This window comes from Epinephelus moara, chromosome 18 (assembly GCF_006386435.1).
Source record: "Epinephelus moara isolate mb chromosome 18, YSFRI_EMoa_1.0, whole genome shotgun sequence".
Taxonomy (NCBI): Eukaryota; Metazoa; Chordata; class Actinopteri; order Perciformes; family Serranidae; genus Epinephelus; species Epinephelus moara.
Genome location: NC_065523.1, coordinates 11,341,049 through 11,413,137, shown reverse-complemented (window position 1 = coordinate 11,413,137; position 72,089 = coordinate 11,341,049). Strand labels below are relative to the sequence as shown.

Sequence of the window (72,089 nt, the reverse complement as noted above, 5' to 3'; positions counted from 1 at the left end):
CTCACACTAGACAATAATGATTAAGATATACATCTAGGGCTGAGTATCATTTGACATTGTTTGATAGTAGTGTCAATATGGTGCCTGAGTTTTAGTGCAGATAAAAAATATTTGTATTTGTTCTCAAATTGTATATGTCTGAACACAAACAGCCACACAACAACTTTGACTAAATAAAAATCAGTCTGAAACTGGTAAAATTACTTATGATTTAAAGAGGCAACAGACAGCATTTTTTCCTAAATATATCATTATGAAAATAATGTGGGTTGCACAGGGTGGTGGCTACAGTAAAATCAGACTATCAGTGTTTACATAGGTTACTTAGTGGCTTTGCAATCTTTGTAATAAGCTGTTTGTTTTTTCTTCAGATAAATCTGATAATTGTTGCTCTGTCTCTTTACTCATTTATTTAGTATAAACACACCTTCTCATTCTACATATACACCGAGCCATACTGGTGGCTTTACAGCCTACATTTTATTGATTATCTCTGATCTCCACGGTCAATTTGGTTGTTACGACAGTGCAAGCAACACCACTGACGCTAGGTGGCGCCAAGCTAAAAAAAAAACCCTGAATCCTATCTGTTGCGTCTTTAAGTGAACAAGGTGAAAAAATTATTGAGGTTCAACACCCCGCCCTTTGATAATTTGATGTCAAAATGATTGTGAAATATGATCAAACTTTAAACATGTGAACATCATTTTCTTTCATGACTGGTTATGTTCAATACGTTATCACTCCCAACTTGTCAAATACAACAGCTAGGTCATTGGCCCTATGCTTCAAACTATGACTCACTAGGTCCCCCTCTAGCATCGTTTTTGGACACTCATGGAAGGTATGCCAATATCCACTAGTTACATGCATAGTGTATTTTCAAAATAAACTTCCGTATGTACAGCAAACTAAGGTTTTGCCCCCAAAACTAATTGGTTAGGTTTAGAAAAGAGGTCATTGTTTGGGTTAAAATAACTATATTTGTTATGTAACTTAAGTTAACAACTATGTCATGTGACAATAACTACATAATGAAGTTTAAATTATTCAATATTTCACACGGGACACAGACAGCGGTCTTCTGGGTGAAAGTCCTCTGTTTGTTGACCCATCCACCATCCCTTCCTCCCACCCTACTCTGAGGTACCGTTTAGACGACAATGGTTTCTCTAAAAACGGAAAAGTCTGTCCTTTGCCAGACAGTGGGTCAGGCCAATGGGTGGCAGTGTAAATTTGCAAAGCAACACCACGGCATGATGCCATGTACTGAAGCGCTTTCCTCTACAACGCGGTGATTACAAACCAAAACAAAGAAGACACAATGGCGAAAGCATGCACAGATAACTTTGTCTGGATGGACGACGAGGTGGAGTTGCTACAGTAACGGATCTACACTTCACTTCAAATCAACAGGGTGAGCAGCACAAACAGAGCTCGGCATTGTTGTTGTGATGGTCGACTTTCTCGTGCATGCCTAGTGACTGGAACCGTAATGCACAAGTGTGAAAAGTCTCCGTTTTCAGAGGAACTGCATAATGCAAGTTTACATGACAACGGAGACGCTGACGTTTCCAAAAAATTGCACTCTGGAACCCGTTTTCAAAACGTTGCGTTTTCAGGCACCCAAAACTAAAGTTTACCGTTTTCAGTTGAAATCGTTGTCGTATAAATGGGACCCGACTTTCTTGCTCCTTATGCTGCGTTCACATAGAATCAGGCAGACGTTCAACAGTAGATTGAAAACACCTTCTGAGTGGCAGGGAAAGACAAATTAACAGTTGGATGTAATGGCAGGACAGTAAAAGGAAACATACATGATGATGTGTTGCGATGGTGATACCCTGTTGTTTGCAAAGAATAGATAAAAATGTATTTCGTGTTTATTTTATGTAGTGTTGCTAGTAATTCCCAGTAATTGGACAGATTACCCATGGTTTCGCCTTGTGTGAGGGAGTCACATAACCTCTGGTTATAATATCTGTACTGGAGGAAGGCAAAAAGGTAAAGTATTTCTACTTTGAACGGCAGTGTCGTCTACTGTTACCTTTGCGGGTGTCCTCCGTCGCCCTCTCCTAATTTTATCGTCCTACTCTCATCCACTAAAATGATGTCCAGTTGCCGTCTACCATTTCTCTGATATCATTGCCGTGATGGGTTTACATTCAGTTAGCTGACAGCCCGGTACATCTTGAACAGACGCTAAAGGATGTCTTCTATGTTGGAATCAGAAGCAGGCGGCCATTGATCAAGCTGCCGTCTTTGATGCCCTGGGGACGAGACCGAGCCGACACATAACAATAGCATTAGTCAGACGTGCCATTTTTAAGTGACTTTCCACCTCACTTAAGGTTAGGTGAAGGTTAGAGCAAAACTGTTGAAATAATAAAACAAAATCTAGAAATTAAAATAGGACTGCGACTACTGATTACTTTAGTTATTCAGTTTACAATAATATAAAACAGATAAAAACAGCAATTCCTGACATTTGAGATGCTGGAACCTGAGAAAGTTTAGCATACTTGCGTAATAGTTGACCAAATTGTGAATCGCTTTTCAAAATTCAGCAGTAAATAAAGACATCATCCAAAACGTAAAAGAGACTAGAATTCATTGAGTGATTTCGTTTTCCCCAAAACTGAGTCAGGAAACAAAGGTGTCACTCCAGAGGTCAAAACCAACAAAAGAATCACCCTATCTTAAATTCTGTGCTGACAGAAATGTATGTAGTGTTTTTATTTCTGTTCCATTTCCTTTTGTTATTGTAATTGACCATCTTTTTCTGCGTCAATTACCATAATGACCTGTAATGTTTATTTTAAACAAGCATTGATGTGATGGATAAGTACATCTTTGAAGAGACAGGATGTTCATCAGTTCCTCAAAGAATATATGGCAGTGATTAGAAGTGTTACCACATAATCTGAACTCTTAAGTAGTTTACCTGCCGCCTGCTCTGAGCGGGATTCGAAGTAGACTGAGAGGAGCAGCTTCTCCCTTTGTAGTCCCCAGAGAGGCCGGGGTGGACAGGGCTTTGTTTAGTCTAACCCCAGCATGCTTCTCCTGCTCCTTAAGCTTTTCGAGATGCCAATCTCAGTGTCTGAATGACCGGCAGCACATCATTCACTGTCAGCTCCCCACAGCTTCATCTACCACTATACCTCAGCTTCTCAACCAGTGACATTTTCCTCTTATCGACAGCCATGGATAGCCATCACTATCTTCATCTGGTTATCAGTTTATGTTAAGAGATTTTACCTTAAGAAATTAATTAATTTATTAAGGGAAATTATCATTTAAATCTGACTCTAACTTCTGGCTAAATATAGATGACTTCCCATCCTGTTGACATGTTTGAAATGTGGTTACAACAGAGTTTTGCACATTCTTTAGTCTAAAGTTTAGTAATGGCAAAGTATCCCATATCAGATCCTTATAAATAACTAAGCATCAAACAGTGTTTATAGGCAATGATGGCATGTTAACTGGGTGGTGAAAGTATTTAGATGCTTCACCCAAGTAAAAGTAGTGATACTACAATGTGGAAGAAAGTTTTGCTGTCAACATTTGATTTTACTACAATACTGCCTTAACGTCTTGCTGGTGAGATAAAGTTATTTCAGTGCTAACTTTTGCTAATTAATGTTTCTTGTTAATGAATGGGTATTGTCCCTGACAAACTAATAAACATAACTATTAGGACTAACTACTTATTCTAAACGACATTCTAAACGATGGTCTCTTTGTAGAGTCATACATTATTAATGCATTAAGATGTTGATTCACTTGTATCTATAGCTGTCAGATTGAGTAAAAAATGCAAATGTTATATGGCTTAAACCAAAAACTTGGCTCTCTTTTCAGTGTTTTTTTTCTCAACAAGAATTAAACTTCCACTGCATTCTACACATAAATAAGATAGATATTCTGCTTCTGTGTTTGTGTCAAAAATCACATTTGGGAATTGTAGGAGATTGCTGAACCAGAGGAGGGTGTTTTTAGCCAAATATATACTGTGTATATTTTCTATTTAGCTCGATGACAACCAGAGCGTTGGGTGCATGTAATCAGCAATCAAAATCCTACATTGGTTAAAGTCTAACAATAAGCGCAGACTTCACTCCGCCATGCCAAGGAAGCAAACACAGTAGAAGTCGTATCATCAGGCAGTACAGAAGCAGGCACCCCGCCAGGCAGAATCAGAGAGACACTAAAAACAACCCGACCACAGACTCCTCAGCTTTCACCGTCAACACTTTCCTGTCTGTCCTCACCAGATCAGGCTGTTTGTTGCTGCAGAGAATTCTATGAAATACATAACAATATTAAATAAATCAGCTGTGTAGATGGAACAGGATGTGGAACTGCTGTCTGTCAAGCTGTGAATGTCATAACTCAGTCTACATCGCTGCCATTCTTCTGCGAACTGCAAAGGCCAGAAGATCCAGTGCCATTGTTATTTTTAAAAACTCCTCAGGGAACATAATGGAAATTTGTACAAAGCCTTAATGACTTTTTTCAAAACATTTTGCACCATCAGCCAATCATCAGTGCTCTGAAAACCGCTCAGATGATTGCTAAAAATGATCTAAAGGCCACTTTATTTTGTGATTTTATTTCATGCCTGATTCACAGGTGTCTGAGTTCTTTATGCTTTTCTGTTTCAGTGCCTTTTGAGCTGGATGCTTTTAATTAATGGACACAATATTTTTTCTTTGCTATTATTCTAAAAATGATTGACATAAACAGCAGCAGTGCTTTCTGAGGGATCTGGGTGGTCTGAGTTGCTCCTCTTCTTTTGTGGGAGCTTCTCGGTTGACTGTCTCTAGACTACTCAGGTAATTTGAGTGACTCCTAATTAATTCTTACAGCATGGCAAATAGCAGTCCCCCTCATCTTTACTCGCAGACCTCAGTTGGCGTCTGACTGACATTTAAAGAAGAGGAAAAAGTAGAAAATCGTAAACGTGAGTCAGGGTCAGGTACCGGGCCTCTGTCTGTGAGCCACTATTTTCATACTTCAGTGTCTGGGAAGCTGAATTGGAGCAATAAATGTTCATAAACGGTTTGATTTTCACAGCACAGCTAAGAATGGGTCAGAGCAGCTGGACAGAGGGAGGGATGTCAGGCTAAATGTAAAAACAGATGGAGCTGATGATGGTAGATTCATGTCATATTTATCATAAAGATGCATCATTGTTCCAGTCAATTTAAACTCTCCAGTTTCTCCATCAATTTACACTGACTGACTGGGGAACATTAAAATGATATCAGCCTATTGTGGTGTTTCAGGAGGAACATAGTCCAGTTTTGACCAGAAGATATTATTCCTGGTTGACAGCTAAATGAGCCTTTTATTGTTTGGTCATCATAGCAGTTTCTCTTATAACACCGAAAAAAAGCTGATTTAATACTGTAATTATAAGTACATAGCCCATAAATTATATATTTACCAAAACCTCCACAGACATTCTGTTATTTAACTGAGCCTTAAATCTGTAGTATGTCATGATTTGCTTAATGCATAGCAATTTTTCAGTATGACACCATAAAAAAGTTGGTATGCTCTGATGAAATATCACCATTTCGTGCACACCCACAGATTATACATTTACCAAAACTTAACCGCAAGCATTTGAGTGATTTGCCCTTTTAACTTCTCCTGTCTGAACATCGTTTTCTTAGAGGTTTTAGTGGTACAGCTGTTTGGACTAATTGCATAAACAACATTGAAACTAAATCAGCTTATTGTGAAGTGAATTTCTGGAGGAATTTAGTCATTTTTGACCAACAATATATTAGCTCTGGTTGCCAGCTAAATGAGCATTTATTCTGTCTTGAAAATGTCATATTAGTGATATCTCAGCTATAATGCCTTAAACAATGGTATGGCCATATTAATTATCACTACATATAGACGATGTGACCATAGATACAGTGTGACGACATCATGATTTCCAGAAAATATCCTGTAGCATCACATATACTGATTTCACAATATAAATTACACATCCTAAGATAGAGGTGTGCACAGTCCAGAAATTATTAAATTTACAGAAACTTCCACATGCATTTCAATAATATGTTGTTTTAACTTTGTAAGCACATTCTTTTACTGTATAAAAATAGTCTGTTTTTTTGAAGTATCACTTTTACATTTCACTTTTACATAATTCAGCCCTTTCAAAGACAGTGAAAAATGTTGCCTGGAAAAATTTCTTTCAATGATTCAGATGGTCTCAAATTAGTTTAAAGGGTACAATAACAAGTTGTACAAGCTTATAGTTGTATCCGAGAATGTGTGTGTATATATATATATATATATATATATTTCCTAAATTTAAACAGAAAATGCTCTCGTCTTTGCCTTCATATGGGCATTTAAGTACAGCTTCTGTTTTTCTTTAATAAAGCACCAGCTTGAGTCACAGAGTCGGCAGGGATCGACCATCCTGGTTGCTGAGACGAGTTAAAGATCTTAAGCTGGGTGTCTCTGCTCTGCACCCAGTGGGCTTAAACATATATCACACTGGCAGTAGGCTGTTTGCTTTCAACCCCCTCCCTCCGCCCTGCCTCCCTGCCCTCAACCGGGCAGGCCACTGATCCCCTCTTTGTCTCTATCTCACAGTGAATCCCTTCTAGTCAGGGGCACAACACTGAGTTTTCACAGTCAAACAGCACCCATGCTGGCCGAGAATTTCTTTGATCCCCCAAAGGGCTTGTATCAGATGGAGCTACTGAACAACCTCCCTCTGCCAGGTTAATGACTTGTACTTAACTTAAAACTAACAAAATGAAGGGAATAATCAATAGCTTAAAATAAGCAAATATCTGTTCTGCCACTGCGATAGAACACAATAATGATTTGATCCAGTTTTTAGTTCATTTAAGTTTTATTGTAGTTGCAAATACCAGGTGTCAGGTAAGCCTTACTGGGAAAATATTCTGAACCGAGCAGAAAAGAGTAGTGCCTACAGAAGCTCAAAACTTCTCAACACACAATCTAAAGAAGAACACACTGTGGGACCACACTGTTAAGTTAATAAGTGGAAGTGGAAACCAAATTTAACTCAAATGCAGCTTCTAAATCAGAAATGGGATAACACTTAACATTTAGTCCTCTTATTTACAATTTATAAGCACTATACATTAATAAATGGTGTGTGTATATATATATAACACAATAATGTAGCTGTATACACTTTAAGGACATTTGAAGTGTTTATTAATGTCAGCAATTATAACTTCTCCAATGAAGAAGTATTTGATATTATTACACTTCTGTTTCACTCTATTTTCATTCATTATCTGTTTGCCTCGACTTATGGGTGTTCAAAGGAGGAGTTATAATTGTTAAAAAATACAGTAATATTATTAAATATGCTACATTATAATGGGTTAAGAATCATTTATTAAATGATTATGTACTGCTAATCAATTCTTAATAGGGGGACTGAAAGTAAACTGTTTCCAGAAATGGTTTGTCTGCAGCCAACAGTCAGACCTCCAGAGTTCACACGGCAGGGGATGAGATGGAAAAATATGCAGTGATTCTGAAGGACGGCTGGTATGGGTGTGAAGACTGTGAACTGTCCTGCTGACCTTCTGTGACTCCTTTGATCAGTGGACCTTGGTGACAGTGCACCATTCCGTGCCAAATTGTCATGCCACAATATGGCAGACCATCTATCAATCTAGATTTTCCCCAAAGAGACATTTATCTGCAGCACATTTGAAATGCTACAAGTAGGCAAAGAAGACAAATGCAGGGAACAACTCTCTTGCAGTGAATGTGTTTGGGACTAATTTTCTGATTATATCTAGTACTAAAGCAAGCAGCCTATTAATTGTTTAGGTAATTGTCAGAATACTAATCAAAGATTTTTATGACAAACTACTAGGCACTGCAAAGATTTAACATGTTCTCAAATGTAAAGATTTGCTGCTTCTCTCTGGTTTATGTCATTGTAAATTAAGTATTTTATCCATATATAATACAGAACAAGTCATTTCAAGAAGTCATCTTGGGTTCTGGCAAATTGTAATGGGAATTTTTCACTCTTTTCTGACATCACCAACACCAAATGATTAATAAACAATGCTAATAAGTATTAAGTTCAACACTAATTGAATCCTTAAACATAGCCCGGGAAAAGATTTGAATATTACATTTCAGATTAATGAATAATAGTTTTGTAAGACTCAACACATCTCTAATTGCGAGTAAAGGGTAAAGTAGTCACATTTAACCTTATTTGGGATAATCAGCTTAGTGGACATTAATGGGTTCAACATGCTCAGTGGGTGGCTTATTGTCTTTCCTTTCCTATGTGCAAAATAAGATTAACATTATCTATCTATCTATCTATCTATCTATCTATCTATCTATCTATCTATCTATCTAGGAATGAACAAAAGCAAAGTTATATTGCTTCTGGTTTTGATCCCAGTTCATAGATCCTTTATGTGTGAAATGGTTGAAATTATGTTTTGAAATGAATTGCAAAATTATGATGTCCGAGCATCCTGACAACTGATGCCAAAGTAATAGCATATAATAAGGCAGTTATGTGAGCAGTGTAATGAGTGTCATTGGGTAGAGTGATGGTTGTTGACGTCGAGCTCAAAGACTGTCCCCCCCCCCCCCCNTTATGTGAGCAGTGTAATGAGTGTCATTGGGTAGAGTGATGGTTGTTGACGTCGAGCTCAAAGACTGTCCCCCCCCCCCCAAAAAACACACCATGGGTTATTTATACAAGCAACCTATTAAGACACATATTTATTTATTTATTTTTTTATATACTTTATTAATCCCCAAGGGGAAATTCAATTTTTTCACTCTGTTTGTCAATTACACACAGGTCTGAACACACACATGCACAAACAGGACCTATACATGCACTAAGTGGAGAGATGTCAGAGTGGGCTGCCCATGACAGGCGCTCAGAGCGGTTGGGGGGTTCGGTGCCTTGCTCAGGAGCACCTCGGCAGTGCCCAGGAGGTGAACTGGCACCTCTCCAGCTACCAGTCCACGCTCCATATTTTGGTCCGGACGGGGACTTGAACAGGCGACCCTCCGGTTCCCAACCCAAGTCCCTATGGACTGAGCTACTGCCGCCCCATGTTATGTGTAGGCAGTGACCTCTTGTGGTGGGAATATGGAGCCCAGTCACTCCAAAGTTGTCAAGATCTGGAGCTTGTGACTTGTGGCGTCAGAAACCAACGAGAAAGGCGCCCTTTAACGTCGGCATGATATGTGCTCGGTTGCCATTATAGTTTAACAGTGCCCTAGGGCATCAGGGCAAAACGTGGTGGGACAAGGTGACAATGAGAATGTCTTGGAATATGAAAGGAAGTCAAGTGACGTAATATAAAGGTGGTTTAGGTAGGAGAATTGGTCAAACAAACACAGGACTTTGACCCAGGAGACCGCTGTTTGTGTCCAGTCCAGTTGGCCTTGAACATTTCTGTAAACCACAAATACCTTACATTTGCACGTTTCATACATATCATATCAATGTTTCTAAAGTGACATAGTGTATGAACCGACTTTGTTATCAGGAGGTATAACTGTCCGAACTCTCTTTTGAATGAGGGCCAGATTATAATGTGAAAATACCTGCTTATTGCATCATAGGTGTTATTAAAAAAAAATGAATAAAAGCCATACAAATGAGACAAACACAACTTTATCTTTCAAGTAAAAGGAAACAACTTTCCACTCTTCCTAAAACCTGCAACCCTCACTGTTGACTTAACACTTCTTTGCTGTGGTCATGTCTGCTACCTAGAGGGAAATGTCTACTTTTAGGTAGCCGTTTATTTGCTTGTTTACCATCTGTATATGAAAACACATCAGTTCAGCCTGCATAGTTCTTTCTTGGTGGATGTCTACAAACTGTATGATAGTTCTGCATCGTGAGATGGACAGAAAAAACCCCAAAGTGATCTTGCTTGATTAACCAATATTGTGTGGTGGGCAACATATAGTATATTTTGAACAACATGCTGTGGGCCATAGTTGCCCCCCAAGTCAGACTATGCACATGCCTGCAGCTGTAGGGGACAGTGGATTGCATGTCACCTAGGCGAGATTCCTGCCAAGCTGCAGACCACTGCAGACTACTGTTCGAGACCTGCAAACAACAAAAGGGGTTGTGTTTTAGTGAGTCATTGCTATATTTCCAGCTGCTTTTTAGGCACCAAACATAGATTTTCCTAGTCATAACCAAGTGGTTTCTGTGCCTAAATCTAACCACACATTAACCACAGCGCTGATGAAATGTAAAGTTTAATTGTAGCTGCTACATAATAATGTGCAAATGGAGCATATCCATTGTTTGCAGAAATGTACGACGCCAACAGTTTTTCTGCCGATGTCATGTCCATGTTGAGTTATTTTTAAGTTACATACATATGCAAAGTCACATTACGTACCTAATGTCACTTCGTCTATGTTCAGTATGTAGTGTGACTGTGTGACATTATATGATGTATGCAAGTGAAATTGCGTAACAAACATACTTGCTTTAACCCAAACCATAATTCTGTTCCCAAAACTGGTAGGGGTGCTAAATTAGGTAGTGCTCCTGTGGGTCACATTAGAGGATAGGAACAAACAACATTTGTCGAATTCAAGTAGGACAGACGGCTGCAGTTCAATGAATTAAAGGAGCTATATGTAAGAAATCTAAAGCAAATAGTTGTAAAATCCTCCTAATATGTCACAGAGACTAAGGAATAATGTTCATATAACATACTGATCTCACCGACAACAATAGTACAGCCAGAATACTCGCATTTAAAAAACATTTTTATGGTCCGCAAATCATGTTTATGTTTTGAATTTGTGTTTTGGCCTGTTGCGCCACCCACCACCGTCTACCTGTCACGCAGTCAGTAGAGTCTCAGCATCAGTTACAGTTACGATTGAGCTACAGCAGCATGGCATGCAGCATTAGCAGTGTCCCGGTACATAGCATTAGCAGCCGGCTCCTCCTCAGCTGTATCCCGGCAGCAGCGTTAGCAGCAGAGAAACCGGACTTGCTCGAATGGTCCGCTGGAAAACCGAAGATCAAGGACGCGGCGACGCGGCCCTGACACGGCAGCCGCTCGTGGGCAAACAAATCAGTCTCCAGCGTACCGCTGTCCAGCAACCTCGAATCTGTAGGGGAGGGGGGCAGACACGACTCGCGGCAGTATTTTGAATTTGAGTGCAATAACCGTTTTGGCCACATTTTTACATACAGCGCCTTTAACAACAACAGACATCAACAAACAGCCCAAATTCGATCTTATTCAATGGTTTAATTTTTGTCTATTTGTGGTCCATGAATTTAAAACATTTGTTGGTCCCATGTCTTGGAGAATATTGTGAAGGCAAACTTCTCTTCTGTGCTGTGTGCTGTGCTAGTTCTTTATTTCATATTATCTGTTGTGTGACTGTACGCCTCTTCTTTTATTTTTGTCACAGGTCCATCAGATTCACATACTAAGTTTTTTGGACACAATGAGATACAAAGGCCAACTGTATCAGTTCAGTCTGCATCTGGGCACTTTCCAATAAAAGTCAGTTTTTCAGCCATATCAGGGCCAAAAATGAACATGGGTTAAAATACTAAATACTGTGACTTTTATTAGTGTCTGCTGTGGAGCTCCATAGGTGCCACATTGGGTGTCTGTTGAAGTCTTTATATTTCATTATGCGTGAGAAAAATGCTTGAGAAAACAAACAGCACACAGCCTGAAGCAGTGGAAAATGTCTTTCTTTCTGTGTTTATGTGACGGTCTAATTTAAACTAAAACAGATCTCATTGGTACAAATTGCCTGTTAATTTGCTTGTGTGCAGCACAGATGTTCGATTTCATAGTCCAATAAATTTGCCCACAAGAATCCCTCGAAAAACATAATCAGGATAACACTTTAAGTCCCGCTATTAAGCATTTATAAGCAGTGTAAGAACGTTTGATTCAAGGTTCATAGCACACTATAATGTAGTTGTACACAACTATGCCAACTATTTGCAAGCCACTATAATGTCTCCTATGAAGACAGTTTTTATTACAGCTGTTTTCAACTTCATTTTCATTTATTTGTTATCTGTTTTTACATCAGCCTCCACTGATGGTTTCCTGCAGGAAGAGTCAAAGTTGATGACAGATACATGAGTTAACACTTCTATTTGTTTATAGCTACATAAATGTATTAAATGTTTATATACTGCTTATAAATAGGGGGACTTAAAGTGTTACTAAAGTCTGCAAAAATGTATTTTGCTTCTTCACATATATGCAGCATGTACAGATGAATGTAAAATAAAGTGACTTCTTTATGCTCTGGCAGACTATCCAAGAATTCTGGGAGTCTGCAGGGTGTATAAATCAAACTTAATCAGCCACCTGAGCAGGTATGATCTGTCACTAGTATTTTAACGCTTGACAAAAGAAAGATGGAGTAGAACAACCAACACATTTTAAGTGTTTGACTGCAGGGCCCTTGGGAAGAATGTGTCTCCCACTAAAGCGTCACCTCTTAAAGAAAGCATATTACGTTACATACAAACATGTCATTTGTGGGACACTGGGGTGGAAATGTCTCCCTGGGGAGCAATCAGACTGACTCCAGCTTTTTAAAAAGTCTCCTCTCTCTGCCACTCCTCATTTTTCAGACTCATGGAATTAGCTGAAATCCAAGCTTGTAGTATTTGCCTTACCCACACAGCTCAGTTACATTGATTAGAAATCAATTAACATTTTCCTGTTCTGAGAGTCGCTTTGTAATTTAACTCCGCTGGAGATAAATCAGAGCTTGGAGCATTTCCTCCACAGCAAAAACTCTGCAGCACTTATCCTGTTCTTCTTTGAAGTTTAATAAGAACAATAAATTTAGAAATATAATGTACGTAAAATTATTTTCATTATCACAGCAGTTCAGTACAAAACTTTATTGTCTCTAAGGGGGAATTCTTGCGTAAAAGAGATAAAAACACAATTGAAAAACAGTGTGATAAGTGCAAATACTTTAAACCTAATATAACATAGGATAGGGACTCCGATAGATTAAGCAATATGAAATGCATGTATTGCTTGTAAGATAAATTATTTGAATATGCTGCACCTTATTTTTGCAAATTCTTATCTCTGACCAGAGAAGAGGTTACTTATACTCAGTAAATCCCCCCAAAAGGGTGAAACCACCAATATCGTTCTGTTTCTCAATACGTTATGATTTCCCTACCATAGGTAGTACCAAACGTGTTCATTTCTACTTAAGATATACTGTAAGTATTTAAGAATGTTCCACTTTTCATGCTCTAGTAAGAATTTGTGGCAGCAGGACAGTATAAGTGGGACTGAGTCAACATAAACTACAGTGTGTGTGTTCACATTAATGAAGGAACATGTCACCCAGTGCAACATTGTGGTTCACTGATGTGTTTTTAATAGCCCTATTGCACAGAGGAAGAAGATATATGAGGCTTTGGATACAAACACTGCACTTGTTAGCAGGATCAGTTCTTGGTGGTTTGGGGCTTTTCATGGGATTTGGAAATAAGGAAGACACAGAATATCACCAGCTTTATCTTTACAACAGATAATCATGCAAAATCAATTTTGCTTCCCTTATGATTTGCTGAGTAAAAATGTTTGACATGGAAGGCTGCTACTCACCAGTGATTTCAACTTGTCACTCAGCTGATTTGTGTTTTGCACATTTATATTCATATAGCAACAGATCAGTCATATAGATAGTGGAGGAAACATCTCTTTATGACAAGCAGATGAAATTTTCTTGTTACGATCCAAATAGCAAGGAAATAAGAGAGTGTGGTAATAGTGGTAGCTGCTGACCTCAGTCGTTTTTTAATATGTTTATTACATGGAAGCAAAACCAACTTAATCTTCTAAACTCGGTTTTGTTGTAGACAGATTTCCCTTTGATTTCTGTTTTGCGAACAGTTTCTCATTAGCCATCAACCACCATCCTGGCTTGACATTAACTGCCTTTTCTCTCTGTAAGTAAGTGGGATTTATTTATACTATGTAGTGCTTTTCAAAACAAAAGTTAAAGTGCTTCACAATGAAACAATTAAGCTGAAAACATCAAACAGACAGCACAGTAACAGGCACAAGAGCAGCTACATTGAATTGAAACAGAACAGGCTTAAAACAAAAGAGCAAAATCATCAGTTAAAGTGAGCAGGAGGACGAGTCTTGTGTTTTTAACTTGTCAGTTAAATTGTAGTATCTGAAGAATTAAACTGGTGGAGTATCCAGCAGGCACTGGTCACTAGAGGGATAGCAATTGTGGAAATGTACTGAGAGGCTTCAGCATGCAGTCCAAAGGCCCAAACCCGGTCCAGCCTGTTAACTGCAGCAACAAAAAGGGCATCTGCTCAGTGGGACTGAGGGTGGCTGTATAAGGTTGCACTCTAACATTTACACACTTGGCACTGGCAACAAAGCAGCCATTCCTCTGGCAACCACCGCCGGTCATTAAGCATAATTTGTCTGGTATCCTTGTGTTGAAAATGCACAAAGGAGGGTGAGTAAAGCCAGCGTGAGGTTGTCTTCTGGGCTGTCATGTGGAGGGATGGTGGGGGCCCCATGCTGGGCGGTGGTGGTGGTTGGGGGTGCAGACAGCGACAGAGAGGCTGGCTGGGGGAGCTCCCACAGGACTGCTTGGGGACAGCAGCAACCCGAGAGGGACGCCTCCCCCCTTCCCCTCCAAATCCCACCTACAACCTCTGCACCACCCCCTCCCTACAGCCGTGTGTCTGACGGTTAAAACAACAGGCCCTGTGGCCAGCCAGGCTCCATCTCCCCTACTGGATTTACGCTCGTTTCTCAGTTCCCACCACCCTCTACTACACCCTCCCCTTCGTCTCCTGCCTCTGCTCCATCCTCCGTTGGCCAGGAACCTTCTCCTCTTCCTTACTTTCTAACTCTGTCAGGGCTCCTTTGGTGCTCTAGTAAACAGCTTCAACTACAATATGTTTAAATACTGGAAGTGCACCACAAACCACAAGCTGAAGCAGTTGAGAGACTGAATTTCACCTGAAAACTGGGGCACAGTCAGCACAGTATGCTGCCAAGTAGCTGCAGCCAAATTTATCTCCTGTTATAATTATGACACAACACGTGATCAGAGATGATAGTCTGCTTGGATTCACTTGGGTATTAGACATATTGACACACAGACCAGAGGACCTGCAGCCGTTACGAGACCCCTACCTGAACAAATGAGACTGTTTAGAACTTGGACCTAGCCTTACGAGTCCAGGGCTTGTGAAGACACCCTAGGACATAGTACTATTTTCTGGCTGCGGACAGAAATGCAAATTAAAGCAGCCTGCTTTTGCAAAGAAAAAGTTGAACTCAAAGTGTGACAGTTGACACTCTTACTTGGGATTTTTGATGCATTTCAGTCACTCAGCGGTTCAGACGCACATATCAACCATAATGTGGAATAAATTTGAAACAATGTTTAGATTTAAAATTGGGTATTGTCCTGGTATTTTGCAACAGGTCCTCACACCTAAATGACAAAATGACTTGTTAGGTAGTTCTTACCAAAAGCATATTTGGTTAAAGTCTTGTTAAGTTTAAGCAACTACAGCTGCATGGCCATGTTTGAGGAAAGATCTGGTCATGGTTTAAAAGCAACAGTGTTGATTGTTGGGTGGAGACAAGACACTCCAGTCTCCAATGTAGCCCCCATTTGTCTACACTGACCGTCTTCCTGTAACTTTCTGTCAAGCCATACAAATATCAAACTATTTCCTGGTTGGATACTAGACATGGTTTTCCTAAAATTCGCCATCTGTGCCGAGATACCAAACAAATAAAATGTTTTCTGTCTCTTTTCCTTGCTCTTTCAGATGGCACTTTTTTCATTGTTCCGTGACAGACACCTTGTTGCCTATTGTGACCATGAACAGGATACGCCAGTGTAGAAAATAACTGCATTGATGGACCACCATCTTTTGGTAAGAAGTAGTGTGGAATTGATTGACCATTTGATGTGTTCAGAGGTAAAACTCTTCATCACCACTGTGTCTTTATTATTTTGAAAGTAGCTGAACACACATTGCAGGTGTCCACATCTGTTTCTGTTGTCAGATTGCATCTGTTTAAATTCTGATTTAATTGTGAATCACAAATGGTAGCTGTTGCATTAACACCAGTGATGCAAACCATTTCATATGTGCACAATCATCTTGCAGCAAAAACAGGAACACAACAAAAGTTTTCAAATGCACCCACTGCATAGAACATAATGGAAAAATTCAGTTTTAGAGATAACAAACAAGAGCTTGGTGTGACAGGGCGCCCCAGATGAAAATAAAATGTAATAAAATCTTCCAACAATCAGGGCGGATCGCTGTATTTTACAAGTGTGTATGTTGTTTAGCGGTCCTTAACTGGTGTTATGGTGATGATGCTGTATGATGATCACCAATCAAACATAAAATAGCCTCTGTTTTTACCTCCTTTGCGGAGGTGATTTGTACCACGCACAACACATGTCAGTCTTCAGTGCGGAGTGTTAACTTTCCCACAAATACAAAGTGAAAAGGCTGACCTAAATCCTGACTGTTTGGGAGTCTGAACCACAAATTCTCACTAAGCAGCAGTCTGTTGCTGTTTCTGACAATGTCTGAGCAACTCCTGATGTAAACCAGCAGAGCTCCTGTTAACTAACAGAACACAGAAACTTCACTGCTGAAGTGTCACGTTTTATGATGAAAGGGAAAAAAGGAGAGAAAAAACGATTTGGTCTGCCAGAAGTGGTATGAAATCCCGTCTGTCTCCACGTCTGTTTGAGTTCACAGCAACAACACTGTCACATGTTGAACCAACACGAGAGGGGGACTGAGGTGTGAATTGGAGGAGGTGTGAGAAGCTTATAGAGCCAATAAAGTGATTATAGGTTCCTTCCTATCAAGCCCATGAAGCTGCCTGATGGTTCAGTTCAACAGCAGCTGAGAGTTAAACAAACATGTTGATTTTCACAGAGGCTCAAACACACACAGATCTTAGGGCTTTTTTTAATTTTCCATTTATTGATTTAGCCTAACCTGATTATATTCTTATTCTAATGCAGTAATTCAATGACTGAGTTCCATTTATGACTGCAAACAATACATATTTTTAGGTTTTTAAATAGATTAATAGATTAATAATTTAGTCTATATGTCTGAAAATAGTGAAAGTGACATCTTTTAATTCCTTATTTTGCTTGATTAACAGCTTAACGTTATCTAGCTCCTTATCATAAAAGAAAACAAACAGGAAATGTTTGGAATTTTTGCTTAAAAATGACTCAAACAACACATTTTTTAGTAGATTGACTCTTAATTAATCCACTGGTTTTGGTTGTACTTTTATTGTCTTAATTCTGTTTCTGGTGGAAAGATAGCATATTAATGTGGCATGTAAGTGGTTAGATTTAAAGATATTAAGTTTTGAGCTTAAATCCAAAAATATCTGTACATCACCACTCGTGCGGAAACCCATTTTTAGTTACATAATCGTATGAAATCATTCTTTCATTTTGACTTGACACAGAGCAGTGACTGAGATGAAAGTGAGGTATGAAGTCATGTGTCTGCCCATCACTCTGCCCAGTGCTGAACCGCTGGCTGGTGAAAGTGGCTGCCTGTCTTTCTACCTGCCTGCTGGTTGTTTGACACGCTGAAGCCACGTGGAGGCTCACTGACAGTCTCACCCTGCCGACGGCCTCATCCCGCTGACGGTCTCACCCTGATCTGCTGCGGCTGCAGGAGCTGTGGAGGTGAGCTGGGAAGCGCCTGGGTGGCAGGGCAACACATGGGGCCTCCCTGGCTGGCGCCTGTAATTTTACCTTCCCATTCATCAGCCAGAGATATTAATAATAACAGCACATCTGGATTCACTTTACTGTCTCGTGTTAACCCTTTCCACTGCAGCACTGAGTGCAGCTGCAGCGTCTGGCCAGGCCTAAACAGCAACTCCCCCCCCCCCCCCCCCCCCCCTAAACTGAAGTCCCATTCCTCTTGCTGTCAGTCTTCATTTTTCTGTCTCATCTACGGCTGCACCGTTTCCTATATCAGCTTCACAGAGAGCCAGCCAGCTCATCTGAAAAACTGCAAAACTGACTTTTTGTGTGTGTCAGAGTAGCTGTCTCCTACAGAAATTTAGACCATAGCTATTTTTTTTTTTAACTCAATTTTTATTTATTTTTGTCAACAACAGTACAATATATATCCATACAATTATCTTCCTTTCCAGCTGTATCTATATACAATTATACATATTCAAGTGTTAGTCAGATGCTTAAAATATTAAATGTCCACTCCAAGACGCATAGAGTAAAGAGAGAGGGGGGGACAGAGAAACAACAGCGACCATCACAACAAGGAAACAAACAAGTTAAAAAAAAAAAAGGAAAAAAGGAAAAGGGGGTGCAGTATGTACCCCAAAGGGAGCAAGGAGCAAAAGTCAAACAGAGGGGTCAAGCAGCAAGTCTCACTGTATTAACAAAGGGATAACAGGGCTCCATCGAACAGCAAAAATGGATCTTTGGAGCCTTAATGAGTATGTAATTTGCTCCATTTGATAAAGATCCCATACTTTTTGGATCCATATGTTATAAGTGGGCTGATCTGGTTTCAGCCATCTAATGGTTATACTCTTTAATGCAGCTGTAAGCAATATATTCAATAAATATTTCTTGGCCCGCCCCTCCAATCCTTTAGGAATCACCCCCAATAATGCCACTGTAGGTTCCTGTGAAATATCTTGTTGGAAAACCGCTTCAAGGGCGTCAAATACCTCTCTCCAGTAAGCACCTAATTTAGGACAGGACCAGAATATACAGTCAGGTCCATAAATATTTGGACATTGACACAATTTTCAGCATTCCAGCTCTGTACAACACCACAATGGATTTGAAATGAAACAATCAAGATGTGCTTTAAGTGCAGACTCTGAGCTTTAATTTGAGGGTATTTACATCCAAATCAGGTGAACGGTGTAGGAATTACAACACATTTTATATGTGCCTTCCACCTTTTTAAGGGACCAAAAGTAATTGGACAATTGGCTACTCAGCTGTTCCATGGCCTGGTGTGTGTTATTCCCTCGTTATTTCACTTACAAGGAGCAGATAAAAGGCCTTGAGTTCATTTCAAGCGTGGTATATTCATTTGGAATCTGGTGAGGTCATCTCTCAATATGAAGTCAAAAGAGCTGTCACTATCAGTGAAGCAAGCCATCATTAGGCTGAAAAATCAAAACAAACCCATCAGAGAGATAGCAAAAACATTAGGTGTGGCGAAATCAACTGTTTGGTACATTCTTAAAAAGAGAGAACGCACTAGTGAGCTCAGCAACACCAAAAGACCTGGAAGACCACGGAAAACAAGTGTGGTGGATGACAGACGAATCCTTTCCCTCGTCAAGAAAAACCCCTTCACAACAGTTGGCCAGATCAAGAAAACTCTCCAGGAGGTGGGTGTATCTGTGTCCAAGTCAACAATTAAGAGACGACTTCACCAGAGGAAATACAGAGGTTTCACCACAAGGTGTAAACCATTGGTGAGCCTCAAAAACAGGAAGGCCAGATTAGAGTTTGCCAAGAAACATCTAAAAGAGCCTGTACAGTTCTGGAACAACATCTTATGGACAGATGAGACAAAGATCAACTTGTACCAGAATGATGGAAAGAGAAAAGTATGGAGAAGGGAAGGAACTGCTCAAGATCCAAAGCATACCACCTCATCAGTGAAGCATGGTGGTGGTAGTGTAATGGCGTGGGCATGTATGGCTGCCAGTGGAACTGGATCTCTTATATTTATTGATGATGTGACTGCTGACAAAAGCAGCAGAATGAATTCTGAAGTGTTTCGGGCAATATTATCTGCTCATATTCAGCCAAATGCTTCAAAACTCATTGGACGGCGCTTCACAATGCAGATGGACAATGACCCGAAGCATACTGCGAAAGCAACCAAAGAGTTTTTAAAGGCAAAGAAGTGGAATGTTCTGCAATGGCCAAGTCAATCACCTGACCTGAATCCGATTGAACATGCATTTCACTTGCTGAAGACAAAACTGAAAGGAAAATGCCCAAAGAACAAGCAGGAACTGAAGACAGCTGCAGCAGAGGCCTGGCAGAGCATCACCAGAGACGAAACCCAGCGTCTGGTGATGTCCATGGGTTCGAGACTTCAGGCTGTCATTGACTGCAAAGGATTTGCAACAAAGTATTAAAAAGTGACAATTTGATTTATGATTATGTTAGTTTGTCCAATTACTTTTGGTCCCTTAAAAAGGTGGAAGGCACATATAAAATGTGTTGTAATTCCTACACCGTTCACCTGATTTGGATGTAAATACCCTCAAATTAAAGCTCAGAGTCTGCACTTAAAGTACATCTTGATTGTTTCATTTCAAATCCATTGTGGTGTTGTACAGAGCTGGAATGCTGAAAATTGTGTCAATGTCCAAATATTTATGGACCTGACTGTATGAGTGTGGGTAGCAATATGTGCTCCACAGTTCCTCCAACATGAACTTGAATGAGCTGGCCCCATCTTGGCTACTATTTCTGGTGTCCTGAAAAATCTAGTAATTATTTTCCACTTAAATTCCCTCCATGTGTTAGAATTTGTAGCCAGGTGTGCCTCAGTACACACCTGTCTCCAGGTATCCTGTGATATAACCTTGTTCATTTCCGCTTCCCATCTCTGCTTTATCTGTAGGGAGTTGTGCAGATTCATAGACAAAAATATATGGTATAATTTGGTAATTATTTTCTTATCTCTATTCCCTGTTTGTATTTCTATTAAGAACTCTTCTATGGGGGTAGATGTTATAAGTTTTGTCCATCCCTTGTGTGTCATCAGGAAAGTTCTTAGTTGTAAATATCTAAAGAAATCTGTCTTTGGGAGATCAAAGTCATTTTTCAGTTGTTCAAATGTCTTAAGATTTCCATCATTAAATAATTGCCGCAAATAAACCAGTCTATGGTCTGACCATTTTCTAAAACTAGTATCTAGGTTGTTAGGTGTAAAGGTCTTCATAAATCCAATAGTTGTTAACGATGAAATTATCTTGGGTAGGCCAAAAGCTGATTGTGTCTTCTTCCAGATTTTAAGAGTAATCTTAGTCCAATCTGCCAATTCTTTTATGGGTGTGTCAATTTGCATGGGCTCTGGGCACATACTTTGTTCAATGTTAAGCCATCTAGTATATGTGTCGTTCTGAATCCATACTATTAAAGGCTTCATTTGTGCAGCCCAGAAGTAATATTTTAAGTTTGGAAGCTTAAGGCTGCCATCTTGTTTAGACAACTATAAGGTTTAAAGTATAATTCTAGGGTGCTTTTTTGCCATATGAAATGTGAAATTATTTTATCCAACTTATCAAAAGTTGAGTTCGGAATTTCTACAGGTAACATCTGAAATAAATAAAGCAGCCTTGGCAGAACATTCATACGGATACTTTCAACACGACCAATCAAGGAGAGGGGAAGCACAGCCCATCGTTCCAAATCACTAGTAATGCTCCGAATCATTTTACCATAGTTAGCTTCATACAAATTATGTAATGAGGGGGGAATATATATGCCAAGATATTTAATACCCTCTTTAGACCATTTAAATCCACTCTGAAGTTTTGTACCTTCTGAGATCCTGCCGCTGACCTCCATAGCCTCTGTTTTATCCACATTTACCTTGTATCCTGAATAATAACCATACTGTGAAATTAATAGACCATAGCTATTTATAATCTCTGAAATCCTTCCATCCTTTTTTCTTTTTAGTTGATGCCCATGTAAATAGACAGAATCAGACAGTATGTCTTATACCACAAAGAATTCCACCATGGCTGCAGTCATTGTAGTGACACATACTCTTACAGTACTTACAGTACCAAGGCTGCACTGTATTGCAGCTTAATTGCATGAAGTTGAACTTTGCTCAACTGTCTCCTGACACTGAGGTGTCTCTGCCAGCAATCCTTAGACACGCTTGACTCTCCTTGACTCCAAGGGCTTATTAAAAAAAAAAGGGAGTATTTCATTGTCACCCACACCTGAAAGCAACAACAGAATCACAAACATGCATGATGCTGCATGACCAAAAGCAACACGTTCCATTGGCACACACTTCAGACTTAAGTATGCTTCAAGGGCATACAGTCTACAAGTGGATATTTCCCTTTTCTCCAAAATGGCAGTTAAAAATGACATTGTTATAGTTACATAACAGTACAGTTGGTCCCCCGTTGCCTTCTTAATGACATACAGAGTCACTGATGAAGATAACTTGACATAAATATCAACCCAACATGCATGGTCCCTTTACATTATATTAGCCCTTTTTCAATTTTCATTAATTTATTTAAGGAGAGACGGTGTACATTAAACAAATGTAAATGCATCTGATTAGCTGAAGACATTGTTTTCATCAGTAGTCCCTTTGCCAGATGTAAATAGGCATCCTCAGATGATAAAGATTACAATATGTACAATAGTTAAAGACATACAACATTGTGGTAAAAAGGAATACAATACAGTTAAACACTTACAAGTTAAGCATTTACAACAGAAGCACGTGCTGACTTGGCTTGATTCAGTTTGACTTGGCAGGTAAGGCCTGCACAGGAGGAATTTGCATCTCCACACAACATGGCTACCAGCTTGAAGGTTTGTCTTAAACTGATGATGTGCTTGTGAACCAAGGAATGTTTTTCAGCTTGCCCTGCTGGTGTTATTGTGGTCAACAACTTTCTTGTACCTTTGTTTGCCAGATGTTCAGCTCCTCTCATGCTCTAAAAAGTAAGCAGAGTTTATGCTTCATCTGCAGACCAAGAGCACGTCATTCCCTTTGTCTTTGCTTATTATTCTTTTTACATCATTCATTCAAACCTTTATTTAAGACTATGGGAATCAGTTGAGGGAGACCCTTATTTTCAGTGGTGCCAAGTATGAACAAAGACATAAAAAACAATCAATAAGCAAAGAACCATCATGCATACTAATTGAAACCAAAATGAAATCATACAAAACAACAAGCAACAATAGCAATATATAATTGCTAAAAATAGAAATACAGAATGATAAACATGTTATGTTGTAGATGTATAGTTAAAGGCATTTACACTGAATTAGGACAACATCAGAAATTAGGCATTTAAACAACCATAAGAGTGACAGAGTATCCAAGTTTAAGGTGTTTTGCAGATTATTGCATGTTGAAATTGAGAAGGATCAGCAGCTGAGGATATTGAAACATGTTGCTGAATCTTCACTGAATGTTGGCGCTGAATATGAGGCCTGTCTGATGTCACTGCAACCTGCATGCAGGTTGTTGGGAGTGCTTAAGCCCAACTCTAGAGATGGTCCATCTCGGATGCAATGCAACACAACTTGGTAATGGAAATGCAAATCAGTGCAGCATTGTTTACCAAAATTGCAAATGGAAAAGTCCTATAATGGCATGGGGTGAAGACATGAGGAAGTACGCACGATATAAACATCTCTCGTTCTGTTACTACTCCGTCACTTTTTGTGTGTGCAACCAAATGCAACATCATAAATGTGTTTGAGTAAAAAGACTGACCTAAGATGTGTGCTGTTATCTGTATTTGTGCAGCTCTAAGACTGCAAAGGCACGCAAACGACAGAGTTTTTGTTGAGAGATCAGGGAGGCAGTAGGATGCTGCCAGGATGAGGCTATGATGTCAGGCTATTTGCCCCACTAGCAAGCATGATCATTTGGTACAGGTATAAACATGCTTTTAAATGTGGCCAGCCAACACGCCATCCAAACTTATTTGTTTCAGATATACTGAAACCTAATAGAGGTTTTTCATTAGCACTTTTTGGCTAAGCCCAGTCAAACCATGCCATGCTGATTTGCGTTAACATTACCAGTTTAAATGCACTGAGTTGTGCTGAGTCACATCTGAGATGTACCATCTTTGGATCCAGGTAAAAGTGTGCCCAGCCTCCTCCAAGCGGGATGTGGCCTGCATCAGTGACATGTTTAAATAATCCCATCGTTGTTTTTCAAGCAATAAGTGGTACATGCCAAGCAACATTGTAACAAATGCCTGAAAATCCATGATGATAAGTCGCTGGCTACCAACAACTGTTGCACTGTGCAAGAGTGAAGACTGCTAAAGAGAGCTTTTAAACATCATCAACTCAAGGCAAGTGCATCATCAATAAAAGACAAACATTCAAGCCGAGTCAAGCCAAGCAAGCTCATGTGTTTGGAAAAGGGCCTTTTTCAAAGTGGCCACTTCTACACTGCCTGCGGAGGGCTGTATCCCCACCTAAATCAGTGAAGAAAGAACTCATTAGCTGTGCCATCCATTTGATTCTTGTCACCATGCCAGACAATCCAAAAATGAACTGCACTTTGTTTCATGTCAACATGAGACGATGGGGTGTAAAAACTCAGACATTGGCCTGGCTGTATGCTGCCGCTACTATAACACTGTATACATGAGTGTCCGTAGACACCTCTGCATGGAGGCAGAGTAAATCACCCCGCTGAGCTGTCTATAGGTGGAGCCAGGGCCGTGCTACTGGCCGCCAGGCTTGGCTCCACGCCCGTCGCCCAAGCCTCCTGCTGGTGGCAACAGGTGACAGAGGTCTGCTGTGTGTAGAACTGACAGCCCCCTTGCATAGGAACACTTGCTTCATTNCCCCCGAGCTGTATAGACAGACAGGGAGACAGACAGAAGTAGAGAGAGGCTTTACTGCTGTTTCTGTGGCACTAAACATGAGTTTGAGAGGAGGCAAAAAGCTCAGTGTGCATCACTCATCTGCTCATGAGTCAACACTCATGATGTCACACGCTGCCTTGCCAGCCTCACACACAACTATACTGTATTACCAATTTTCGTATAAAAGACCTTATTTATTAAAAAAAGGGGAGAGTCGGCTCTTTTTCCATGCAGTGGACTGAGCCGTACCTCCCAGAGAGCACTGACTGTTAAACCATCGTGCCACAAACAACCTGCTAAAAACACTTAGAGTATTTCTCCCATACAGAAATAAACACTGGCCAATTAGTGTTCTTATTTTTGGAACTATTTTAGCTGCCAGAGAAGTTGAAAATATAACCAACCAGACGTGGCCTGACACAGAGGACTGCAATTTCAGTCCTGGATGTCTCCGTGTGGACATCCAGGAGCTGCTATAACTATCAAGGCCATACATTGGCCCTCGAGAATAGTTTATGTCTCTGAAATGAATCCTCGCGGTGGAACAATAGCGCCACTATTATCCAGCACGGAGAGAGATGAATTCACATGAGGAGAGGTCATCTTGATTTATGAAGTGTGAATTAGGAGCTGAGAGTTTGAGACCAAGGTGGGGTCGGTGGGGGTTGCATGGCACAAACAGCCGTCTGTGTTGTAGGGGCTGGAGACACCGCGACCTCCCGTCATCCCCCCTCCACCACCACCACCACCACCACTGTGCTCTGACTCCTGGCCTGTTCGCTCATTCACAGGAGCCCCTGGCACGACTACAGCTTTGGCTTCTGATGATCTGTAGACATCCAGCCAGATCGCCATGTGGGGATCAACGCCTCAGCTTCGGCAGGGCGCTGAAATGCACTAAATGCCCCGCTAGCCGCAGCAGATGCCTGCTGTGTGTCTGTGCTGCTCGTCAGGCTTCATTTATATCACACGGCAGGTTGATGGAGTGCTGAATCATCCATCAAGAGCACAAGTATTTACTTTGATTCCAGTAAAATAAAGGCTGATCTTAAACTGCTGACGTGGACTTGCTCTTAAGCCAAGATGGCAAAGTGAGAGAGAGTGCATGGTGGTTGTGTGTACCTGTGTAGAGTATACCAGGGTTTGACCAGTACACACTGATGAGGATCCTGCTGATCAAGCTGACGAGTTGATAGTGTTAATACGTGCAAGTTGCACTTCATGGGTCCACATCTACTGGGGAATAATTTGACAGTGGGAATAAACTTGAATCATTTTGGAAATATATGTGAAGCTCAAAGATTGTCAAAATCCAGCTGTTGCAAGTGAAGTTAGAATTGGCACCAGCTGTGATGATGGAGCTTTTTCTGTCAAATATTCAAGGATTTCCTGTTTGTGCAGCTTCATTAAAGACCCGTGTGTCACTGTGTTGTATCACAATTATCACAGTTCTGAACATGGGTGAATAAAAATGCACTGTTTGGCCACGGGATAATCCCTGAGCCAGCTGCCTTCGCTGAGAAAGACTGTGAGACTCTGTCGAAAGCTCTGAATCAATATAAACTAACTTAAACTTAGATTGTTGTCCATATATAGATATGATATGGGTTCTAGAAAATTTGGCAAACATGCACTAAACCAAAACTGTTGATGCATAAGTCTTTTCCTTATATTAGTGGGTGCAGAAAAAAAACCCTGACCTGTTAAATAAAAATGGTTGTGTTGGTGGGGGCGTGCTGCCTCAGGTAGTAGTGAGATGATGAAATATGATCAAGGAAGTCCAGTTTGACAAACAGACCAGTGAGTATTGAGCCTTATCAGAAGACATAACACTTCACAATAGTTTGACATTCTGTTGGACGATTTTACAAAATGAAAATTTATCATAGCTTCCGTAATTTTATTTTTATACAGAGCAATTTCAGGGCAAACAGCTGAAATACAGTGGTCATTTTACAAGGTAATCTACCATTAAAGTGTGCTTGCATGTATTTGATTGGTGACAGTAGCAACTTACTGGATGACAATACATTGCATTCTGTCAAAAGTTGCCAGACCACCTCTGTATCGACTTCACAGATAATCCAACGCAGCGTTGCCACTGAAATGAATGAGGGGTCTGCATTTATTCACAGAGCACCTGTGTGTCTGAAAGCAGCCTCACTCTCTGTGTTCATTGTGTTTTTACATCACAGCTTAATAACGTGGTGAACAAAATCCTTGGTATCAGTTGTAATCTCCTGTGTAAAATTTAATTTAGAGAAATCTTGACAAAAAAGTTTTTTTTTTTCTTTCAATAAAACTGAAAACACTTTTAAAAAACGATTACATAAAAAATACGGACAATGAGCAAAAGCCCAATTTTTTAAATGTCATAGTTCGTGCCTAATGTAAAAATTACAATACCTCCAGCTGTGTACTTATACTTCTAACATTTAATACCTGACTAGAAATGGAGATTTGAATCCTATCAACTGTGTACAGGACCAGAACTTAAGTTTTGTAAGTGACAGGTTATTTGAAGGCAGAAAAAAATCCTCTATCTTTTCCGGAAGGACCCCTAACAAAGCACTGCTGTGTTTGTAGTTTCTTTTTTCATGTGTAATATACTGATAAACTCTTCTGTCACCCGAATACCTAAATACAAAGTCAGCGTTCAGAGTAATCACTAAGTACTTTGTCCCGAGCACTGGTTTAATGACTTTGTTTGGATGTAGAGATTATGTCTATGAAAACTTTATAGAGGAGTGGAAGGAACACACACTCACACCAGAGCATCAGCTCTGGGACCTGTGGGAAAAATGAGCTAAATGTGCTAATTATAGTGCTTGTTAAAAGCCACAGATATTTATGAGCGTTCTCTACAACCTGAAGATGATAGAGATTTGACATAAAGGGTCCATTAGAGTAATATATTATCTGACCTTAACAATTATTATGCACTCAGGTCCAGGGTTTACGACGGTGTATTAGGGCCATTGTAGGTTAAAAAAAAAAAAAAAAAAAAAAGGAAAAACGAAGTTAGGGAACCATAGAATTTCAGAGATTGAAGCTGTAAATTTATGAGATAAAAACTCAGATAGTTCCTGAGACTATGGCCATAAATATGCAAGGAAGTTAAACTAAATTTATCACTTTAATCTTAATAAATATCTCAGTTTTTAATCTGATAAATTTACAGTTTTAATCTCAGAAACTCAGAAGTTTTTTTGGGGAATATTACCCCTCTCCCTCAACTCTCCTTTATTTTTTAGTTTTTAACTTACAATGGCCCTAACACGCCCTTGTAAGGGCTCAATACCCGATATCAGAATTCCCTTACTGCCTCCCCTTGTAAATGAGAAGAAACTTGAAAATTTGCAATGGTTTTTAATGAACTGAAATACTTGTCAAACAGAAATCTTCAATCAGTTGCTAAACTGACCAAGACTGATTAAAAAGGACTATTAGACTTTTGATTTCAACAGCATTGAGAATAGGTAGGTAACAAAGTCCTTAAGTTCTCATACAGGACTAAAATAGTGTGACTTGCAAGAATGCAAATCTGCCGCCCAACTCATGGTCAGTGGTCAGAAGTAGCAATTAATTTTAATTAAGCTGACAGCAGGAGTGATTATTGTGATTGTGTGCTCTTGGATTGCAGAGGAATGGAAAATAGTGCTAAACAAACTAGCAAATTGCACACCTCCCAGGTGCCAGAGTAAACAGAATAGCACCCACTTCATGTCTGTGTGTATTCAGCTTTGCAATGTGGCCTCAATTAGCACGAGGTGTGAAACAGCGTACTGAGGGAGATAAAGCGTGTGAAAGGTGCTTTGTGTTTCCGAATGACACTGTAACTGCTTTTTGTCATTGATAACCTTCAACAGCAGATGGATTATCAAGCCTCAAAAGTCGGCTTGAATGATTTTGTTTAAAAAAAACAAAAAAGGCTCCTTAAGTACACTTTTTAAATATCTCAGATCTTTGTGGTTTGCTCTTGCATGGATGAAAGCTATCAGAATCATTGAGTCCTTTCTGTTGTGTGTGTTTCTACCTGAGCGTGCCTTTTCTTGGTACCAGCGCCGATGGTGCCTGCCAAGAGAGAAGTCTGCTTTTCCTCACTAAATGAGAAATCAGCAGGGAAGGCTACAATGACCTGTGCATGGCTCAAACAAGGAGATTCAGTTTGAATGCATATCCTTAAGCGCAGGTTTAAAAGTCTCCTCAAGAACCAGACCCCGCAGAAAAAAGGTCATTACATCGGCCCGTTTATTAGCCAAAGGGAACTGTGTTTGGTTAACTCCAGAATAAAAAAAAAACTCCTCAATTAAGCAGGCGTCTGTCTCAAGTAGCCTGTCTTTTTAGGGAGGAATATTTCACTATCAAAATGTTCCTGTGGTAAAACAGTAGGAAGGGATTAGAAGAAACAAAAACAACTCAGCGTTAAATGAGCCTGGCAATCCTGATGACACTTAATGAGAACCATATTTGGACTTCACCCATGTAGCCACATGAGAAATGAAATATTATTTAACATGTCGGTTTTATTTTGAAAATCCCTGCCATTAAGTTCACCTACTTCATTTTAATTGCCAAAAAGAAATAAGTCATTGGTCTTGATCTTTATTTGTATTATGCTTTGAAAATCAGTGATTTCTTGTGTATTGAATGCTCTTTAAGAGGCTGACATGTAATCTGTATGTGTGAGAGGTTTACTCTGCACCATCCCACATGTGAATGCACTGGATTGAGCATATCTGTCAAGCATTTTTGGGAGCGATAGTTTATGATACGTGCTGGTCAGATGAAAAATATAAGGGTGACATTTTCCAGACTTTTCACCATCATTTACCGTAAACTAAATGAGTCGCTCAAGTGCTTGTGTGAATTAGCTCATTCAAAATGAAACAGAGATGCATTTATCTAAAGCGGATGGTTTATGGCTGATGTAGCAGCTGGCTAAGTTCTTCCATTAAATTATTTTTCAAAGAATGATTCTCTGAGCATGAGTTTAGACAGGTTCGCAAATTGTGATACTTTCCATGGCTGCTGCTTAGTGAGTGTTGTTTATTTGGGAGCTAATTTGGCCGGCTTTATTGAGAGGCTCGCTGTGGCACCGTTACAGGCAGAAATATTGTCCCTACATGAGTTGGACACAAGCAGTAAATACACTGCAAAAAGTGTACTTAACAGGCCATTCCAACTCATATTCAGGCTGTAAATTTTGCGTTTCTACAAATAAGGGAAAGGTTCTGCTAATTGGGTGATACGATTTTGCTTGGTTTATGTGTAGTGTGCCTTGTTTGATTGTCTTGGGCCAACTTTAATAAAGGCAACAAGGAGGATCACTCTACTTTCTGAAAAATGACACTGAAAATACAGTAATTGATAAACTAAAATTGCCACTATATTCTGAAAGAAGTACATGAGACAGATAGTCTGTTAATAAAAATCATGTTTGTACTCCCCTCCTACTGCCTCTAATGGCATTTGCTAGAATTAGACTGCAGCACAGTCATCAACAACCAATCAGAACTGAGGAGTCTCTAATGTAGCTGTCAATTATGTCAATCACTTCTCGCGAATTGTGGTCAAACTGTCAAACTAGGCAGCGCTGATCAGATATGCATCAAGATGTATGTTTTCAGAAACATATTTCAGTGTACTGTTTAGCTGTAAAATGAGAAAGTTGGCCGGCCAGTGGGCGGTGCTTTGTACACCCGTTTCACATATAGTGGCAGTTTCAGCAAATATGAAAAGTTACCGACTGTAGCTTTAAATTAAGAACTTGCTGAGGTTGGCAAAAATTTGAAAAAGTAAAGTAAATAAATAAATAAAACAAGTCAGAATTTGAAAATACACCCTCCTCCTGCAGTTCCCCCTTCTCCCCGCTCTGTCCTAAGCCTTTCCCACCAGACGATCACAGGCATATGCATGCACTTCACACAATAACCCGCAGTTTCCCATACATTTGGCCAGTGCAAACCCTGGTGAAATGGCAGCAACAGAAAGTTGTTTGTTCTAGCAGAAAGTCGGGGTTGTCCGGTCTCCTGGAGCTGAGGTTGTGCTGGTCGGATTTGAGTTGCTGTAGCCGCTGACTAGAGGTCCCACTTAGGAATTGCAGCTCGCTCTCCTCCCAGCAAGGTGGTTGTATCAGCGGGGAGTGGGGCGGAGAATGTACTATGATTTGAGGCTCTAATTAACTTCAAGCCACAGTTATGAGCCTTACTGTGTATTCCCACCAAAATGAGCGTCAAAAGTGGCCGGCAGCCATTCATTTTCAATGCACGCTGGCGACGAAGGGCGTCAGGGGCATCGGCTGCAGCGAGCGGCGTGATGCCAGCGACCAGAGCGTCAAGTAGAACTTAAGAGAAGCTGAACTTTATGCAAATGAGCAGCGCCGCCACCGAAGCAGCAGCCAATTGCAGACCAGGATTCTCAAGGCGAGGCCAGGCAAAATTGAAAGAGAAGAGGAATATGGAGGAGAAACTTATCAGCACGGTCTGGGCTCTCCCGGAGCTGTACCAGCCGTTGAAATTCCCTGTGGAGTTGCTGGGTTTGCAGAACTCTGTGGACCCAGACGGCCCGACGGCTCCTGGCCCTGCGTTTCCTCAGCAAATACGCTGATGCAATACAAAGGAGGCGTCTGAAAGTACGATCCATGAGCTCCCGCTTATTTACCACCAATTACATTTCTCAGTGGTCCTACGTGCCAACAGGAGGTATAATAATAAAAGAATCATAAAGGCTATATGATTGTGTTTATTAGCGTTATTTTAATTGTGTATAATGAAAGTCATGAATGATACATAGTGAAGACATAAATTATAGTATATTTGTTCATCCTTGCAAAGTGCACAGCCGGTCAGCCTAGATGGACACATCTGCAGCGCCAGGCCCCGCCCCTTTGGCCGCTGCAACCGCCTGCTGGAGCTGGCAGTGTGAGCGATGTCAGAGCGACCAGAACGCCCGCAGGCGACTATGAAGCTTTTGGTGGGAATGCACAGTTAGTCTCCTGTTAGCAGAAGGCTAAACTATTGGCAGCATTTTCTCTCCATCTTTGAAACACTTCACCATTATTGACAGCGTTCTCTGCCATTGAATCAGGTTTCCACTAAAGCAAAGTGCAAGTGCATCTGCATTTGTAGAACAGCCAACAAGAATAGTTCTGACTTGTGATTAGCCAAAGTCTCCCGTTGCAGACTAGATTTTGTAAAGCCTGAAAACAGAGCCACGAGAAGTCTAGTGTTGTCTCAGACCACTTGAATTACAATATGCTCAAAGTTTATTATGGGACTTTTGTCCACTGATGCCAAAATAAAACTGCGTACCCCTGCTTTAACATTTTCCACACTGACAGTATTGCATATATTCTTTATCTGTTTGTTTCAGCTCTTTATTGAAGTTCTATGTTTACAGTGAGTGAAACATTCAAAGCCAAGACTTTTTTTAATGATACAGTTTAATCAAATAGAAATATTCTACACGTCTTGTGGGTCATTTTATACACATTTCCAAAAATCCGCCTGCCATACTTGGCATCAAATACGATCAGTGAATAAAATAAGTTTTTGGTGACAGATATTTCTGAAATTTATTCTTTTTTTTTTTTTTTTCAGAAAATAAATGTCTGAACGGACATGATCGTCTTTGAGCTTTTCTCTCCGTCCTCAACACAGTTAATGTGACTTTCAAAGTAGACTACTATTGTCCAACCTAAACTAAACAATGTATTTTATAGTGATGCTTTATTTAAAGGGATACTACGGGTTCTTTATTTGCAAGCTAAAAATAAAAATCACATCAGGTGGGCAACAAGCAGATTTTTGTAGACCCATGCCTTTGATTAAATCTGTCTTTGTCAAAGTTAAATTTGACTTTAAATGACTAGAAATGTCCAAAAGTACCAAAGATCATAGCCTTGATTGCATGAAGCATGATTGATTTTGTTTTTTACAAGTAAAATAGTAACTGGTAACTAATGCAGTCAAATAGATGTAGTAGAGAACTATGGCATAAAGTATCATGAAATGAAAAAGGAGGTGCTTCACAGCTGTAGTCATAATTACTATTTCTGGTTACAGTTACAGTTTGGGATATTCTGGGAGGCTGTGGAACTCTGTAGTGGTACCTTTTGGAGCTTTGCACTGAAGCCCCAGCAGAAGGATTCTCCAGATGAAAGACTTCAACAATCATTCCCACTGTGAGACTGATTTAAGGATGTCTGGAAAACCGACAGGGGGCGTCTCCTCTCTCTGCCACCCCCCCGCCCGCCATCCCATCCCACCCCCGTCCCCGGTGGAAGAAGGAGGTATTGGGGATCTCCTCCTAGACAACAAACCCACAGTCAAAGAGGGGCACACGAATTACGTCACGCTCCGTGTGGAGAATATAACTGAGGTCGCGGATTACGCTCAGCGCTTTTCTGTAGAGGAGACAAGGGTAGCATCATGCCGAGCCCGCGCGCACGGAACCCGAGGAGAGATATAGGCTTTGTCACGCAGTTTGTCATAAAAAACAGTTTCCACTGATGCTGGGTGAACTTTTTTTTAGTGTCACGGATTTTCATCATGGGAAAGTGTGAATTTTAAGGGACACTCAGGACGCAGGTTTGGATACGGCTCGCGCGTAATTGCGCACAATAAAGTGGCCCCCTTAGCAGCTCCCCGTGCGCACTGATCTCACCACTGGAGCGTCTGACATGGAACAGTCCCAACAGTGTGTAGCCATGTATCTACTGGTGCTCTCCCTCGGACTTCTGATGGACAGGGGGATTTGTCAGCACTACTACCTTCTCCGGCCCATCCCGAGTGACAGTCTGCCGCTTGTGGAATTAATAGAGGACCCAGACCCCGTCTTTGACCCCAAGGAGCGGGACCTTAACGAGACCGAGCTGAAGAGCGTCCTGGGAGACTTTGACAACCGCTACTTGTCCGTTTTGCCGCCAGTGGAGGACAAATACATCGGGAACGATGAGCTCGATGACTTTGAGGTCCAAAAACCCGGTGGAGTACTGCCGAAGGAAATCCGAGCTGTGGATTTCGACGTCCAGTTCGGCAAGAAGCACAAGCCCAGTAAGAAACTGAAGCGGCGGCTGCAGCAGTGGCTGTGGGCGTACTCGTTCTGCCCGGTCGTGTACACGTGGACCGACCTGGGGAACAGGTTCTGGCCGCGATTTGTGCGGGTGGGCAGCTGCCTCAGCAAAAGGTCGTGTTCGGTTCCGGAGGGGATGGTGTGTAAACCTGCGAACTCGACCCACCTGACGATACTGAGATGGAGATGCGTGCAGAGGAAAGGGGGGCTGAAATGCGCCTGGATACCGGTGCAGTACCCGATCATCACAGACTGCAAATGCTCCTGTTCAAGTTAAAAACAGACTCTAAATAATAAATTATAAGCTCATTATTTTTGTGATTCTTTTCTCACGTGCACTACCGAGTGTAGGAATGTATTTTCTGTATATGCGGTGCCATGCAGTTATATATAGCTCCCTGTACAAAGTCAGTATTATTTGTAACCAGAGCCTACTTTATTTGTGGAGAATATTGGTTATATATTTTGTATTTATGGAGATATGGCGCATAGAGCCACGTAAGGACTTGCTGTTTTCCATATTTGGGTGAAGCAGATCGACCTCAGAGTTAAACGTGGATTATTGATACAGCTGAGTATCGGTGACTTGTTTTATCCTGTAAATTAAGGAAATGTGCTATTTATTCTTTATATTCGTACAATAAAACGACACTGAAATGACTTAAACTGCTTTTCTTTTCATTCTATGATCACTTCTATCGTATTCTTAAGGACTGGATATCTTTAAGTCACCTGTCAGTGCGCACGTGAAGTTCTCACGCTAACACCATTTTACGCATCACGTACTTTTCACAATCACGCACTTACATACTGCATCATGGTATCTGGTTTATTCCGTATTACAATGTATGTGGCAACACTAGTGATTACAGAAACAAAAGAGGATTTGGTGTTGAAGTAGAGTGTTTGTAAGTATTTCTGGATTTATTAGACAATAATCCAATATCGGTGTTTGATTTAGACACCATGTGGTCAATAGTTCTCTCCTGGCCTCCAGTTAACCAACACTATCTTATCACTATGAATGTGTCAGTCATACGTCAGACCTATTGCATGCTGATAAAGGAAGACGCAGAGATTCAGTGATTGAAGGAATCAGCAGCTGCTAACAGCTCTCATTCCTTCATCTGCACAACTCCTCCTCTCCATTTGCAGCCCAGCAGGAGCTGAGCTGAGGAGAGGAGCTGAGAGAAGTGGAGGCTGATGCTCCACATGCCTCTACACTTTTATTCCACTACATTTATTTTACAGTCATCTTGTAGATGCATATTTTAGATACAAATCATCAACTCATGCTGCACTGTTTCAGATAAAAGTCTGAGGTGGAAGAAGTTTCTTTAGTTACAGTATGTAAAGTGGCAGTACTAATAATAATAATAGAAGCGGTTATGAGTGTAAATTCTCATTAAGTAGAAGCAGAAGTAACAGCAAAATATACTTCAAGTATCAAAAGTAAAAGACCCCGTCAGTGATGTTAAATATCATATTATTATTATGTAGCATAAATATGTACGCAGTTACTGTTGGTGGAGTTGGAGCTGATTTTATATATACTGCTGGGTAGTTCATCATATTTTAATAGCTGATCATATGTTTTTGTTATTGTATGTAAAATATTAATTAAATGTTAGCTATGGCCATCAAATTAATATAGTGGAGCAAATAAAAAAAAAAAACTGCAATATTTCTCTATATATATGTATATGAGTATATGTGCATAAGTAAATACATTTACTTAGTTACTTTCCACCACTGACTTAACTACCAAACAGTATATAAAGTAGTTCAAATGGGCTCCAGCTTTAAACATTAAAATGCTGTTACACAATACTAAATCACTGATAGTGTCACACTATTATAAATTGATGAAATGATACATGTTCATACTGCATATTCATTCTGATTTATAAGTACATTTAGCTCTTAATTCTTCTCTACTTTTAGTACAATTTAAATGTAAGTCTTGTAGTTTTAACCATACAGTAGGGCTGCTTTCACTGAAGTAAGAGGTCTGAATGCATCTTCTACCACTGTGTAATCAGTGATTGCTTCACATTTGGCAGGCGGGTACCTTCCTCTCATTTTACTACCACCACGTAATAGCCATTTCTACTGACTGAATCAGAAGATGCCAGTAAATCTCTTCATCTCTTGAACTTTTCCCTCAAGTTTCTTTTGAATTTAGAAAAAAAAACAAAAAAAAAAAAACCTTCATTAAAGGCACATGATTCCATATTTTTAACGGCTTCATGGTCACATCAACTAGATATATTAAAGCTGTCTTTTTTTAGCATCTTACTAAAGTTTACTCTGACATTTTTGTGTTATTGGAAACTTTGGAATCTTCCCTAGGATCTAAAATACTGTGGGTTTGAACAAAGTTGGCCAATCTACATACGTTTGTAAAGACAGAGCCTCTGATGGGTCATGACGAATTTAAGAAGTAAAAATAATAGTTTTCAATAAATTTGTTGCTTTAATCATTTGAGTTTTACGTAGCTGCTTCTCTCTCACACTGAATAAAGACAACTCCCCCTCCCTCTGTGGGGTAGACTGTGGGGCACCAGAGAGCCTGTGTTTTGTTTCAGTTGTGTTTAGTCCGTAATGATGCTCCTTAGCCTCAGAGCCAGCTCTGCACGTACACACGCAGCAGACAAATCCCTGTACTTGTCACCGGATAGCAACGTAAGGGCAAAGATCTCCGCTATACAGCTTAAACAAACACAACAAATAGCCTTTGATGTATGTGTGTGTTGGATCCTCCGTGTTTGACAGTGATCCTCTTGTCTTTTCCATGATGCTGTTTGTCCTGTTGGATAAAGCCCATGATGGTCAGGCTTCACAGTTGACAAGCTCTGTGGATATCCACCTATTTTCAGGTTTTGTGTGTCATAGTCGGGCGTTAAAGGATTAAAGTCTAGTCAGTTAACAGCTGCCCCAGAAAAATACACATCAGATAATACTTTCTCAGAGCTTCTGCTTTCTGTGATATTTCACCCTGATTTTGTTCTTTATTCAGCCCCGTCACAAGAAGAAAATGTTGGTATTGTATGTTACTGCAAACCACAGATATGTAACATTTGTACGTTTCTTATGTAACATATCAACATTTCTTCTGGGACGTAGTTCAGATTACATGTATATGAGCTGACTGTCATGGGGAGGTTGAGAGGATGGTGGATGGCGCACAACCTGAGTCTGCTAAGCAGCACACCACTGCAGACCACTGTTGGAGACCGACAAACAACATCCATGCAATTCCAACCACAATTGTGGTACCAAAACCATTTAAAAAAAAAAAAGTAGAACAAGATAGAACTTTATTTTTCCCGAGGATAATTGCTGTGCAGCAGTTGCAATACAAGGTTAGAGGGTACATGTAGTGAGACATGGGAGCATTTCCAGCCGCGGTTGTAGCACTATAACCAAGTTTCAAGCCATGATGGTGGCATCAAAAGCAATGTTTTTTTTAGCAAGATATCAGGGCATTTCTAGCTGTGATTGTGGCATCAAAACCAGACGTTGCGGCATTTCTAGTTCACATTATGGCACCAAAAGGCACTAAAATCGGGTGTTTTTTAGCAAGACATTAGGGCATTTCCATCAGAGCTTGTGGCAACAAAGATGGGTATTTCAAGCCAAAACATTATCTTGTCCGAACCATAACTAACACCAAAGTGTTGTTGAAACATAAAGTTTCAACATATTCGCTACAAATGAAACGTACAGATGTTACATATCTGTGGTATGCATAAGCATGCAGTGCCAACATTTATTTTGGCGACTACATTGCTATTTTTTTTAGATAACAGGTGTCCTGTCAAGTGTGTTATTATTTCCCTGTGTAGTCAGCTCACTGTAAACCTTTCAATATCTCATTTGATTATTTTCACAACCATATAGTCAAGATTCTGCCTTGTGTTTCTTATCACATCTGAGAAACACAAGTTATTCCTCTTCAACTTTCTATCCATGTCTCCCTGAGTTTTCCTGCTGTGAGCGCAGGCAAAGTGCTGAAGCCGGTCAGATGATTTGTGTGTGGAGTAATATGTGTTGACAGAGCGCTCGGTGCCTGCTAATACCAGCTGCAGACTGGAGGATGCAGGGCTGCTAATGCCCTTCGTCACTTCTGAGCTGGCTCTCAGCTCTCAGCGTTGTCGCTCAGTGTGGCGCTTGGCGGCCTCGGCTGTCCGCAGATCTCTGCAGTCTGAGATACCCAACAATGTAATGCTTTTAGACCCCAGTAATCCATTAACTTAATGATCTCTTTGGGTATGGGCTCATTTTATTGCTTCTCTGCTCCATCCCCCCTCAACCTAATCAACTTTCTTTTCTGCTATGGAGATATTCTGCCAAAACCTTGGTGCTGATTAAATTCTCCTACAGGCTTCAGATATTTCCCTGATCAAAGCAAAATTCTTGTTAGTTTTGCCAACAATATCAAACATAAGTCGTTCATTTTTCATTACAGATGATAAAATTAGTTCTAATAACTTTGACTGGCTCATTAATAGACCAAAGGTAGCCTTTCTGGTACCTTCATTAGGAATACAATAACATTCTAAGCATGCCAGCTAAGTTTGTAAAAGTCCGACTGCCGAGTTATGTTTATTCAGTGAAAATGACAAATTTCAAATAATCCTGTTAAACAGTCGAGCACATGAAAGGATGTGCTGTAATGATCAGGTTCGAAAGCTCTGAATACACATTCACCACTATACTTGGACCACAGCTCTATAATAATACTCAGCGTTTTGTGCTTTTATGCAGTGATGAAAGCTGAAAGTTACCTTTTGATCTTCATAACGCTGGTAGCCCAGAGAAATGGTCCTGTTGTGATACACATCATTTAAACTTAAAAATATAAAAATAAAAATCAATGTTTAACTGAGTTACTAACTCAAAGATGTATCTTTATATTTAACAACTTAATTTGGAAAGAATGAAAGTGAACTACTTATATTTTTCATCAACCTGTAATTGCCACTCTTTCTATGTTGTAGGTAGAGTTAATTTTTACCTGCTATTAAACAATTTATCCATTTCCTTGCTTTGTTTTACATCTTAAAAAAAGAGTCTTTATGTTGAAAGTGAGACGATTTATTATTCCAAAGAAAAATGACTATTAGACATGATGGTGTCTCCATCCTTACAAACTCGTGCTGAGCAGAAGAGGTTTATTTGGACTCTGACATTTCAGAAGATATTATGTCAAGTCAGATTTGCGGGAAATGTGTATTAAATGAACAACAATAAACTAATCCAGACACGAGACAGTGGAATGACTGAAGTTCCACTTACCAGCTTTTTCCAAACCCAAAATTAAAGAAATAAGCAACATTAAACTTAGCCTGCATTGTACTGATTTATGTATGTCTCAAAGTTCTAAATTACAGAACAACTGCTGCTCAGGAAAATCTTTTTATTTCTCCTGATTTTATGTCATTTACTTTTCCAACAGCATTCATTCATAAACCCAGCAAATTAATATTGAATTGATTTCTTTAAAAGATTAATCTTTAAACAACTTAAAGAATTTGGCTTCGAATGAAACACACTTTTGAAACAGCATTGATTTCATTGAGAAAGATAAAAAAAAAAAAGATGTCGGCCAAGAATGCACAAAAGGAAGAGATTGTTGTAAATGACACTCCTTGTAATGAAACCTTTTTGATTTTGTTTTAAATCAGTGAACTGACATCTGTAAACCTATCTGACCTATTTTAACTTAGATTTCATTAGTATGTCAGTGAAGACAAACCTTGCTTTAACGACTTGAGTGATTTGTCTGCGTTCATCTGTCAATATGATCAAATATAAGTGGTTGCTGTCCAGATGTCCAGCTGTGGCTGTAACTTAGGCCTCAGGGAAACGTCCCTGAATGAAGGCAGGTGTTCACTCCCAGTGGAACAGGGAACAGCTGTTTCTGTAGGTCACTCAGAATCTGAACCTGGCACTGGGCTCACGCCTCTTTTTCTCCAGTATCTTAAGTTTACTGTCAAATAGAACATTTTATGCTTGCAATTGGGTGTTCTGATACTACCCCCACCCCCAACCTTTTTTTTTTTTTTTTTTTTTTAAAAATATACCGATGTATATCGCGTCATAAAGGTAGTAACATGTACAGACTGACGTTACCTTTTTCAAAACACCTACACAAGATCGCATCACTGTTGATTCCCGTTCAGTATAAGGATGAAGAAGCTCACTCATTTGGACATTTGAAGGTTTTCCTTCCAATTTTCATCGACAAAAATCCCATTGGGGAAATTTCCCAGTCCTGTCATCTGCTGGTTCGACCAGGCCTGAGCCAAAACCGCTGTTTCTGGTAGACATCAAGTGATGGACGCTGAGGTGCAGCAAAAACATCGGGTGCAGCAGATGCCTCTGTTCGTCTATGAAGTGGTGTGGAAATATAAAGTTTAAGTGGAAAGTAGTTTTTAGACCAAGCAGTGCAGACAAAATGTTAACAAACTGGTAGTCTGTTGTTGTTGTTGTTGTTGTTGGTGTTTTATTTCTAGCGCTCATTACACAAAGCAACAATGGGTATACAGTATGCGAACTGAGGACATTACATGATCGTTTCCCAAATATTCTGTTTTACAAGTCCTCACATACACAGTAACCAGAGTTTTGGAAAATCAACAACTTATAAAAAATCTCTGTTTTAGTGACCTAAAACTCCATGTGAACGAGAGACCACAACATAGAGACAAATATCTGTTGACAAAATTATCTGTACTCTGAGTAGACAAGCCTGACAGTAGCCCATTTTAGACAAACATTTCATAGTACTGCAGTGAAGAAGTTCTGCCATTATACCAGCTTAGCTATTTTACACTGAACCAAACATTGTTGGCATAATACTGCCCCAATGTGTGATTTTAGATAAAATGCTGGTGTTCTAGGAAGCAAAACAGACATGGTGTGCACCACAACAGTGTAAGCATCTAGTGTCATTTTACATAGACATCGATTCTGCCCTGTTACTACTTACACTGGCAGCTATGCAGCGAAACAGCAGCACCCCTCCTAAAGAATGTCAAGGTAGGCTAACGGTATAACAATCCTGGCTTGAACAGGCTGTATCAAAGGGGCTGTCTTTTTGTCGATCTGTAATTGACACAATGTTGATAAGCATGTTTTATCTACTCTTTTAATAGATAATTATGTGGAGGTACTTATTATGGATATTTTTTTTATTATGTATTTTTAATTTAGTTTTTCTGCAATCAGTTTCTGTCAAACCAAGTTAGTCATTAACTAGCTTAGCTGTCTGAGGCTGTTGTGTACCTTCGAAGTAACTGTTTACTGTATCTGTTTTTACTTATACTCTTGTGGGCTTGATGTGTATGTTTACTAGGTCAATTACTATGTTACTTTGCTTCTTCCTGTCATGAACAATGTATCGCCATCAGTCTATACTTTTTGTAAATCCACCTACATGTGGTTAAAGAACTCTGACACACAAAGCTCACAATCAGCTGCTGGCCTCTGTTGGGCAGTTGGTCACATCAGTTGTTTGTAGAGCTGAATCAATTTGTCGATGAGTGTATTGACAGAAAAATAATGCATAGGTAATCTGATAATCGATTAATCATTTCAGCTCCACAAATTCATATTCTTCAAGCAAAAATGAAAAAATGTAAAACATGCTCTGGTTCCTGCCTGTCAGATGTGTGTATCAGCCGCTTTTATCTGTTTTATATCATTGTAAACTGAATATCTTTAAGTTTTTGAATGCTGGACTAACAAGACAACAGACAATTTACCACTGTGTGATATTTCATTGACCAAACTATTAAAACTCAATTTATGAAAATGCCTATTAGTAAAAAGTACAGTTATCCTCATGAGGCAATTCTTGTCATCCAAGTAAGAGGTGTAATACACAGAAGGGCCACAGTGCTTGTCAGATCGTCCGTACACAACTATTTTTGTCACTTTAAAAATATACAAATAAGTTCACCTGTATAATTTCATGACTTATTCCTTGGTCTGCCACCCGACTTTGTACCAAATCCCACTGATATCTGGTAAAAATATTTCTGTGATAAAGTGCTAACTAACCACCATCGTGGAGAAAACTGTAGAAGTGAATGTCCTGTAGACAGGTTTAAATTTCAGTACCCCTGAGGCTATTTAATACGTTGTGTAGTTTCACTGTCAAGGTGCTTTTAAAATAAAAGTATGAATGTATTTTGTTAAATGAAGTTACAGAAATCAGTGAGCACTGAATATGAGCAGCATTTATCGCTGCCCTGCCTGAGCAGTTTGCTGGTGTGCAGTCCTCTGAAAGGCAGACACGTCCTGTCAAAAGTTTTATTTGTTTGGTAAAGGATGCTGTTTGGCATGCGGCCCGGTTCATTGTGCTCTCCCACACATCAGATAATTGGAGTCTTTCGAAATCTCTGTTCTGCTGCTGCTGCGCCCCGTCCTGGTCACGATGTTCAAACCGAGATGCGTGGCAAGGTTGATGTTGATTTTTCCAGCATTTTTGTCCGCTGTAAATTTCACTGAGCTGGGTTTGATGACTTGTGGGGAGTGATCCTGCTGTTTGATGTCCAGAGCTCGTTAATCCAAACCTCATCTGGTATGCAAGGTCAGACCCTACTTTGATGTGCACGGGCCAGCCCTGCCAAGTCTAGAGAGTCGAGAGGGCACTGTTCGTTTACGAAAGATCAGGAACTGTAGCAACCTTGACACATTTTGGCTTTTGTCCATCAACTACTGTGAGGATGAGGTCTGGTTTGTTAAAGGGGCCTCTTAGCTCTCCTACAGCCGAAAGCGCACACGTGAACATTTTCCCGAGAAGCTAAATCAAATACAAATCTTTTCCCAAACACACAGGGTAATCGGAGAAATGTGTGAAACGTTCATGTTTTCCTTAGGGAGCCACCAATGCAGTTAATATGATGAGAGCTCCATGATAACACTGAATAAATAACCGAAATATTAGCGGATATTAACCTGCTGCTTCCATTTGTTCTCATTGTAGACTCACCATAATTGTCTTTGTGATAAAACTGCTTTTACTTCTGCTGTCCCTGAACCACATAACAACAAAAAGCAGGCAATAATTAATAGTTTATTTATTTTTGGAGAACAGTTTTGTCTCATAGGCCCCATTGATTTGCAAGCACTCAACAACTGTTTTGCATCTTTGGTTCAAGTTCCTTGGAAACAGAGAGGAATGAGTAGAAACAGTGTGTTTGTTATGTAAAATAAAGCAACAACGGCCCCCACTTTGCACCCAGCGCAGGAATTCACTGCAATTAACTCTTGAGCGTCACATGTAAATATGAAGGTTTGGGGCTCCACGGGCAGGCCGGCACTCACTCACTCACACACAGGGGATCCTGGGCTTTTGTTCTCCCGGGGCTTTGGCTGGCCGCCACACTGCCTCAGTTGGCGGCACCTAGCTATAATTTTCTCACAATGGCTGGCGTGTGAGCCGTCCATCATTTCTCTCCCGTGTCTCCCTATTTCTCCCAAGCACCCCCCTCCACTGGCACCTCTCATGCCTGGAGCATATTCAGGTTTACCCGTTCCCATGTGCTATCATCCTGTTATCTTGCGCAACTACACAAGCCGCCTAAGGATGTTTATTAATTCACTCTCTTCACACTTGGCTGTGGTTTGATCAGATGTTAAGTGTCTAAAGAGATCATTTCAGATGTACTTCAGGATCCCTGCAAATAGTTTCCAGGCCAACCTCTTTTTGATTTGGCCTCTCACCTACAATAATTTTAGAAAGTGATACCAAAGAGTGCTGCTGTGGTTCTTGAACTACCTTTCATTATTCACTTGATACCAACAACAAAATGATATTAGAAAAAAACTCAGGGTGCAAAGAGGTCCCTGCAGGACAGTTGCAGAAAGTGATAATAACGGGCATAGATGAAGCTGTTAATGGTCAGAGTCATTCAGTCACTCAGTGGTTAAAGAGATTAATTTAGGTCCACCGTGTCACCACAGCATTGGTTTGAATCTAACCAGAGATTGCTTACTGTCACTCCTTCACACAAATTTCTTTCATTCTTTACTCGTGGTGATAAAAAAAAGAAAAGAAAAGAAATAATATTCATAGGAAAGAAACATGAGAAGCAACCAAATAGCCTGGAGGAAGCTGGAAGCTCCCTATCAAGCTGGATTGGTTTTGCAGCTAGGATTTTGTCTTAAGGTCTTCATCCTTGGCCAGAGGTTTTGGTTCGGGAGGGTTCAGGACATTCACAATACCTTGGATTCCTGGCAGCATTAGGACGATAGGAGGCGAGGTGTCTGGTTGGAGATTGGCCTAAGGTCGGCAGCTTTCCTGGATGTGCTCAGCTGGATTGTCTGAGTCTCTCGCTGTTCTCTGGGTGTTGAGCATTACACAAATACGCAAGTGTTGCTCAAACAGGGTTAAACAGGAATTTAGAATACTTAATATGTGGGAGCTTGAGTGTCTCTACAGGTGAGCACTCTGTGTGCTGGCAGCCACATTATGCATCTTATTATCATGTCCAGATCTGTCAGGAGTCCTGCTCTGTTAGGACGGATGCTGCAAGAGGGACTGAAATGAAAATGAATGAAATGCATTCTTCCTAAAGTTGCTTGCATGCTTGCCTAGTAGAGGTGCTTGTATGTGACCCTTGGGGCCTAAGTGTTCACCCAGTGTGACTTTCTTGGCAGAGCTAAGGTTATGTTTTACTAAGACTCATAATCTTGACCAGTGGAAACTTTAAACTTTGTCTCAGTTTTCTGGCGTACATGATGCTGACAGTTTACTGTGGACCACTGAGGGAAAGCAGGCCCAGGTGCAAGAGGTAATTCTGCAACAGAAAGTCAAGAGGGGAGAGAGGATGCTCAAAAGAAAATTGTCATTAATTTAGCAGAAACTTACACAGGACTTTCAACTTGCCCTAAGTCTTATGTCTTGAGAGTTTCGCCATGTGGTTATCACAGTGTGAGAAAGAGAGTGTGAATGCACGCGACAGACAGAGATTAGCAGAGAATGACAGTTTTGGCAGCCTTGTTCGAAAGCAGGGTTACCAAAAGTTCGTAAAACATCAGGGTTATCAGGAGCAAAAGCCCTCCAGCACCAGAAATTGAGACTGAACCAACGTCACGTCTCCATCCTGATGACAGAGCACCCTCATTAACACGCCTGTGGGTTGCTGATATAATTGCATTCTGTTAAGGTGCTGCACAAACATGTCAAGTAAATACTGTATGTTTCGTGGGCAGGACGGGTGCCTACTTTGGGCATAATCCCAGATTTCAGCAGTCAGATTTAAGCACATTTGTCTGTTGCAAAGATAAATTGCTTCACTGTGTTTATATCTCAATTGTTGTAAAGGAAAACTGACAAGTGTCTCACATGTGACCTGCAGGGTCTAATACCAACAGTACATAGATTTGGTTTTACAGACATTTCCACAGTTATTGCTTGCCACGAAATAGTGTCAGTACCAAACTCCTCCTAAAACCACAAATTGCCGTTTTTACATTTCTGTTTGTGTAGGAGGTAAACAAACAAGATACATCATGTTAATTAGTGAGCTTTAGGTGTGATGGTAAGCATTTTTTTTTATGTTCAGGTGAGCCAGGCTTACTGTTTCCCCTGCTTGTAGTCTTTATGCTAAACCAAGCTAATCTCCTTATAGCTCCAGCTCTGTACTTAACACACAGAGTTGGGTGTTGCCAATTTTCTCATCCAACTCTCAGAAAGAAAGCAAATAAGTGAATTCCCCCAAAATGGTAACTAGACAGTTTTGTGGATACAAAGCATATGATATAATTCTGTAGAACACATATATAGGTCATTTGTAAAGCATTTGGCATGTGAGCTACATGTTAGGTACCTATTGTTTGCCCCTAAGCATCCTCACTGGAACAGTGCCATGCTGGAGGAGATTCTTGTGCTGATTTCCTTTACTGTTTTGTAGATCCAAACTCAGTCTTTTCCTCTGCCTATTTTTGTGAGCAAAGCAACCTACTGCTGCCTGAACAGAGAGAGAAGACGAAAGCTTATAAAAGAGAGGAACAAGGGAAGTAGGCGGCGGAGTTTGGAAGAGTACAGATTTATCACCCAGGCATGGAGTGGAAAGAAGTGCTGCTCGTCTGGAGAGTGGGTTTCCACTTCAGTTTAATTCAGTGTGAAGTGTTTAAGACACGAGTGTGGTTTGGGGAGATAGATGGGAAACCCAGGCTTTTTCCGTTGAGACTGACACCTCTCTGTATTCTGATCTATAATGAACTCCCTCGGCAGTATTTGCCACAGTGAGTTGTCAACAGGCTTTAGTGGTAATTTGCTGCATGTTGATTCAGTATTTGAAGCATGTCTTGTTTTGGGTTTGAACTTCAGATAAATGATTTATTTGTATCCGCTGATATTTTCTTTTTTTTCCCTGACACAACTGGAAACTATTAGTTTTGAATTTTCATTGAAACAACATTAATGACAGTTGCCTAACACTACGCAACTGCATTGAAGTATTTCAGGGGATATCTGCCATCTAGTGGTACAGATGTGTGCAGATGTTTTCCACAACTGCACTTACAGTGTTACTCATTCAGTTCCTCCTCTCTGTCTCAGTGATGATGGATACAGCATGCAAAGTGCCACACTGCTGGGTCCATGATTAAAAAGCACAAGTGTTCAGCATGTTAACTAATAACAGAACATTAGCAAAGCTTTGATCTGATATATTTAGATCTAAGACGAACACCAAGGAATCAGTTTGAACACTTTTGGCACGGTTAATTATGAGGTGTCAATATATTTAATGTATTTGACCAAAAACTTTTGGTACCTCAGACATAAGGTTTATTTTACACCTTACATTTACATTTTTCAAATACTATGCATGTCTGTGGCTACTTAAAGACAATTCCACTGTGTGATAAATCTGCACTAAATGGCATGTTTGATGAAAGCTGAATGACTTGGCTCTCATATTCTGAGGTCATTGGCACATTAATGGCTGCTTTATTACCATGGCATGTTAACCTGAAGCACTGCTTGCAGTCTAAGAAGAAGCAGAGGAGCTGCATGAAAATGATTACACCACAATTATATCAGCCACTTTGTTGCGACTCCTCGCTGCCCAGCTGTCTGCCGCCTGCTGCCAAGAAATGGATTAGTTTCACTGCTCCTCTAATAAGACTGTTAGACCAACAGCGTGAGCTCAAATAAATAAATGAAAGCTGCAGATAGGGGGACAGAAATAGATTAATATTGTCAGACTGCGGCGTGTGTCTTCATCCAGTCATAGCTGGAAAGCTGGCATAAGCAAGCGGAGATTCTCATTATCTCTGAAGAACAGCGAGCAGCCAGAAGACTCTCACCATGATCAAAACCTGTCAAACGTTCTCACACAGGACAGGCCAACGTAAAACAGAGAGTGTTTTGTATCCCTGGAGGGCAGAAGTACAACCCAGGCGGTAATAAAACTCAGGCAGACCATGTTGGTCCTGTAAACGTAATCTGCAAAGTGTTAATTACAACCTGGCGCCTCTGTGAAGCTGTGTGTGCTGGAAGTCAGCTGAGTCGTCAGCGGCGTCCTGATCTCCCTCCTAAACAACACGGCTCGGGCCATGGCGACAGCCTTGGAAACGCAATTTTCTCTCTGTTGATGATCTTGTTTGAATGGACCGCTTTGAACAAATTAAGAGCCAGTCAGATGTTGTGTTTGTGTGACCCCTTTCTCCTCGCGGGGGGGGGGGTGTTGTTTACTGTTATTCATGTGAAGTGCTGAGGGTTTGTGTGTTTATCACAGATGACATTCAGTGAAAATGCTCTTAATACTGCATTTTGGCCCACAAAGCAATGACAGGCAATGCTGCAGTGATTAATTGATTAGTCAACTACCTAAAAATTAATTGCCAAGTATTTTTTTATAATCCTTTCAGTCATTTTTCATCAAAAAAGCCAAACTGTGTTTTCAGCTAGTTTCATCTTTGGGTTTTGGACTGCTTGTCATATAAAAAAGATTTTCATGATGGCCCCTTGGACCGGGGAATTTTAACGAGCATTTAATGGACAAAACTGTTAGCTGTTTAATCGAGAACAGGTTTGACAGATACATTACTCAAATAAAAATAATCATTAGTTGCAGCCCTAGATGACAGTTCTCTTTTCATACGTTTCTTTATCTGTTTGTGATTATTTACATCCATCAGCTATCAGCTCTGTCTGATGTTGCAGAGCATAAAAACAGTTTTTATGTGCTCACTCTGTTATTCAGGAAATTCATCCCTCCTCTCTTAGGTGAGGTTTAATTTAGAGACCTCTTTTTCCATCTACCGCTCTCTGTGTAGCCCCAGAGGACAGGGTTCAGTCAATGAGCCCCTCTCTCAGATTTTGTTATTTTGTTATTGTGTAATGGCCTCCAAAGGTTGAAGGATGGCTCCTCTACAGGTCTCCCTGAGGAGCAAACCCTCTATCTAGACATTAATCTACTGCTGTGAGACAGACACGCTTGTTTAGCTAGCACAAAGCCCAGTAAGCTGTTGTCTCTGAGAAAAAGCTGGCCGTCTCCAGAGCCACTGGAGGCTGCGATGGCTGGAGCCAGAGTAATGACCTGTGAAATTCACCGATAGAGTTGTCCTGTTGCACACAGGTCCGCCGGCACCGAGCCTTGTTTGCGGCCTGCCGCTGATTTATCAGCGCGCCTCTCCTGGTGCCATTGGCTTTATGAGTTTTATGTGGGTTGACCAAACGACCCCAGTTTTGTGAAAATAATGTAGTATTTGGGAATGTCAAAGCTTGGAACGATGAGTGTGAACATGATTTTCCAATATCTGGCAGAACAACTTGACATTAAATCAACCTGTAATTCATCCGTTGGAATGCTTGAAAACAAGCTACATTTCCAGTTGTTGTTTCTAAATTATTTGGTTAAACTGTCAATATTTGAGCTCCATTTCCATGAGTGTGTCATAGCAATGGTTTCAAATATTTACACTGCTTTGTCCTGTGAAATAGTCAATATTTTCTGTCCTCCTCAATCCGATTAGGATGTGAGGCTGAAAGTTAAGGACAGGAGCCTTTTGAAGGTGGTAAGGAGAGTAGCTGTGTCTTCCCCAGAGCAGATTATGCAAAGATCAGAGGGGAAAACTTCCCGCTGGCACCTTCTGTCTGGTAGATACAGTTTGACTTTGTTACCTCAGTTTCACAGCAGAGGGAGATTTCTCCTTATTCCTGCCCTGTGGGTGTTGAAAGAAACTGCTCACTGAAAGAGAAACAGGTTTTTATGTCAAAAATGGCTTCTGTACAATAACTGCTCAGACTCTTTGTCATACTTCCTTCTGTCTTACTTTTTATTTTACTTTCGCCTCTTCTCTCTGTTATCTTCAAATACTGTTTAACCATATTGTATTATTAAGTAATCAGTGTTGTAGTGTTGTTGTTCGAAAACAAACGTGGGGAGTCGGTGGCTTAGTGGATAGAGCAGGCATGTACAAGGCTGTTGCCGCAGCGGCCCGGGTTCGACTCCAGCCTGTGGCCCTTTGCTGCATGTCATTCCCCCTCTCTCCCCCTTTCACACTTGACTTTCCTATCAATTAAAGGCAAAACTGCCCAAAAAGATATCTTAAAGAAAGAAAACAAACATGTTAGATGTCTGAACTTGACACTGTAAAAAACATGATTTACAGCATGATATCTGAAAATTACTTTCTAAAATTCTATTGAACAAGAGTCTGCACCTACGCTGGTAGCTGTGTAAGGCTTCACAGTAGGGCTAAATGCCAATGCCTTCGTGCTAACTTGGTGAATTTTAGCAGGTAGTATGTTTATCGTGTTCAGTTCATCATGTTAGTTTAGTGTGTTAGCTTGCTAACATTTGTTAATTAGCACTAAACACAAAGTACAGATGAGGCTGATGGGAACGTGATCAGTTTTTCAGGTATTTGGTCATAAATCATCAGTGAAGTCTGCCCAGTATTTGTCAATATTTCAGTCCGGACCAAAGCGGTGGACCAACCAACATTAAGAGCCACGCCACTGAAGTGGCTAATAAAAACTAATGTTTATGTTGGGTCATACAGTGAAGATCACAAAGGACATAATTTTTGTCCGTAGTTCTCACTGAGAACTTCATTAATCAATAATTGAATCAATAAATGTGCTAAGGTTTTAGAATTGTGTCAAACCTTTTCTTGGTAAATATTTTAGGGAAAAGACGAAGTCAGGTTTCTGTGTGGTTGTCCCCATTGAACATGAAATGAATTAAGGTGTCAATAAGTTTTCGAAGTGGTACTGCTAAATGAATTAAATTGAAAAACTGAGTCCTCAATTCTTAACTGGCTGGCAGAGTTTTTGTGGTTTAGAATTACGCCTGTCTTAGAAGTACGACACATCATTCGGTGTGCCTCAAGGCTAGAGTTTAGGTTCTTTCATTTTTTTGGTTTGCTAATGTTATGCAACCCATTTTACACCAGGCCAGGTTGCTACTTCATCAACTGTACATTACAGTAGTTCTTGATGTCCAAGAACATCTAAATGCTCTACCTTGACTCAACTGTGGTACTACTTATCGGCTCTGCTGACCAAAGATTTACTGTCAACTCGACTACAGTTGTTGGTATTTCTACATTGTTTTAAGAGGCAAAACCTTTGTGTCAAGTGTCACTTTAAGTTTGAACTACATATTAAGATTATTACGAAGTGTGTATTGTATTATTTCCATCCATTCATTTTTCTTCTTGGTCATTACTGAGAAACTGTCAGACACTTTTCTTTCAAACATTTTGGACATTTGTAATTTGGCTTCTGTCTGACTTTCAAGCAATAAATCAGCTGTTGTTTTCTGTTGTTATTTACCATTTTGCTAACAATTACTGGAAGAAGGGGAAATATTATTCTTAATCCAGAAATCACTGTATTTTATTGCATGTAATCTGTCATTTAATTCGTTTTTAAGGTAGTCTATGGGCATTGCGGATTTAAAGCATCTCAGTTGTGCTTTTAAGTTATAACATAATTTCTCTAAATGTCCTGCTCACAATACCCATAAGGCTAGGAAACCTCAGAATTTTTTTAATTAACTGTTAATTAACCCACCCTTTCAAACATCCATAGTGGAACTGAAAAAAGGCAGAGAAAGCTGATATTATCCAACCTTTTCAGCCCAGTCCAAAGTGATTATTAGTTATTTATTTATTAATTCTATTTACAGCGTCATGTTACCTAATGTCGCCAGCTGAAAAATTCAAACCGCTCAGTAAATGCAGTAAACTGAAATGTTTCCTGTATAATTTGTAGCGCAAAAACTTTATTTGCAGAACACCCAATGAATTAATTTTGCACATCTAATTCCACCCGTTCTTCATTCATTTAGTTTTATATTTCCATTTATTTTGTTTATATTTTGACATTTTACGGGTCCAAGTAGAAGTTTCAGATGGATTCTCTTTTACCAATATGGCTCTGACATGGCCTTCTCACGTTTTACAGGTAGCTGAAGGTAGCAATTGAAAATGTGTTTCTGGAGCCAGGATGACATCAGATACCATGACTAATCGATAGGTTTTCTCTCTGCCTGCTTGCCCTTCAGGTGTCCGTGAATTCAGAGGGAAGGAGGCGGAGTTCATCTGGTGTAATAAAAGTAAGCTTGGAGGAAAATGTGACAGATGTGGAGGCCTGTGCCAGCGAGAAAAGCGAGAGTGGGACTGTCAGACATGTCGACTCCGGCGTAGTGATGGATGGAGAGTGAGGTAAGACAGATGACATCGTCTGTCTGAGGCCGTGTTGTCATAGTGGAGGATTGCCGCTTGTCTTAACCTCTCAATATCAGAGAGCAAACTGAAGTTTGTTTACACTGCTCCAGTGGAGTGATTTAGAATGAGGGGTGAGGGAGACGTGGGTGTAGAAGGTATGCTCGCTGGAGGGTCGGATCAGGTTTCTAAACATTCCCTTTGAAATTGAATAGCAACCATCCCAGGCGTTTTAAACTCAGCCAGCCCAGTTTGGTTACAATTCTCAAGGTAGAGAGGAGTCCAAACACAAATACAAACAGAGAAAATTAAATATCAATATCAGAATTGGCCTTTAAATACCCATATTAGTCAACGTCTAGCCTGGAGTCTGGCCAATGAAAGTAGCAGAAAATAGTGTTCTTGTTCTTGTTTGGTATGGAGCCTTCATAAAGCAATAAAACAAAATATCAGAATTGTTTTGAGAAACACTGTTGTGTACTTTGCTAAATAGAGGATCGTTTTCTGACAATATTTTCTTTATTTTGTACTATTAATTTATATTATGAGGATTATTGTCTGCCTGCAAAGGTAAGTGAAATCTTTTCTGCAAATGAAAAGGTAGTTAAAATAAGTTTCCATAGGCCACTAATCTTCCCTTTTGTTGCATCCTTTTGTATCAATTGCTTACTTTCAACAATGCATCATGGAAAAAGCTTATTTCTGGCTTTTAAACAAAGGCCAGAGTTAAGCAAAGAGCTGATTGATTTATGGCATCTTGTGTTGCTAAAACAATAAGACGTCCTGGGGAAAAAAACAAAAACATCCCCGGAGATGAACTTGCTGAATGCTCTTCAAAACAACATGGTTTGGGGTGTGTGTTATTGCGATAGAAGATGGATTGGAGTCTGGCTTATTTTGCCAGGAGTCAGGTGTGGGGGTGGGGGGTTGTCTTGGATTGGGGTTGGTGCATCGGCGCTGGGGCTGAGGTGGGGGTTTAGGCACATTTCCAACCCCAGCCTGAAGTCAGTGCTGGGCTGGGTTTTTGGGTATATATATATATATATATATATATATATATATATATATATATATATATATATGTGTGTGTGTGTGTGTGTGTGTGTGTGTGTGTTGGGCTGGAGGGGGGTGTGGGGTTGGGATTACACTGTCACACTGTTCATACTGTTTATGCATACCAGGCCACTGTGAGTGCCTCTTTGTCGCGTAAGTGTTTACTTGAATTTATTTTGGGAGAATTCCACATGACTGGGACGGGGATCTCTATAAATTATGGAATCGAGCGCTTTGTGTAATGATAACTTCTGTCAGTTAGTCAGGCTGTGTGACAGTGTTTTTAAGAGTGTGTAAATACAGGGGTGGTGAAAGAGGGAAAGGGGTGTCTGTGTGTTGAAAGGTGCTGCAGACTTTCTTGTTCATTTAGTCTCTTCAGCGGAACAATAACAATGCTGTAAAATGAGCTCCTTATGCCACTTTCCTCACAGGGCCACATTTATGATACCGAGAAACAGTAGTGGAACGTACAGTAACTACCTATATATATATATATATATATATATATATATATATATATACCTATTTCCTCAAGTACAATTACAATTTTGATATATTTGAACTTTATGTAGGTATTTTCATTTTATACTACTTTACACTGTGAATCTACTACATGGTAGAGGGAAATATTGTAGCCTACCTGTTTCCCATGACATTTATTTGACATTGTAGTCACCGCTTATTTTGCAAATTCAGTTTTTATGTACAAAAATTTTGTTTTAAAAAGATAACGTAAAATTGATTAATTGTTAAGTACATTAAATGCTTTATGGAAACTCCCAGGGTGCTAAGATGTCATCCTTAATTGGCATTCTTTGTTAAAAAACAGTCAAAATACCCCAAAGAGATTCAGTATGTAAAGATATGTGGTGTAGCATTTTTATTTGGTAAGTTACTTAAAGGAGCAGTGTGTAGGATTTAGTGGCATCTAGCAGTGAGGATTGCAGATTGCAACCAACTGAAACTTCTTGTGCCAGTTAGGATTTACTTATTGTTAGTTGTTCAGGAGGTTTTTATTGGGAGATTAATTATACGCAGAGGTCTCTTCCTATCTTTAACAAATGGACCAACTGATTAAAACTGAGAAAAACACAGATTGGTGTTTCTCCAACGCTTTTAAGCACATTGCAGGCAGTCCGCCAGCCCATTTTGGGCTACTGTAGAGACATAGCAGACTCAGTGGATGAGGACCCACTCCCTAGGTAGATAAACAGCCCATTCTAAGGTAACGAAAACAGGACAGTTCTTATTTGCAGGTTATCTAATACACATAAAAAACGATACTTACTACATTATTTTCCATTTCTGCCAATATTTCTCCCTAAAACCCACACACTGTTCTTTTAAAACAGTAAATGGATTGTTTAATTGATGATTCTTTTTTTTTTTTTTTTTTTGACTTAACAACTAATCAAATCAAGCCAATCAAATCAGTATAGAGAACATAGCACTTTTCTGATCTGTTTTGGTTACAGGTCATATATACTATAAGCGGGTCAAGTGTGAGCTGCCAAAGATTAATACAACAAAATGGCCTGTTCTGGCAGCTGTCTGCAGCTGAGGAATGATGGGGAATTGGTAAAACCGTCAGACAGACTGGCTGTATTGTCCTCTGTTCTGTCAGAGAGCTGCTCTGCTGTTACCAAGAGATTATTTGATTTGAACGACTAAGTGCCAAATCAAAAGCTGAGTTATTCTGCGGTCGCCTTCCCTGTCCTCAGCGGAGCTCTGGACTCCAAGTTTGTGGGTTAGAGATACAAGGTATTGCACAGCCAAGCCATACACACGCACCCAACACTGACCCAGACCCGAGGCAAATCAAATGGAATGAGTGGCTGAAATTTAATCACTGGCCATATACTGAAAGTGTTGGCATGTCAGAGGCATGTACGGGTTTCCAATGTTATCAAGACCATCAGTTGAGGATGCAGTGGAAATAGAGGACATCTACATTTCTCTTGGCAAGCTCTTGAAATTAGAAACTGCGGTTGTAGATAACTCAAAACTCTAGCCATTGTTGAGAAAAAAAAACAAAACTATGTGGTTTGTATCATTGTACGTCTTACACTATAGTGGAAATACCAGTGTATGCTGTTATACTATTATTATAGAGAGAATACTATTGTGGAACTGTATAGGGAGGTTTTAATGTAAGAAAGGCAGATTGACAGTTTGCTGCATATAATAAGATACACTGAAGGATTTCAATGTCAAGTGTGTAAACTAACAGATTATATAATTATGGTTAATTAAGAAACTGAAGGGCTCTTGGGTATCTTTACCATTTAGTACAACAGCACCATCTAGTGGCTGTTGCAGTACATGCGTCCATGAGTTGTAGTGGGAAGTCTAGCAGTGGAGAGAAGAGATAGAAAGTCATATTGACTGGGTTTCTGTTATCTTGTTTCTTCCCTAATGGATGTGACTTCTTTAGCTGTGGTGCCAGTAAAGACTGAAACGACACTGCTTCAGAGAGTCTTGACATCTTGTAAGTGCTGGTGAATTTCTGATCAGCATGATAAGTCCTTAATATTTGAAGCCCAGGTCCAACATATTTGGACATGTCTCAGCTTAATGCTAACATACTTAAAGTAAGGCTACAATAACATTACCTCATCAACCTGTTTATTTAATTGATTGTTTGAGGATTCCTACAGTTTGAGGCAAGTTAGATTTAAGACATCTTATTGCCACTCACAATTATATCTAAGACGATTTTTTTTTTTTTTAAATCAAAATTAGGGAAAAAATTAAAAACCCAAACTGACATCAGTTACTTTGGGTAAGAGACAATTTTGACTTTTCTGGAAAATACTGTTCATTTGTCGGTGGGTTATCTTGGCGATTTTGTTTCTCACTCTGCTTGTGGGATTCCACTGCCTTGATTCCCATTATGCAGATTTTGAAATTCTTTTTGCATAAAATACACAGAGCCTTGTATGCATTGCCTTGTTCTTGTTTCTACCATGCTACGAAATCTTGAATAAATAGTCAGATAGCCAATTTTCACTGAATTTGCTCTTTCCCATGTTGTTCATGGTGCAGTAACAGCTAGGTAGCAGACAGTGGATCCTCTGCTTTGAGCAGTCTGGCTAGAAACAAAATGAGTAATGCTTTATCCCATGTTTTAGCATTTTTAAAACTTTTGAAAAATTGATTTATGACATTTTAATACCAAGACCTTAAATCTACATTAATGCAATTAATGCCCCCTGAGACTTTTTAAGATCTGTCGGAAACCTGTTGTTTAGTCTGTAAAATGTCCAAAAACAATGAAAAATTCCAATAACAGGTGACAAAGAATTCAGAACCAAACATATTCAATTTACAGTTATGTGAGAAAAATGGCAAATCCTCACATTTAAGAAGCAGGAACCAGCACGATTGGCACTTTTGCTTAATAAAATCAAACAAGTCATACATAAGGTTGTACCATTTATTAGTCAATTTGACAAGTGGCACAATACGTGGATTGACGACACTGTCCTACCCTGAAAAGTTCTTGATTTGAAATAAATAGATTGTAAAGAGAACAAAATTCCACTGAGATGGTTAGTAGATCTAAATAAGGACCACAACTGGAAACATGTTTATATCAAGTTTGTTCTTTTCGTTAATTAAGAAAAGCTGATACAATAAAAAACATTTTCATAGAAACACCTTGCATTCCCCCTAACATGATAAATGGCATTCTGATAGCACCTAGACTAAACTTTACTTACTGTCTGATGCATCTTTGAGTTTGAAAGAAATATATGCTGGAGCTATACTGCCAAGAAGACAGCAAATGCTGCACTAATAGTTTTCACCTGTAATATGAGAGTTCACCCCTTTTGTTTTCAGTTGGTTCTGAATGGAAACTACTTCAATAACTTTGATCTACTGTTTCAGTAAGGCATCAAATATGTGTCTGTTCCATACATTTGTGATAAGTCTTCCATTTCAAAACAACACGGACATGAAAATGGTCCAGTCTCCGTGCTATGCTCTAGGGGTCCTCCTTTATTGAACAACCTGAAATTCTAGCTATCTTTGGGGTAATGCCTTTGTGTTTAGTCTTTGAGAGAAAGAAAGGCACAGTCTGCAGAGCAGGATTAGACAGAAGAGTTCAGTCGAAGTGCTTTGTTGCTGAACTCCTCTCAAGGGAGCAGAAAGTAGCGCACATTGTTGTGGTTTCTTTTCCGTTACATCAGATAAAGATCTTTTTTTTTTCTTTTTCTGGGAGGCCGGGCCTACAGCTCCTGAACCCATGCAGGCAGGTGAAGTGAGACGTCTGCAGCTGCAAGGGAAAAAACAAAACAAAAAAACAAATCTGGTATTTCAGTCCACGACATTAGCAGACCAGTAGCAACAGACACGACGACATCTGGCGTTTTGTGGTCAGCGACAAACAATGCTGAGCAGTTTATTGCCAAGCTTTGTCCACACCCAACCTTTCCCAGAGTGGTTTCAAAGCAGTTGCCTTCAAAGGCTCATATGAAGCTCTGACAGACTGAGAGAGAAGCATCGTCAGGTGTACTGTCCATGAACGTCCTGCCATGTCAACACAAGCACTTATTCTCTGGTTTTTGTCCATATTAATTACAAGTCTGAGAAGATTAGAGCTGCTGGTGAATGAAGGACAGAACTGATGCAGAGGCAGAAGAGCAAACCTCAGGCTGAGTCTTATCTGAACACCGGGGAGGAACAGAGATACTGTATCTGACTCCCCACATGCTTCAGCCCGTTTGGAAAACTCTGTTGATAAACTGGCTGCACTGTGGAATGAACCTTCTTTTTGAGGCGATAATGAAGCGCACAGTTCAACACCGGGCGGAACTCAGAGGCTGTACTGATGGGAGTTTTTCATGACACAGAAATGAAGCTGTTGTCTGCTGCTGGAGCTGGTCGCTGGTCCTTACAAAAGTCTATACAGCATGAGAGTTGAATACATTTAGAGCTATATAAAAACAATTATAGACACAATGGTATACCCTGGAGGGACAAGTTTTTCTCTCCCACGAGAGATGAATATACATATGCAGCAAACGTGGAAAATAAAGAGGTAGCTAACTTATGAAATGTTAAAAAAAATAAACAATACTATACTAAGAATTAAACACTGGTTTACCTTAGCTATGGAGTGATATGGATTCACAACACTGACACATTATGAACTAAATGTCTGCTACCCATAAGAAAAGCTACACCTGCTCATGCCTACCCTTTCATCATTTCTTCAGTAAGACTTTCCTCTTATTAACGTTGTAAGTTATAACAGATCTCATCAACAGAGAAACACAGAAGAGATCAACATGAATCAGTGTATGAATGATTACATTTCACATAGATTCACCAACCTACGTGGAACATTAGTTTTATCTTGATAGTTAAAGATGAAAAAGTATTTTTTCTCCAGAGAGGGAATGATGCAATTTTGGACTCAGTGAAATAAGATTTGTTCCTTTCAGATCATCAGGCAAAACCAAAACGCAGCCTCTTGCACCTCTGTGGACCTCCACTGCCATTTCTTGCACAATTTGTAGACATGAGCAAATAAATAATCACAATCAATAACTGACGTTCAGATCTTTTTTAACCTAAAACTGGTCTCTTACTAAAAGAAGACGAAGCGCAAGTTAACCTCTGATCCCTGACGCATTCCTCAGGAATTTTTCAGCCAAAGGTTTATCCAAATCCTTCAGAACTCGAAACCACTGCTTGCTTCAAAGCCCATCTGGTTTGCAGTGTCTGGAGTCCTGTCAGTAGTTGCGAATGCTGAAGAAGCCCACACTGGTTGGTGACTCTTTGACTGTGACAGTAACAAGATTAGCAGTGACATCTGTTACAAACACGTGTTCGATCAGACTGCGCGTGGGCTTCCAGTCCTGGTTCTGGACCGCTACCGAGCCATCTTGTCCAGCGTAGGAAGAATCCTGGTCAGAGTCTGAGCTGCTCTCCTCCTCACCTGTACTCATGTCATTCATTTTGGCTTTCTTGCCATCTTTGGAGGCCGATCTCTCTTGCTGGCTTTGGACCTCTGTGGAGGATTTTTGCACACAGCCCTTCTCCAGCCTGCCCTGGACTCTGGGGGTCTGGATTTCAGTCGCCTCCTTGACCTTATCTGCTCCAGGCTGGCTCTTGCGGGCCTGAAGTCTCCCAGGGGTCGCTGGACTCTTGGGAGGATTATACTCCTGATTTTGTGAGACAGTAGTTTTCCTTGCTGGGTTTGTTGCGTTTCTCAGGCCTGATGCTGGAGTGGTGCCATTTCCAGGACCATCATTGCTTTGCACCAGTTTGTTCTGAAGGTTGAGCGGCTGAGGGGCAGAACCTTGATTGGAGGAGGCATTTTTAGATGGTAAGGAAGCCACTGCCTTAGTATTGGGTATTCGCTGCAGTGTTGACACAGGGGCCTGGGGTTTCTTTTGTCCATTGGGGGAGCTTAGTGTATGCTGAGTGGTTCCTTGAATGAGGTGTTTGGATGTATTCAAATTCAACGCTGCTACCCCTTTTGATTTACTAGCAGCTGCTTTCAAATCCAGACTTGTCCCACTGCTCATACTGGAGATGGACAGTTTACCCTCAGTGACATTCCTGCTCTGGCTGGATTTGTTCAGGGAGAGGGAGGCAGGTTGGACTGACCTGCCAGATCCCATGGAGCTCATGGAGTTTTTAACAGCCCCACCCTGGGTCAGAGAGCTCCTGTTCTGACCAGCTACTGCATCCCTACCCGAGCCCCGATGAAAACCCATGAAGGTGAAGCTCGCTGGGTGAACCGGCTTCTTGATCGCTCCCGGGAGATCAGTATCTTTGGACGCCTTCAGGATTTTGCGAGGGCCCTTGTTCTGTTGAAATTCCTTCGCGTCAGGAGACGTAGGTTTCCTGCTTCGCTTCTTTGGGGGCTCCTGTTTTGCAACGACAATCTGTGCCTTCTTCTGAGGGACAGGATGAAGGTCTCGTGTTCTGACACCCGGGTTTGCATTTTTAGCGTGGCCGTCGTCGTCATCGTCGTCGTCTGACGAGGATGAAGAGGAGGAGCACGAGGAGGAGGAATCAGAAGATGATGATGATGAGCCAGATGAAGAGCTGCTGGACTTTGGAGCTTCAGGCACATTTTCCTAGATGAAAGAGCAAATATTAGATACTTTGTACTAAGACGATAATGAATAACGGTCTACTTATAATTGTACTTACTAGAATTTTCCGTGGTCGCCCTCTTGGCCTTTTCCCTTTCTTACGCATCAGAAGTTCTTTCTCTTGCTCTCTATAAAACAGAAAAACAAAAACATTAATGAGGGATTACTGAGTATTCCACAACTAATGCTACAGCTCCACATTATCTCAAAAAATTGTGACAAAATTATAAGTTGTTTTTCATTGTTGAATATGATTAAAACATGAAGTAGATTAGCAGTATGACAGCCAATTTATATTAAAAAAAATGCAATATACAATGTAACTATGAGTATAGCTACATCTAGCATGTATTAGTTAGGTCTGAAAAATGCTTTAAAAAAATTAAGATTGCACAAGTCGCTTTGCGTGTGTTTGGGTTCTCCAAAGACAATTTTAAAGATATAGGATGGACCACTCTTGATAAGGACACTGACTTCTTGTTGAATGCAGCCAACAGTCTTGGGTCCAGGATGTTTTCTTGGGGCTCCCAGCTGTTGTGTCTGAAATAAAAAGACATGAAGAGCGTCACACATCACAAGTATTAGTCAAAATATTTAAGCAAGGTGGCCCAGCAAGATTCAAACCCTGCAGCCTCAGCAAGGACAGCAAATTGAGAAAACATCCAACACTTTGTTCATTCAGAAACCGAGGACCCTTGTGCTCCAGCAGCCGTGAACTTACCAGAGGCAATCTGTGTGTTATCTGAGACAAACTACTGGCTCAGAAAACCTTTCATGTTAGCTCACAACAGGTCAAGAACTGAAAGTCTATTATGCTTGTGTCCACAGATCTGTACACTCTACTTTAACCACCAACCAGACATATTAGTGGAAAGCTTGACATGCAGTATACATGAGCTGGACCAATGTTGTTACTTGACTGAAAACAACAGATTGCGTAACAGCGTCTGGAATCATTTCCAACAGTGATTTTGAAGGGCTGCGTCTTCAATTTTTTTCTTTCCTTTCTGAAACAGATGATTTGACTAGCACACCCATTTAAAGCAGTGTCTGGCCAGCTGTGCTGAGGTGAGAAAGTGGGCAGGTTTTGAATTCCTTGAAGTGAAATAGAAGGATCAATTTGCCAGGGCTAAAGAGAGGATGTGAAGGGAGAAAAGGGAAAAGCAGAGAATTTGATACATTTTCTGGGGCTGCTGCAGAAATATGAGGGGAATTTCTGGGAAAGTTTGGCTTTTTCAGTGACAGAAGGTACTTCACAACTTGCCTCCCACACCTACTAAATCAAATTCAGGTTTGCGTTTCTCACAGTGAGCATGAGCGTGGTGAAAACCAGACAGTTCATCTCTGTAGAAAAACATGAACACACCAGGAAGGAAGAACATTTTTAGGTCATAGGTGTTCAGGCATTTATGGGAAGTGATGAAAATATCGACTTTGTTGTGCTTGTGATGGCACAGCATGAAGTGTGCTTTAGATAGCAAAAATAACCTTGTTTTTCACTTGGTTCATTATAGCACCTGGACACTGTCACATGGTCCAGTGCTTTTCTAAAATCGCTAAATTAGTCAAGTGTCAATTTTTGCTTTGTTTAAGCTGTAATAAAGTTTTTTTCTAGATTTGAAAATCAAAGAAGCTGATAGCTTCCTTCCTGAGAGCCTAATGAGCTGCATTGTGAGTGTCTAATCATTTGATAATTTGTACAAATTTAGGAGCAAAAAAAACTTGCTTAGCTGCAGCAACAAACTGAAAACAGATCACATTGTGTTTAGTCTTGAAGTGATCTGAACTACATGCATTTGTAATGACCTTTCTCCTCATCACTTGTTGTTGAATAGCCTATTCTGATCAGCAGTCACCACTGAAATAATCAACCCCCACCCTTTCCCTACACACACACACACACACACACACACACACACACACACACACACAAAGGATGTGGTTCTAACAGAAAGCCATGGAGCTGGCAGGCAACAGTGTGCATTGATGGTGGATTACAGCAACAATGTGGAGAGAACAGAAAGGGCAAGTGACAAGAAATGAAGACAGAGTGGAGCCTTACAAGCAGCAACATAAATGCAGATTAAAACCAGAGCAAAATAACTGTAGCATTTGGTGTTCTGCAACAAATCTAATATTATATAAAATAGTTATAAATCAAATATCAATTGAAATAGTCCATGTAAATATGACTGACTGCTCGGTCACACATAAATAACTTGTTTAAAGTCAGAAATAAAATGATTGAAACATCACATTTATGTGAATAAATATCGGTATGGTAAAGATAAAACTGATGTAGGCTAAAAAAGTATTTACTTTGGCTTTCCGCTAACTTCCTAAATTTGAGGTGTCATGAACAAAAGAAAGCAAATGTAAAGGCAGAATTTGAGAGCTGTATTTGAATAAACTGCGATCGGAGACTAAATGTGGTGATGTCGCGTCGGTGTTGTTGTTCCGACTGGGTGGTTTGACAAAAAAATTCAAGGTTTGATCTTACAGTTTTACTGAAAGCAACAAGCGACACGTTGTTGTTGTTTTCATTGTTTCGGGCTGAGCAGAGCACCACTTGTACTTACTTGGATGACCATCCCCTCCACTTCACCAGAAACTCCAACTTTCCCTGAAAGCAGACCGAGAGCAGGAGAAGGTTTGTAAACAGGCGCTGGGAAACAACGCGGATAAAAGTGAAAATGTTTCTCAGCTCTCACCTTTCTCAGGCGTTTGTTTAAAATGCATTCCGCATCAAAAACCTGCTCTCCCACGGCGCTCAGCTCCTCCATGTCTGCCTTCACCCCGAGTAAGAGCCCTTTATCAAAAGACAAGAGGCGCGTCCAGCTCACCGGAATTACGCGCGGCCAGGACGGATGTTCACAGTGTGGCCTTCAAAATAAAGGTCTTCTCAGTTAAAGCGCCGACAGACAATATAAAGATACACATACAAATACTGTCAATGGTCTGTACAGTCTAATAACTTATTAATGCAAATGCAGGTCTGTTTATTAGTGTTTTTTTGTTTTAAAGTGATGGATTGGTATATTTAATCACACACGATTATCATTTATTAAGAGTAGGATATGCCTTGTATATGAAAACCTACTTGGCAATAAAGCTGTTTCTAATTTTTGATTCTGTTTTGAAGTAATAATTATAAATGAGTGAGAGTTTTATCTGTTGTCCCAGTCCAGATGTTAAAAATGCCCCCTAAAAATTTTTTAAAACGTGTATAAATATTTTAGTGCAAGTTACTTCAGTAATGTCACTTGTTTTTGGTTTTAAATAGTAAGTTAATTTAAATGTTTTTATTAATGTGGGTGTAGTAATGTTAACATTTTTAGGTAAGTTGTTTAAAATGATCTTTAAAGTAAATAAAGCTTGCTGTATTTTGTAGATCTATCATACAGGCTAATTATTCATAATGTTTAGTACATTTAAATGGTCAGTTAATGAAAGGAAATTGGTCAAGATTTTTAATTGTTTGGCTATAAGATGCAAATTTGCATGCATTGGTCAAACCATCCACACATACAATGTCTCATTGTCACATCTGCACTATCACCTTAATGAAAAATGACAACAAAACATGCAATACAAAAGTGACATTACCTCACAGAAACTTTACAATTAAGTATTTTTAGTACTGTGTGTTGTTGGGTTTTTTTTTAGTTTGACGGAGATACAATGCACACAAAGCCTCCAAGCATTGTATTTGAAGGTCTTAACCGGAAGTTGTGAGCTTCTGTGCTTAACTTGACACTCTTACGCGAAGAGAGGCGGGCAACTGAGAATATTGTTGCTTAAATATGTGCCTTGGCAGCCACCGTCCTCTGATCGAAAAGCGTTCACTTATTGTAATTGGAAGTAGAGGCATTGACGTGATTAAACAATTTACTGTTGCTTCTGTAATTACATCCTAAAACGCATCGTTTATGTGTAAAGTATTTCACATTCGTTTTATTGCTTTACGCCGTATTCTCTTCATGCTGCCTTCCTGTTTTAGTCTATTTGGTCGGGGTTTTTTTTAATAATTAAAGCGTCTTTTACATCATGAAATTAGGGTGAAGTCAGGTAAATGGGGCACTTTTTGGCAGATTACCAAGAAAACCTACTAAAACTGGAAAGACTACATTGAGTATTGCTTTTATAACTTGTTATAGTTCTCTGCTACACGTCTACAAAGAAAACATGTTAACAAGTAAAATAATTTAGAAACTGGACTTTCAAACACATCGACAGCTCCTAAATTACCTCACTCCGTTAAATGGGACAGTCACGTTTGTTTGTATTTTGAATCCACTTATCAGATCAATCATTAAATCATTATTGAAACCTGTGGCTACTCATTACAGAATGATTGTCCAACTTTATTGCCATCCTATCCCTGTTCTAATTACCAATATGAGAAAATCAATCTGCCATATGGCTCACCTTGTAATTACAGGATCAATGGTTTTTTGTTTTTTTTTAATTTATTTCTTTGCTCTGCCCATACCAGTTATTTCAGACCAATAAAATGGCTGTTTTATGCAAAGCATATTTGTAGTAACAATGCAATAACATGTTCGGTGACTGTCTGCTAATATTTAAAGAGCCCAAGATGTAAAACCTTATTTGTCCCATTTTACTCTATGCCTCAATGAATCTGATTCACCTTTACAGATAGTTAGATACATTTGGTCCATCATGGCCTCAAATGCTTTCATTCAAGGCAATTAACAGTGCTGAACAGGTTTAAGTCAACCTCATAAGTAAAGTCAAACATCTAACTACAACACATTGTGAATCAAACAGAGAATAATAGTCTTCAGCCTACATATAAACCTTGTTAACTCATACACTGCATCAGAAGTTTCATCTAAATAGTCATCAAAATAACACACATTTATCTGAAAAGTTATTTTATAAGTTTGATCATAATCAAATCATAATTTACAAAATGGACATGCAACAACTCTTGTGTAATTCACAGTTTATTTTCGCTCATGGGATGAAAGAGAATCATCCAGGACTGTCCACAGGCAGCTGGTTGTCAATGTCAGGCTGCAGCAGAAAGTTTTTGTGTGTGTATGTGTAAGATCATCAGAGCGAAGTTTGTTTTGTCTTTTCTTTTTCTGGAGGATGTTCTGGATTTCCTGATCTGAAACACAGGAAAAAGAAATTCATTGGGGGGTACAGCTGAGAGCTAAACAATATTGTTTATGAACTTTTGGCTGAATGTTATCAAAATAATGTGATCATACTGTGTTTTTTCCACTTCTTTTGTTGATCTTGATTTTAAAAGATAGTCCTAATTTAAATAATGTCTAATCTAATGTAATGATTAGAATAGAATTAATTTAAAACATGTAAAATTATTTTGAATGCAGTAGCCATATTCTGACATTAATATCAATATCACAAACCCAACACTACAGGGGACAAACCTGGGGACTTTGTGATTACCTTTTATTTTTGCGTTTGTTGTAGAGTATTTTGTGGGATGTCATTACTATAAAAATTACAACAAGAGATCCAGCCACTGCAGTCAGTCCAATGAAGACATTTTGCAGGAAATTCATATCTCCACCTGAAACAAAACAGAACATATGGAGAGAACACTTTCACAGTTCAAGTATGCGTTTTGAAGAGTTGGTACTGTTAATTCTAGACTGATGCTGCGTACTACTGGTATTTTGTGCTTATATTAAATAGCTGTATATATGTAGTATATTTATGAAGGACCACAGCGTTATTTTTTTTACTATTTTGCTTTCCCCCTAAAAGTATCTGGTTTTGCAAAACAGCAAAACCTAAGGCAACCAGAATACTGGCTCTGCAGGCACTAAGTTGCATCAACCAACCACATGGTGGCGCTTTAACAACTTTTACATTCTGTCCTATAACTTCTTAATCGTGTTGCCCAGGCACAAAATTATTATTGTTGCACAGTCAGTGCTGTCAGAAATGCACACAATAGCCCTAAGTGTGGATTAATCCACTGCTGGAAATAGTCCCCAACAACACCACAACTGCTTTCAGTTTGAGGAATGTTTGCTAAAAAGTACAAAAATGACACCATACATTTTTTAAAGATTTTTTTTTTGTTTCAGTAGAAACCAATGGGTTTTTGGCTGAATTTGACAGACAAGGAAGGAAAGTCATAAAATTTTGAGACAAACAAACATATTGTTGTTTTTGGTATTTTTGTGGCAGTAAGAAACATAAAATATTGGCAGCATTGTCCGTTAATCATTTAACACCAGACACTTTAGACAACCTTTCTTACACTCTCTTTTCAAAGTTACTATGACCAATGCCAAATCTTCTTTTTTGTTTTAACCTACAGTAGCTCTACGTCTGATTTGGACATATGTGAAGCCGGAAATGATGGATGAATGGCCTAGTAATGAAGGAGCAGGTGTTGGAGCGACACACTTTTGAGGCCACGGGGAGAGACTCACTCACCCTGAGTGGTAGCGCTCGTAACCAGCATGTGTTTGGTGGCATTAAGGTGGCCATCGTTGACCTCAGGCTGGATGCCCAGGATATGACACATCAAGGGGTAGATGTTCACCGTCTCAAAGGGCCCCACCTCCAGGTTCTTGTGAAATGCTGGACCCACTGCCCTGAAGAAGGGCTTCATGTCCATCTCGTGGTTGTCATAGCCGTGCTCACCCTTGTTGAACTGAACCGGAAAGTACTGCAAGGACACAGAGGGATGGATAACGTTACATGCATGACCCAGTTTGTTAGATTCAATTAGACTGTAACTTTTATAAGCCAGTGATTTTAGTACCAGGACCTTATCAGCAACAGAGTTGTCACATCTTGGCTTACTCATATCTAGTCAGCAGAGGGAGGTATTGCCCAAGTGAAAGAGCCGTTACCATACTGTAGAATGAAGGCCCACATTTTTGTGACTTCTAACAACCAATGAAAGTGGCTAAATGAGAATTTTAATCCGTCTCTAAAATTTCCATTTTCATTAAATACTCATAGGACATAATTTCTTTGGTAATTTCAGAGTATGTATTTTGTTTATCACCAACAAAATGTGATAAGTGTGATATCACTATGCTTAATAGCCACTTATCTCAGCAATTATGTAACAGCCTCAACATGCTTATCCTTCTCTGAGATCAAACAAAGAGGAGCTTAAGTGGCCATAAAGGAGAGAAAAGAGTTTCAGATAATACAGTAAATTTCATGGCCAGTCGTAACCTATAGACTTTAGATAACAGGTTTGATCAGTGGATTCACAGCACTGATTATTTTCTTCATATCAGCATTTGAAGACATTTTATGATTTCAGTTGTGTACTCTTGAAATGAATTTATGATTTGTCGCTTCTCAGTACTGAGTGACACATTTAGATGCAAAGTTAGCGCTCAGTGGAGTGACTAAGTGAGTTGGAGTCAAACGAAAACACTAATTTTGAATTTTAAGGCATGAATAGCTGCATGAAGCATTTGAGAGCACTACATGTGATCAGACAGGCCTGGATTATCCTGAGTATGTGCAGCTCCACTTGATTGAAATTGTAATGTACTAAGATTAGAATTTAACTCCTTGTTTGTGGTTAAAAAGAGTCCAGTTTCACCATTTCCTGTGAGCAAAATGCTACTGGTAATGGAAGTATTTCTGTCGTCAACACCTGAGGACATTTCTTGAATAGACTGGGTGGCACATAAACACTGTTTATCTGGCTATTTTGCTGCCTCAGTATATCAGTGCCCTTTCATTTTATTCCTTTATAACCACTTAATGGTGTAATAGCATAATCATTAGTGACTGCTCTTAGCACCAATACCATCACAGCGTGAAAAGTAACTGTTGTGGCAGCTTTTGCTCTTAGTAGTAGTTAAAGTAATGTTTTCGCATGCTGCTGCTTTAAAGCTACACTCAGCAGCTTGGCAAGTTGATGGGCACAAATGGCAACCTGAGGTAACTGTTCACTTTAAAGGGTAAATCAATAGGACATGCAGTGGGCAGAAAACTGCTGCTGCACATCTCTCTATGGCTGTTAACTTTCCAGCTTGTTGCATTTTTGGCTAAACCCAAGTCAGTGATATCAGAAAAAAACGTATGGTTTGACACGTCTCATCATTAATGCTGCCTCTTAGTGATTGATTAACATTGAACAGTTGTATTTCTGCAAAATGCTTGCCTGCGGCCTCACAGGCCTCAAACAACCAATTATTGAGTATGAAAGTTAGAAAAAGAAAACTTGACTCTATCTGTCAACGCACCCCATTGATTACATATCCAGGGTCGGCCCATAAAATGATGGGGAGGATGCGATCATTTTTGGCGAAGTGGAGGCGCTCTGGCATCTCCTCCTTCTTGAACACATGGAGGTGTGGATGGGCGCCCTTCAAGGCATTGTAAACCTTCTCCAGTTTGCCTGGCTTCGGCAACAGCATCCCAGAAGGGCCAAAATCCACCAGGTGAAAGGACAGGTCACGGAACGAGAAGCCCGGGATCTTGGACAGGGTGATCTCCTCCACCAGACCGTTTCGGTACACCGTGGTCATGCCGTGGTCTGCTGTAATGATGATGTTAAGGCGGTCAGTCAGCCCGTGTTGCTCAGCTGAGTGTCGAATATAACCCACCGTCCGGTCCACTTGCTTGACCATCTCCCGACGCTCTGGGGAATCAGGTCCATATCTGTGGCCTGTGCCATCCGGCTCACCAAAGTACAGGGATACAAAGTCCAGATCCTGGTCTCTGAACCAGTCCATCACCTTGTATGCATTCTCTCGCCAAGCGGTCTCGTTTTTGTAGTTGTAAAGCAGTGGCTCCACTTCCCGCACCATAGCAACCTGTCCCTGGTAACTGGAAGCTGTGCCAGGAAAGTGAAGAGAGCCAGCTTTTAGGCCCTGGAAGGGTAGGAAAACGACACAGTAAGATCACACACATATACATGTTCTTGACTGTATTCAAGCATGCTGAGAACTGATCTGCACATACTGTACATGGAAACCAAAACAGTAGTTTCTGGATTTCATTAATTTTCTGAAACCTACAGCTGAACCTTTTAGGCAGCAGATGTCATTTGCATGCAGTTAACATCTATACCTGCCAAATAATTTGCAGTATAACTGCGGTGATTTACCTGAAATTATTCAGCAGCCCTTCAAAGGTGTTTTGTCAAGAGAAATGGTTTCTAGTGCTGTAAACTGCAAAACAGTCTCTCACAGTGATAAGACGGAAATTGTGCTGCACAGACCTGTCTCTGCGCTGTGATCCAGATAGGCAGAGTGCCATTGTCCCACCACTCATTCACAAACTGAGTCTGATAGTAAGGCTTCTTCTCGGTGCTGGTGATGTTGAACCACATGTTGTGGATTACCCCGTGATTCTCAATGTAGCGGCCTACAGAAGAGAATCACTGTCAAGTCTGCTTGCACTCATTATTCATAGCGTGACACATTCACATTAAAAATTCTATCAACTTAACGGGCTGAGTGGCATGACGCTTTTGGACAAGGTCTTATGACCAACTTCGGAGATTAGAGGAATTTAATTTCAAGGAAGTTAAATTTCTTTTAGCTGGCACTGATGATTTGAGAGTCAAAATAAGAAAGGGAGCAGAGAATTCTTCCCTCAGTCATCCAAGCATAATTATCTTACTCAGCTATAAAAGCTGTTGGACCCTGGGACATTCAATTACAACTAATTCCTTTTTCCTGTGGCTTTTTTTTTCAATCCTAGCAAAGTAAACTCAGAGCGGTTTCCTATTCCGCCATGATATGCAGATCCCCTGCCAACTGGAAGCACTGTTGTAGAAAATGAAACACTTTACCTGTCAAGAGGGTGAAGTGTGTAGGACTGGTGATAGTGAGGTAAGGAGGTGTGACATACAGGGCTTTGACTCCATCCTTGGCCATTTTGTCGAGGTTCGGTGTGTCCACATCACGGTCGTAATCCCACCGGAATCCATCGAAGGAGATCAGCAGCACCTTCTGTCTCTGTTTGTTTGCCGGGGCTCCGAGGATGGACGAGGCCCAGAGGAGGCAAAGACTTGCAGTCCACAGCATGGCGAACACAGGCACTTCTCTAATCTTTACTGACTCTATCCTCCAGCTAACACTCTCATTTACAAGAGGATCTACCTCTTGGCATCCCACCTGAGGTTTCTGTGGCCAACAGCTCCTGAGCAAAGTTTCACCAACCTATCTTATCTCATAGATTGGACACACTTTATCTCAGCACTTTCTGCATGCGGCCTGATGATGTTTATGAGTCAATTTTACGACTGGGACTTGTGTTCACAGTGAATTTCGCCCCCCCTGTTTTGCTCTTGAGGACTGGCAGTAAAGCAGATTAATCTCTCCAGGCATCATGGCTGTTTGTTTCCCCCTAACTCGCTTGTTGATGCTGTCTTTCTGTTTGCCTGCCTGCCCGTCTGTGTGTCGGAGTTTCCTGTGAATCATTGACAATGGGGGAATGACACTTTGATGGGTTTCACCTTGAGTTGGGATGGTGCATGATTGATCTGACACCAGGAAAATGAAGAGGAAAATGAGAGTATATATCTCTTCGTCAGCTAGCAGTGGTCTCTTGGGAAGAAAAGACCCTAATAGACATATTCATTTTAATAACTCTAATGTGTATATTAGCCCCGGGATATTGTTAAAAGATCTTTTAAAATCTACATTGATTTTTTTGGCAATTGCCATGACGATGGACAAACTGTTAAAAAGTGAACTGCAGCCTCCTCTGTGTCTCAGCTCAGATCATACCCTGCGTTCTCATCCAGACATTATAAATCACTGCGTTGTGATGTAACCTTATCAACGTCCATCAAATTTCTAGACAAGCTAACTCTTCAAATTTGTTCTTTATTGTGTGTGTCCTTGGCAGAGGTTCAAGGGAATTGTCCAATCTTTATGGAGATAAGGGATAACATTCATCAGCTTTCATTTACCTCATTCATATTCATTAGCTTTCTCATATTAACTCTATCCGCTCGTCTCCACTGTCAGCAAGATTCGGAGGAGTGTTTTGGACTGCTGAGACTGGTGCGAGTCTCAGATCTTTGCTATGAGAACTTTATCAAACACACACACTCTGAACTTGAGGGGCAAGCAAACTTTATCTGACCCTCTCAGTCCTGCACAGAATTTCCACAGGGACTCCCACATTTTCTTGAAGAAGGAGAGTGAAGTTTTTGCCTTTAGCACTCCCTGCTGCCCATACACAACCACTGCAGTACATCCTCCCCAGACGGGAAGCCAAAACAATTTCATCAGTTTGAGTCAGAGTACATTACTAATACACAAATTAAGAACATGGTGTTTCCCAGGCTGGAGATACACTATTTTATCTTCCAGCAATGTTTCTGTTTATCTAGACTTTTATGATATCTTTAAACACCTGTGCAAGATTTCATGTCTTTTAACCATAAGTAAATTGTTGGAATTTTACTTTTGAATCTGTCATTCCAACCTAAACATCTCCCATATCAACAAATGTTTTTCTTTGAAGAAACTTTAGATTTTGTTGTTGTTATTCTTACTTTAACTTAAGGGCTCTTAAACAAAAGTAAGAAACACCCACACACCCTCTCTCGCTTACTGCTGATTTATTTACTAGTACGTTTCAGTCGGAACAACCATCATGATGTACAATTTTACAACAACCTTCACAACATTTCCATATATTGTACATACAGTACATAGATGCAGAGCATATCATCCAACCAGAGGAAGACAAAAATTGGTTCAATTGGAAAATGAAACACGCATGAAGGCTATTTGATACAGACGGCATCTTTTATAGAAGAAAAACAAACAAAAAACAAACAAGCACTCATAAAGCATCATGCTGTGAAAAGCTTTGAAAAAGACAATAGATGAATAATGCTCAAAGTATGTCATTGTGCATGAAAGGGCATTTTAACAACATCCGTATAACAACTCAGGCTGCTCTCATTCACTGTTTGTACTTTGACCTATAAAAACTAAGCACTTTATTTGTGTATAACTGACACAATCATGAGCGATGAGACGATGATCTTAGGATCTATCTGCTGCAGGCTGTGCGGGACTGTGGGAATAAGTCAGGTCAGTATAAAGAGCCAAAAAGTCTATATCAGGAAGATGGTTGGGGTGGTAGATGGGTCAAACAAAGGACAGGTTCGTGTCCTGTGCAAAACTAAAAGTCAATAGTGAGTTATTTTAAGTTACATATGCATGTAACGGCATGTCATCACGTTGCATACTTAAGCATGCATTTATCACCCATCGAACAACCTCACACTGCCCAAAGAATAAAGAATAGATATAGTAGAATAGAATATAATAGAATAGTAATAGATATGGGCTAACATCTATAGCTGTCTGTTTCATTCACCAGTGGACCTATATCAGTACTGTAATTTTCAATTATTTGATGACATATTGTCGACTCTTTAAAAACAGGGTTCTCATGGATT

At 40.1% G+C, this 72,089-nt stretch overlaps 3 protein-coding genes across 3 annotated transcripts; 1 reads left to right on the top strand and 2 right to left on the bottom strand.

The window, feature by feature from the left end:
* Positions 1-33,063: 33,063 nt before the first annotated feature.
* On the top strand, positions 33,064-35,648 carry LOC126404821 (noggin-like). Its single transcript, XM_050068159.1, has one exon. It carries the CDS (start codon positions 33,409-33,411, stop codon positions 34,075-34,077), a length of 669 nt encoding a protein of 222 aa, XP_049924116.1. The 5' UTR covers positions 33,064-33,408; the 3' UTR covers positions 34,078-35,648.
* A 20,330-nt stretch (positions 35,649-55,978) lies between these two features.
* cbx2 (chromobox homolog 2 (Drosophila Pc class)) lies at positions 55,979-62,482 on the bottom strand. The gene is made up of 5 exons (XM_050068153.1): positions 62,383-62,482; positions 62,251-62,294; positions 60,146-60,211; positions 59,730-59,799; positions 55,979-59,653 (listed from the first exon to the last, which is right to left on the bottom strand). The coding sequence occupies exons 1-5, from the start codon at positions 62,452-62,454 to the stop codon at positions 58,298-58,300; spliced, it is 1,608 nt and encodes a 535-aa protein (XP_049924110.1). The 5' UTR covers positions 62,455-62,482; the 3' UTR covers positions 55,979-58,297.
* Positions 62,483-64,699: 2,217 nt separating this feature from the next.
* On the bottom strand, positions 64,700-69,772 carry LOC126404818 (ectonucleotide pyrophosphatase/phosphodiesterase family member 7-like). Its single transcript, XM_050068154.1, has 6 exons — positions 69,456-69,772; positions 68,880-69,025; positions 67,900-68,529; positions 66,116-66,350; positions 65,114-65,237; positions 64,700-64,808 (listed from the first exon to the last, which is right to left on the bottom strand). Exons 1-6 carry the CDS (start codon positions 69,688-69,690, stop codon positions 64,751-64,753), a joined length of 1,428 nt encoding a protein of 475 aa, XP_049924111.1. The 5' UTR covers positions 69,691-69,772; the 3' UTR covers positions 64,700-64,750.
* Positions 69,773-72,089: the final 2,317 nt, after the last annotated feature.

Coding starts and splice junctions, on each gene's coding strand:
- cbx2 (XM_050068153.1), bottom strand. CDS start 62,454: ATGGAGGAGCTGAGCGCCGTGGGAGAGCAGGTTTTTGATGCGGAATGC. Junction 60,212..62,250: donor TGGAGGGGATGGTCATCCAA/GTAAGTACAAGT, acceptor TTTTTATTTCAG/ACACAACAGCTGGGAGCCCC. Junction 59,800..60,145: donor TTGGCTGCATTCAACAAGAA/GTCAGTGTCCTT, acceptor TCTGTTTTATAG/AGAGCAAGAGAAAGAACTTC.
- LOC126404821 (XM_050068159.1), top strand. CDS start 33,409: ATGGAACAGTCCCAACAGTGTGTAGCCATGTATCTACTGGTGCTCTCC.
- LOC126404818 (XM_050068154.1), bottom strand. CDS start 69,690: ATGCTGTGGACTGCAAGTCTTTGCCTCCTCTGGGCCTCGTCCATCCTC. Junction 65,238..66,115: donor TACGAGCGCTACCACTCAGG/GTGAGTGAGTCT, acceptor GTTTTGTTTCAG/GTGGAGATATGAATTTCCTG. Junction 64,809..65,113: donor AACAAACGCAAAAATAAAAG/GTAATCACAAAG, acceptor CCTGTGTTTCAG/ATCAGGAAATCCAGAACATC.